This window comes from Nicotiana tabacum, chromosome 16, assembly GCF_000715075.1.
Source record: "Nicotiana tabacum cultivar K326 chromosome 16, ASM71507v2, whole genome shotgun sequence".
Classification (NCBI taxonomy): Eukaryota; Viridiplantae; Streptophyta; class Magnoliopsida; order Solanales; family Solanaceae; genus Nicotiana; species Nicotiana tabacum.
Genome location: NC_134095.1, coordinates 56002015 through 56074103, shown reverse-complemented (window position 1 = coordinate 56074103; position 72089 = coordinate 56002015). Strand labels below are relative to the sequence as shown.

The following is a 72089-nucleotide window of genomic DNA, read 5'->3' as shown; positions in this document are numbered from 1 at the left end:
TGTCAACTCTTGATGCTCTTGTGTCACACTTGATCCATAGTTTTCAAAGTTTTAAAAGTGTTAATGATGCATTCATATTGAGGGCAATTGTTAGTCCCAATTGATGCTTGTTGAGGCTATTTTAGGATAGCTGGAATTACTTGGATGTTCCTTTAAAGGGTGGGTATTATTTTGTTTGCTTGAGGACAAGCAAAGGTTTAAGTTTGGTGGAGTTGATAAGTTAGGATCTTAACGTATTTATGCCCCTACTTTCCTATGCTTTGAGTATAAATTGGTACTAAAATAGTCCCAAAATACTCACAAGTTGTGCTTGATTGCAGGTTTGATCGAAAAAGTGACGAAATATCAAAGATCGACTCAAAAAGGAGTGAAACCTGCTCAAGTATCAAAGACCAAGAGAAGTGAAGAAAAAGGGGGCCTAGTGCGGACCGCATAACAATGACCGAGTCTGTACTAGGAGGTTCAGAGACATAGCATGTTTGAGCTTAAAGTCACGTGGTCGCGGTAGGACATGCGTGGTCCGTGGTAAAACTTCGCGACCGCACTTCTGCTTTGTGCGGTCTGCGTTCATAAGGGAACATTTGATCACGCAGTCCGCGGTCACGTCTGCGAGGACCGCGCCAGTTGCCAGTGTGGCCGCGGTCCATTTTGTGTGGCCCGCACTGACCTCGTAGGGGTATTTTTGTCCAATTTTTTTAGCCTAGTATAAATAAAATATTTTATTATTTTTTTAGGACAGTCAGATCGGAGAATGAGAAAAAAGTTGCGCTTGGTGTTGTAGCCATTTTTTTGGCATATATTGCTTTTCATTAACAATAGATTATTGTAGTTTCTTCTTAGTAATTAATTAATATGTTTACTTCTTCATCTATTTCTTCAGTTTCTTCTTTAATTATGTGTAGCTAAACTCAGTAGCTAGGGTTGTGGCTCACCCCTAGTGTGGGTAACTGATGGGTGTTGCCATCTAGGGTTAGATTGATATTGGGTGTTTGTTATTTGGGTTGATTTTATATTTTCATTCAAGAATTAGTTGTTGCAAACACTGATTCAAACTTAGTGGGTTTAACTCTTCTTGAGAAAGAGAGTCCAAGACCCCAAAATTAACCCAACAAGGAATTGGGATGGACCCATGAGTAATGGTAGTCCCAATTAACGGGTTAAATCTCGAGAGAGTAATAACCTTACTTGAACCCTAGTTGCTTGGTCTCATTGGCCTACCCATTTGGTCTCGAGAGAGTCAATTGGGCAAAATTACTCTCTTTACCGAGAGGTGTGAGAGTGGGAGCAATTGTGCAACGGTTATAGAATAATCCCCAAATATGTCAATCTATCCTTAGCAACATCTACCCGTCAATTAGCCACCTAGGTGACGCTACAACCCTAGTGTTCTCCTTCCCATTAATTACAACTTAGCAATATTCTCCTAGCATAATCTAGCTTTAATCCGTAGTTTTATAATAGTAGTTATAAATACAAAAACTCAAAAGATGTTTGAAGTGACATTAGAAGCACAACCGCAACTCTAGGCTAGACAGAAATTACAACTCCACTACTAGCTCCCTGTGGAAATTCGATCCCGGACCACTATTCGGGTACGCCTACCACAAGATATGAAAAATGGGATCGGGTTGCATGCCTGAAACAAGATGAAAACTGAAAGTGAAAGTTGTCTTTACTTTTCTTTATCTGTGCTAGAAGTTATATTATTAGCATCCTTATTTATTCCTTGCTATTTTACTTTATCATCTATCCCCGCGGCATGTTCCATTTCCCCAGCTTTAATTGCTTATTATCTGTTTACTTTTCCGCCATATATATTATATAACTGCACAGGTACGTTAGTGTTGTGACCGATATTAGCAAGGTGAGAAAGGACTGCCGATGGAACGAGGCAGTGGAGGATGAAATTCCTGGTCCCAACGATAATATAACTGACTTTAAGGCTAGCTTCCTTCACGTGAACACCTACCCATTCACCCTGGGTCCTGATAAATTTATTGAGTTTCCTCCTCTGGAGATCGACCCGGTTATCCTCGATTTCTGCGACCGATATCAAGTGACACTTGGTCAGATCTACCCTTCTTTTTGGACGATAGTGTTAATGCTTCGTCATTTCACTGAAGGGGTTGAGGGTGAGATCTTTACCCTCAATCATCTGATCGAGATGTATAGCCCTCGACTGTATCGAGGCTTAATCAGACTCCGCCATCGGTCCAAAAAATCTTTTTTCATGAGCATCGACGAAGGAAAGGATCGAGGATGGATGAGCAAGTTTATCCGAGTAAGGACCTCGGATATCATCCTGACCTAGAGGATGCCCTTTTCGGAGAGGTGGAATGCCCGACATAAGCAGTTTTCCCCTTAGCCACTCTTCAACTACTCTTCTTTTTGACATAATAATCTCTTTGTGCTTTCTGCAGCCGCCGCTTGGCACCCGAAGGTGATTCTGAATTTGTCGGGGTGGATCGGGTGATTGAGCGAGAAGTTTCCATATCACATTCGATCTTGCACCGGCATGGCTAAGAAGCACTGGGTGGCCAAGAATCATGGTGAGATTCCTTTACCGCCTATGCTTCATATTTTGTGTTTCTTTCTGAGCCCATAACAAAAGCGTATAGCAATTACTGCGCAGGTGCAGGTCTTGGTGAGAATATGCAGATGAGGCCGCCCCCTGATGGTGAAGTAGGGGCCTTGGAGCCCGACACAAGCAAGAAAAGGAAAACCAGGCAAGCCATTGTCCATCCTACGGCAAAGAGAACCAGATCACTCCTGCATCGAGTCGCCGCTGGGACTGCTGCTTTAACCTCGGAGTCAAATCCTGACATCGAAGGAGAGGATGATGATGGAAGCCCGTTGACAAGGAGAACGAGGTCAAGTGCGAGACACTCACAGGTGCCTCGGTCGGAGGCTGTTGAGTCCCGAACAGCTGGCTCCGATATGGCTTGTAGACTGGGGGTCCTTGAAGAGGATGTTGATATAGCTTCGAATCGTGCAGCCGGATTCGATGCAGCTTCTGCCTGGGAGACCGTTGGCGTCGGTCCTAAGGTATTGGGGCTCGGAGCCTTCCAGGAACGTGGGTTACCACTTGAAGAAATTGGCGACCTGAACGACTTTATTTTGAGCTTTCCGGTTTCGTCTGAGGAACTGCAGGATGTCCACGTGATGATCGGCACCGCAGTGGGGACCCCTCTCAAAGGGAGAGACTTTATTTCCAACATTTTTTATGGTGTTATTGACAGAGCTAATCTCAATATTCCTGGAACCATTAAAGCGGCGGAGAAGTCTATGCAGTAGGTAATTATTTCTCATGCATTTCTTTCATTCTTGAGCATCATTCTTTGTCTTTCTAACCTTTCCATCATGCCGCAGTGTAAGGAGATGTTTGGTCATGCCATCCTCCGAGAGAAGGCCGATCTTGCTGCTCAGGTACTGTGCCTTGCTTGTATCCGACCTTTTATCATGTATCCACATACGTTCCGTATTTGTATATTCATTGGTCTGCATTTTTCATGTAGGTCGAGCAGAGTGGCTCGCAGATTAATCAGTTGAATTTGGAGATCTCTGGGCTGAGAGAACGAAATGAAATAGTGGTCGGGGAGTTGGCGACATCCCAGGATCTTCTCATGGATACTCGCAGGGAGATTGCTGCTTTGGCCGCGGCTAAGTCCAAGGACGAACGAGATGCTGCTATTTATTGGGAGGATGCGGCCACAGTGCATATAATGGCTCGTGACATATCTATGGCAGCAGAGCAGAAACTAATCTAAGTTATCGAGCATGCTAAAGCGGAGGCAAAGAGAGAAATCCTGGAGGAACTCGAGGCCAGAGGCATCGACCTGTCAGCTGATCTTAAGGAGTCCTGTGCAGTGGAGGAAAGGCTGGTGCTTTTGATTACCCTCGATAAGGGCAAAGACAATAGTGATGAGAAGTAGTCTCCGAGTCTTTTTTGTATGCCTTCCCTTTTGCTTTGTATACTACCCCCTGGGAAATGGACAGTGTAAAGACGTTTTTCTTTTTTTCAATGTAAAAAAAATGAGCTTTCATTCTGTCAGCCCTTCTCCTTGCCTTTTTTCTTTTGCATTCGGGCGTCAGCCCTTTGGGGCCTGTTCTATGGGCAAACCGGAGCCTTGAAACTGGCCATGTCTCGAGGTTCAATCGACAGCTCCTCTAGAACCAATGTTTATGACGTTGGGGGTCTCCCAAGGTCCCGCAATTTTTTGAGTCATGTGGGAGCTGGAGTGATTCCGCCAGTACACTCCCCTAGGAGAGGGTGATGTTAGCACAGCCAGAATTAATTGGCCCTCTTGGTTAAGCGGGCAGTTATCGCTTTGCCCCTATATATTTGCTCATCTATCTCTTAAGTGGTGATTTTGCAGTTCTTGATAAGCCTATCTCTCCTGCAGAGCCTGGCACCTTGTGCTAGTCCTTCCGCTTCCCTGTTTCAGAAAATTTTTGCCTGGACCCTCACCTTCTTCCCCCTATTCTACCATAGTCATGGTCGATGCTTCGACGCCTAATCATCAGATGGAGGGAAGTCACACTTATGCTTCACATTCGATCAGTATCAGCAGCTCGCCTCCAATGTCGGGAGAGAGAGGCTCAGGGTGCCCTGCCTCGAGGAGGGTTGTCACACCGGGGAAACCTCCTAATGTTCGGGGCCATTGAGAGCATGTGTCGAGGATTATTTCATCGGTTAAGGAGGAAAACCTCGAGATGGTCAGAAAAGAATGAGGATGGGGGGAAGGCATAGTTTTTCAAGTGCCTTTCCTCGAGGAGAGTGTCATGGCATATGTTGAGGGATTCTTGAGCGTATATATTCATGTTCTTGCGTCGGGTTCCCCGGACAGGGTCGTGCTTGATTTCTATAGAATATATCAAGTAACGTTGGCGCAGGTTCATCCCTTTCTTTGGAGAATAGTGCAGTTGATGAGATATTTTGCTGACAAGGCCGGGATAGAATTTACCCTCAGCCACCTTGTGAGGTTTACCGGTCGTTGTGCTATCGAGGCCTGATTGCTCTTCAGCGTCGATCCACCCGAGCTCCTATAATCGTCAGTGAGGAGGATGAGGACCGTGGATGGATGAACCGGTTCGTTCAAATCCGAACGACCGATGTTATCCCTGGAGAATTTTTGTCGTTTCCTAAGAAATGGAACTTTACACATAAGTGCTTCGTTTGAACTGCTTTTATCTCGACCTGAGGTAGGATCCATAATGATATCTTTCTGTTCTTTATTTGTAGCAACTCATTGGTCGCCCAGCGCGATCCCTGATTTACCGGAGTGATCTTGTAAGCTGGCAGCTTGCTCGATTTACGATAGGCACCGGTGGCGAGATCTGTCAAAGGGGAGATGGGAGGTGAAGCATCATGGTAGGTGCCCGGTGTTTTGCCTCCTAAGAGGTGGTGTCCTTCTTGCCGGCTTATTCGATTTATCAAGTGCAAGTGCCGCAAGTCCTTTCTAGGAGAAGCCGTGTCCTCCAGGGGACAAGGAGAGGTTAGTGGCCTCGGGATCAATGAGCGCTGGTAAAAGTAAATATGTTTCGGGATGCGAGAAGGCTTGTAGTGAGGCAACTTCTTCGCAGCAGTTAAGGGGGAGCAATTCGATCGATCAGCAATCCTCTTGGAGTGGTACATCATCGGACGTTGCTTCGTTCTCCACGAGGCTCAACGCTTTGGCCTTATGGTGAGTTTCGACTGCTGTAAGAATGTTCTGGTCCTGCGCTCCCTTTTTTTTATCTGGCTTCCTTTCTCAGGCCTTCGACAGTCTTAAAGCCGAACTACTTCGTTGCGAGGCCCCGTTGCGGGAGGCTCGAGATAGGGAGAAATCCCTCAAGCTTCTTTCTACGGCAAAGGAAAGCAAGCTCGTCTCTTTACGATGTGAGGTGGACCGGAGCCGGGCCTGGGAGGCACTCTTGGAGAAACAGGTACCTTGCATTTCACGCTGGCCTGCATTCCCTTTTTGTCTTGTTGCCTTGATGTTTTGCTATTTCAGTTAAAGGATAATGCGGATGAGCTTGAACAACTCTGGGGCGAGGTCGGCTAATCCAAATACGAATTTGTCGAGCTGCAGGTGCATGTGAATGCCCATTTTGTGGACAAAGAGAGGGCTCAGGCTGGGGCTTCCGCTCTTGAGGCATAAATTAAGATCGCACGTGCGAATGATTCTGCTCGAGCGAAGATGATCGCAAAACTGTCATCCGAACTTTCGAGGGAGAAAACCGAGGTGGTGAATGTCCGGGATGAGGTTGTGATGAACAATACCATGGCGGGACAGAAGATGGTGGCTTATTCAAGAAGTGTTGTCGCTACTAAAGTTGAGCTGAAAAAAACCCTTGATCGCGTAAATAATAACAAAGAGTATGTGAGGTGCAGATACCGGAGGGAAATCCTCGAGGAGATTCATGCCAGGGGATTTGATCTCTCGGGGGAGATCAAGCAAGCCAAAGGAGAGGATTATGATGCCAAGTTCCTTCTGTCTGATGTTGAGGACGATGAAAAGCAGACCACCGAACCATAGTTGCCGGAAAAAGGGGGAACGTCTATTCTCTGCCTTCTTGGTTGTGCATATAGCTTTCATTATATGTTATAGGTTGAGATTGTGCTACACCGCCAATATGTAAAAATAAGAGGGGGGAACCCCGCAATTTGCACCTTCTGTACTCTTGTTTGTTGAGACTTCAATCGGGTCGTTTCGACCATGGAATTGGCAAAAAGCCTTCGAACCTGTAATATGGCCCTGATGTTTATCAGGCCGGTGATAGCGGCTTTTATTTTTTTTTCTTTTTGATCGTTTTCTGCCCTTAGGCTTGCGTATTTTAACAGTCTTCAGGTTCAGTCTCCGAGTCGGAATCCGACTTGAGCACAGTTTACCCTCGAGTTTATGTTTGCGTGGGCTGGCGACAAAGGTTCTTACGCCTTGGGTCGGAGCAACCATTTTATGTATGTGGCCCTTAGGTATGTCTAGTTAACTATTTTGGATCCCGTCTCCGAATTGGGCTACGACTCGAGCTCCTTTTAATCCTCAAGTTTTCAATTTCAAGTTGGAGATAGTGGCTCTTACGCTGTTGGTCATTGCGACCTTTTAGTGTGTGGCCCAGAGGCTCGTTTGGCTGGCGACAATGGCTCTTACGCTTTTGCCGTGGGCATTTTTTAGGCTTTGTTTTCCTCTCGTTAAGGTCTTTTTTGAAATGATTTTGCCTAACCCATCATCGGTTCTGGAAGAACCTCAATTTCAAGTCGATATTGACGATGTTTTAGCACCTCAGAAGGTTCTTAGCTCGTAGACTGAGTAGCTCGAAGCCTTGTGTTTTGGAGCTGACATGGTTGAAGCTCGTTTGCCTATTGAGGGAAGCCTATTTTAACTGGTTCTTTCCGAAGTATATTCGTAGTAGTGGCCTGCGATTTTAGCAAAGGTCGGGCATCCCTGAGTCGCGTTGATTTGGTTGGATCAGCCATTTTGATCGTAGTCATGTGTATTTGGCCGGAGCCATTTTTGATCCCGAGTGGAAGTTTAGGCGTCTACACCGAGGGTATGCCCTTTCGGGATTCTTACAAATGCGACGTATAGCCTAAACTTTGGGATTTTAAATTTTATGCATGTAGTAAGGTCTTACAAATTTTTCATGCATGTTGAGGTCTTACAATTTGTCATGCCTGTTGAGATCTTACAGTTTGACATGCCTGTTGAGGTCTTACAGTTTGTCATACCTATTGAGGTCTTACAGTTTGTCATGCTCGTTGAGGTCTTACAGGTTTTATTGCCATGTAGAATAGATCTGGTTATACCAAGTCTACCCGCTCGGGGCCTTACAACCTCGGGTTTTCCAGTATAAGGTGATTGACGATAGTCTCCGAGACATCGAGTTTGATTAGTATCAAAAGCCATTACTCGTGAGCTCGGGGTTACCTTGTTAGGGTTTTATGAGCCCGGAGTTTCCATCCTGGGGTTGTACGGGTGCCAAATTGTTGATGCTAAGTCTCTGAGTATTTCGGGATGCATTTGGTGGAGAGATCCCTTCTGAGAGTATACTGAGATTTCCTTTTTTGGAGTATGAGACACTAAAAGATATTCTTTTATTGCTTGGCATAAATACATGTTGTTTCATTGTTGTGAGCTCGGCTTGCGCAGGCGCGGCTCCTTGGACCGTTTGGTCCTGTACGTTATTTTCTATTGGAGCCTCATTCGTTATTTTCCCGGGGCAGGGCTGATTGCAAAGGAAGTCTTGTAGGCTCTTGGAATCCTTCTTGGGAAGTGCGTGGACGTTGTCTCATTAAAAACCTCTACCGATTAAAATCCATTTCGGGATAAAAAAAACCGATCAAAGGAAAAAAGTACAACAGACGCTTTGGAACCCCAGGGTCTCTGGGCCGGGCGGCATTCCGACTGCCTTGATCACTAGCTTGCACAAATATTATCATGGAGTAGAAGATAGAAAGAGGGAGAGCTGATTATACCTTGGTGGCGTCAGCGCTTTCGAGTTCTGGCGTCTATTTGGCGGTTGTTGGGTGATCCTCTATTTGAATGCATCTAGGGTGATCATTAAAAAATTGTGTGGATGACGTGTTGGGGCTCGTCTGCTTTGTTCCCTTTGGTCATTTCTCTTTTTTGGGATTGATTTTTAGCCAGGTTGTGGAGAAATTCCCAAAGGTACCCATTATCGAGCAGTCAGGCCACTTCCTCTCGGAGCTGCCTGCAGTCCTCAGTTTGGTGCCTGTGCGAGTTGTGGAACTCGCAAATCAAATTGTAGTTCCTTTGGGAAGGATCCGAGTGTACTGGTCTGGGCCATCTTGCGTCTCGGATTTTGCTAATGGCGAACACGATATCCGACACATCGACGTTAAAGTTGTACTCTGACAAGCGGGGCACATTCGTTGGCACTATGTTTCGATCGAACCTGGTTCTGTTGATGAGCCCTCGAGGGTCCTGTCCTCAATCCACCCTCCGATCATTGCGAGGTAGGTTGCTCCTTGGGGCGTTCCTCCTATCTTCGAGGTACGGCTAGTACCTTTCTTTGTTTGGTTTTGATTGCTTTGCCAGGAGTCTATTTAGGTATACTGAGCCCAAAGGGGCTCCCAACTGGTCATCCTTGACTTTGATCTTTGACTAATACCAGTTGTGGAAGTCCAACCAGGTCACGGCCGAATACTCGATCAGGTTCTGTTTCAGCTGTTTTGAAGCCACCGAGCTTCGTTCGTTCAGGTCTTGGGTAAAGGCCTGCACTGCCCAGTCGTTAGAGACTGGCGGTAGCTCCATCCGTTCCATCTGAAAGCGGGACACAAATTCCGCAGCATCTCGTTCTCCCTTTGCTTGATTTTGAAAATGTCAGACTTTCTCATTGTTACCTTGATGGCTCCAGCATGTGCCTTTACGAAGGAGTCTGCTAACATGGTGAATGAATCTTTAGAATTGGGAGCCAAGTTGTGATACCACATCATGGCCCTCTTTAAAAGTGTTTCTCCGAATTTTATCAGCAATACGGACTCGATCTCATAATTTTTTATACCGTTGCCTTTTAATTAGGGAGTTTCGGCATTCTGAACTTCTTTGGAATAGGCTTTAGGGCCGCTTCCTTGGGGAACGACCTCTGTATGAACTTCTTCAAATCCATGCCCCTGAGGACCGGGGGCGTACCCGGGATCTGATCGACCCTAGAGTTGTAGGTTTCGACCTTTTTATTGTTGGTTGCAATCATTTTCTCACCCGATTTGATCCTTTTGGTGCTGTCCTCAAGCATCTTTAATATGGTAGGGTCAGCTACGGACCCGTTATTGCTTGATCTCTGTGGTACTTGCTCGGCAAGGGGAGCTATTTCCGGCGTTGATGTGCTGAGAGTCTTCGGATGGCTTTGTAACTGAGTAATGGCCAACGGTTGTGCCTGCAACATTTAAAAAATAACATGAAGACTAACTTCATGTTCTTCCCGGGCTGGGGTTTTTTGGGCTTCCTATCGGTGGCTGTGTCATATGCTCCTGTAGGTGTAGGAAGTTTCGTCGACTTGTTGTGCATCCTGTGAATCCGCGTCTGCTAGAATCGGTTCGGGCGCGTTATTGGGATTCTATGGTGGTGCTACAGCGGCCGGGACAGCCACGCCGTTTTTCCCGTGGTTTTCGAGGTTGTCGTTCTCGACTCTGTTTACCAAGCCAGACATTTTGACCTAAAATCAAGAGATCTTGGACAAGAAAAAGTGTGAAATATAACTTGCGTTTGTGCAATGAAACCAGCAAGAAAATAATCACTATTATTTTTAGCCCCATGGTGGGTGCCAAACTGTTTACCATGAAAATGGTAACAACAATTAAATTTGTAAATGAGAATTCTAAAAATACGTGATCTATTTTTATGCTAGTTGTTAGAGTAGTTGATGCTAAGAATATGAAATTTAACGAAAAGATACGAGCTAAAACGGGGCAGTGATCAAACCTAGAGGCCTGCTGCCAGGGTGTAGGGCTGGTCGATGGGGGACCTCGGGGTCGACGTCTGGGTCGAGAATGAGCTATCGGGAATAGTCGGGAATGGGATAACAGTTAGGTTATGATCAGACAAGGTTTTATGGCCAATATCCAGCAATAAATGAGGAACAAATATGAAGATGATAAATGAAAGTGTAGCCTCAAGCATATGAGCTTAGAGAGAAAAGAGAGAGAGAGAGAGAGAGAGAGAGAGAGATTATTGCACTTAGGTAGAATAATTGGAGCAACATCAGCCCTTTACAAAGTGGCACGGATCCCCTTTATATAGGATATGGAATGTGCTATAGTGCAGAGCGCATTAAATGTAAAGATATGGGGATGGGACGGCTAGGCAAGGTGCCAGACTCCGCTGATTTTGTCTGCTCGCCTCAAGGATTCCCTATCTTCAGAACCTTTGTTGGGTCGCGGTCGAACCTTGGGGGAGGGAGCTCGATCGTAATCATACATCCTCGAGATGCTAATATAACTCCCCGAATGCACCTTAGTGGCGAGAAATAGACCCCTCTGATTTCGCCGCATACAACCAATTCATAAGTTTGTACACTTTAACTTATTTTCTTCAATTTTTAATTGTTATGTGTTTTAAATGATTCTCATGCCTTTATTTGATACTTGTTAATCATTATTCTCGTGTTAAAAATGTTAGATCTTTCCCTCTTTCTATGACTCACTGCTAATTGCCTTAATTGACTTACTTGCACCCTTTAATTGTCATTTACTGGACTTGTCTTACCATTTAATATTATATATGGTGAATTCTCTATTTGGTGCGAGGTTCCCTTTCTGATTCAGCCTCATATTCATTAATCGTAGAGGTTCTTGTGATCTGAGTTATTGATTTGATTGTACTCACTGATTATTAGATACTGATATGGTGGGATTGGATTGCACTCCACAACATGTGAAATAAGGATGGATTGATGTGGTGAAATAAGGTGAATTTCTACTGATATGGTGGGATCGGGTTGCGTACCACAATATGTGAAATAAGAATAAATTATGATATTGATTCTGATTGTATAGTGGGATCGGGTTGCGTGTTGCAATATACATATATTTACTTACTATAGTTGAAATTATTACGGTGGAATAAGGAAGAATTGTATTGTATGGTGACATCGAGTTGTGCGCTGCAATAGTCTATGTGTTCCTATTTCCTTACTATGTTGTGTTGGTTTTTAGTATTTATCATACGAGATTCCAAGGATTGGTAATTCATACCTTCACTGGTTTCCTTTGGGAATTGAGTTGGTTTATTTAATTAACAGTCTTATTTTGTTCAATGTTTTCCTTCCCTATCTTTATTTGTATACTTTGTACAGGTTATAGTGTGAGTGACCTGTCTTAGCCTCGTCACTACTTCATCGAGGTTAGGCTCGTCATTACAAAGTACATGGTATCGATTGTACTTATACTACACTCTGCATTTTTTTTGCAGATTTTAGAGTCGGTCCCAGTAGCGTTCATTAGCATGCTCGGGTAGGCTATCAGTGTGGAGACTTGAGGTATAGCTGCTCGATATTTATAGCCCTTAAAGTTCCCTTCTTCTTATTTTAGTTGTGTACTCTCTCTCAGATAGGTTGGTGTTTTATTCAGACCTTTATTTGTAGTAATCTAGTAACTCCTGCACTTGTGACACTAGATTCGAGCTGTATTAGAGTTTTCAGTTGTTATGTTTTCGCATTATACGTTAGATTATTGATGTTATTTCAGCTTCTTTCTTATCATTTAATCTAAATTGTTAAAAATAAATAAATTATTCTAACATTGGCTTGGCTAGCAAGTGAAATTTAGGTGTCATCACAGTCCCGAGGGTGAGATTTCTGAATCGTGAAAAAAGCAAATGAGGAATAGTTTCAGGGCATGATGAACAAATGGTGAAAGTGACATTTGGAGTGATTCCAATGTGATTGTAGTAGGCGGCGGTGGGTAGTCTATTGTGACAACATAGCCATAGAAAGTGTTTTATCTTAGGGGGAAGAAGTAATGTCTAGATCCATTTAATAGAAGGTTCAGTAAGTGGAAGGGGTAAAGTATGGTAAAGTGATTTGGTGGTGAATTTCTCGTGAGGTATAAGGGACCTGATGAAAGAATCGTTGGGTTTAGCAAAAGTGGGAATATAGATTATTTGGATGTGTTCTCTAATGTTAATGGGTAATTCAAAAGATAATGTAAAGAAGTCCCAATTATGATATGAGAGATATGTGCTGACAGTTATAGAAAGAGATTAAATTGGGATTCGGCCTGAAATGAGGTTATGTAGTGGCATATTTGTTGCAAGCAAGGAGTCCGTCCAAAAATTAATACGTTTACCGTCACCTATTGTCCATTTGAGACCATGTTGACAAAAGAGCCAACCAGTAGTTAGATTTTGCCAAATGAATGATATATGTGAATGGATGTGTGCCAAGGAGTGCAGATATTTAGATAGGAGGGTGTATGCCCAAAGGGCTGCGGGATTTTGGAGAAGACGCCATGCTTGACTAGCGAAAAGAGGTTTATTTTTGAGTTTGAGCGACTGAATTTCCAGACCACCTTGAATTTTAGGAGTGACAACTTTACTCCATTTTAGGAGCTGCAATTTTTTCCTTATAGGAGTGATTTCCCAATGGAAGTTGCATTGGTCACGTTCTAACTGTTTAACAACTAATTTAGGTAATTGAATATATTGCATGAGATGATTAGGTAGGCTATTAAGGGTAGAGTTAATTAATATGGTGTGACCCGCTGTAGTAAGAAACTTTATTTTCTAGCCAGTCATGCGAGATTAAAATTATCGATGAGGAATTGAAACTCCCATTTATAAGGACGTGTAGTAAAGGTGGAAAATCCTAGATACTTGCCAAAAGCAATGCCTTAAGTTAGGATAAAATTCTTATCGCACTGCATGCAATTTTTAGAAAAGAAGATTTTGATTTCTCAAAGTTGATTTTTTGACCCGAGGTAGTATTAAATTCATTAAGGACGTCAATAATCGTATGACAACTTTTGTCGATACTGTAGCGGTAAAAATAATATCATCTGCAAAAAATAAATGTGAGAGGGTTGGGCCATTTCGTGCAATTCGAATTGGTTTCCTGAGTTGATAGTCAACAGTCATATCTATATTTTTAGTGAGTAATTCCATGCATAAGATAAATAAATAAATAAATAAGGGGAGAGAGGGTCATCTTGCCTTATTCCTCTGAAGGCACAAAAAATTGGTGTAGGAGTGTCATTTAATAGAATAGAAATGGAGGATTTGGTAACACATGACATTATAAGCTTGATGAGATTTGGTGGAAAATTGAAGTAGTGAAGTGCTTGTCGAATAAAAGACCATTCTCGTCGGTCAAATGCTTTTTGAAGGTCAAGTTTAAGAAGCACATAACCCAGTCTTACTAGTTTTGCGTTTAAAGTGATAGATGATTTCTTGGACAATAATTCCATTGCCCGCTGCACGACGATTTTGTTGAAAACTAGATTGCATGGGGCTGATAATATTAACAAGTAAAGGCTTAATCCGTTAGAACTACAATTTTAGTAATAATTTTATAAATAGTGAGGCACAAGATATTGATTGATCATGGAGGCATATCGTACCTTAGAAATAAGACAAAGGTAAGTTTTATTTATATCAGCAGGTATTTCAAAGTCAATAAAAATATTCTTGCAAACAGCTAATTATCCTTACTCTTTTAATTAGTAAAATATTCTTTAAATAAAATGTTTAAGAAAAGATAAATAGTGTTCTAAATATGTACTCACTCACGATTACGACTATGAAGTATTTTTCTTAAATATCTAGCAAAATTGTATGAGTCTAACACTTTACCCCTTAACCTTTAAGGGTTGGGAAACAGTACCCTCTTACATTTTGAATAGGAAAAGAAACCTCCTTGTGCAATAGCTTTTCGGTGAAATACTTTTTTTTAATAAATTTTTTTAAAATAGATAATTTTTAGAGTAACCAAGTTCTTTAATTATAGTTAAAAGCGCAACATATGACAAACAATTAGGAATTATATAATTTATGGAGTTCCATGTTAGTCTTCTTCCTGCATTTAAATTCTCCGTTAGTAATTGCTTTAATATAATAATTTTAGTATACCAAGAATATATATAAATACATTAATACTCATAACAACAATTCTTTCATCTAATATATGTTAGAGAATTGACTCTTTCGGTGTATCTTTTTTCCTTTCATGAAATGCTAAAGCATCCATGGTGAATTTACGTTCAAAATATTTTTTGAATTTCGTATGCAATTTTTTTTTTATTGCAAAATTTTTAACAATGGCCTCAATATAATAGAAAAATATCCTAAATTTTACAAGTAATAAAGACGAAATTCAAATATTGGTTTGGATGAAAAATATTATACTTCACCTTTGAAAGGATAGAAAGAGAAAAAAAATTATTTTAAAAAGAAACTCTCACAAAAAAAAAAATGCATAAAGGGTTCTCTTTCCCATTCAAAATGTGAGGGAGTGTTGTTTCTCAACCATTAAAGGTTAAGGGTGTAAAGTGAATTTTTACTCAAATTCTATAGCTGACTAATACTGTTAGATCTCGTTTTTACTTTTTTTTTATATGCATATTTTGGTTTCTTTTTTTTTTTTTGCCAAATACATGCACAACCCCTTAAACTTGTCCATTTTTTCCATTTAGACACCTAAACTCAAAGTAGTACCTATTAAACACTTAAAGTAGTTTAAAGATATACCTATTAGAAATATTTTGCTGACATGGCAAAATGTATATTTGTCACACTCTTTGAGTGCGTCACATCTAAAAAAAATGATTAATCCATTAATTTTTCATTATGTTCTTTCTATTTTTACGTTTAATCTACAACAAATAGTTTTGTCGGAAAATATAAGCATCGTCGGAAAAATCAATTTTCTAGTGTCATTGCAAGCTTCCGGTTCCGGCGCTTGAAGAACAGTTACCCCCAAGATCTGCTCCAAAAGATTAATCCACCCATCATTTCACCTAATGATAAGTGGGAGCATTTATCACAGCAAGGTAAACTATTTCCACCCTTCCAAAGGTTTAAATTCCGGCGAAAGTCCTGGAAATTTTCTTCAAAAATTTTTTGCAGTGAAGGTGGTGATTGTTTGACTCAAAAGATATTGGGATCTTTTAGAACAAATCAATCAAAGAAAGTGAAGGGGTAAATCTTAATCAAACATAATAAATTCAGATCAATGAGCTAACAGGATAAATAGTATATAAGATGAAATAGATACGATCGATCTTATTGAAACTTTCGTTGTGCCTCCCATTAATCAGTGGGGGATGTTGTTTTACATATCATTCTTTGGAGATTGCTAAAATTGTTCCTTTTTGTTTTTAGGAAGAGTGTAGAAGAGGGAAGTAAGGAGAGAAGGAGAAGCCCCCCGATCCCCCTTAACCGAAGGTTTTTCCTTACTATATATAGTCATGGAACCTTTGCTATCTACTTGGTCCGACGCTCTTACATTATGTCTATCTTGGTCATCCTCTAAACATCGTTTCTTCTGGCTCGACGGGTATCGAGAATGCTTGACGTGGAATAGTGCATGTCGACTTTCACCGCCTTGCCGCCTGGACGGGACGTTGGTCGGCTTGACCGCAGCGATCAGATTTTGACTAATACAGTTAGTCCCTCCGTCTGTCGGGGTCGTCCCCTGTCGGGCCAGGCAGACGGATCATGATTGTAACAAATTTGAGAAAAATCTGACTTCTTGTTCCTTGGTTATGCTTTTTAGGTTTCAAGTGAGATGACAGCGTTCTTTCGATATCCTTGGACTGTTGCGGCTGTTTCGAAACCGAAACGTCATTTGGTATTGATGCGTTGTTTTGTGGCTGCCACCATTATGACACACGTTCCTGGGCAACCGAAACATTTCGTGCCCTATCAGATTCGATTGGCGACTCTTGGATTTCGTGCTTGGGGGATTTATGTCTCTTATAAATAGAAGGAACTCATCATTCGATTGACACACTTCTTTGCCTTTTGCTTGAAAGAATTCAGCAGATATATTTTCTTCCTGATACTCCGAGTTTTCGTTTGCCCTCAGTTAACTAAAAACTTTCATTCTTTCTTTTCGTTTCCTTTTTGCCACACCATCTTGAGAAAATGGCTGGTGATTCCTCTCGCACCGATCTCCCTGTCACAATTCCGGCACCGAAAAATGTTGCTCAGGCCACTGGAGGGGTAGAAGTGGTGGAAGATGAGGAGGTCTCATCGTTGGTTGAGATTTTGCCTCGTCCTGGGAGAGAATTGACTGACTTCAGCAGTCGCGCCAGGGCAGAGCCGGAACCTATCCCTTCTGTTATGAGAGAGGAAGACATTGCAGAGTTGAAAGCTAGGTGGGGGATCCCTGGTTACGTTGACATGTGACCGGCAATAGGGAACGATATAGTTCATTTTGACCGTCCTGGGTACTGCGTGTTTTATGCCTACCCTTTTCTTATTGGATACACACTTCCTCTCTCTCTCCTGGTGGTAGATTTTTGTGCCTCGCCCAACTTTTGCCGTACCTATGCAAGTTGTTCCTTATATTGCTCAAGTTTGCGGAACTCGCCGGCCGTGAGGACACTTTGGATCACATGCTCAATATCTTCGCCCTTCAGCTTATTTGTGGCATGATGCTTCACATTCGCCCTCGGGGGTTGAAGCGTCTGGTGGTGAAAATGGATGACAAGGCTAACCGTAGTTTCTACGAGAATTATTTCTATGTGCGGACCGAGCACATTGTGGCGGATCTAATGGGGTTCCCTTATAAGTGGAACTTTGCACGTAAGATTTTTATGTTTTTAGTCGGAGATATATCCGACCACTTTCTGTTACAGTACTAAACCTTGTTATGTCTCCGTAGCCGAGAAATTGCCCCATCCATCTGCAAAGGTATCTGCGACTGGGTGAGCGCTATCCTTCCCAATATGGCGGGGGTTCGCACATGGTCGGCCTTTTATGAAAAATTTGGACGCATACCCCTTACATGCGAGTTATCATTTTTGTTTGCTATTTTTCCTCTTTTTTTACTTAGTTTCTCATGCGCTGTTTGCCGATGCTAAGGAGAGTGTGCGGAGAGCGAGGGCTCCTCCATTGGCTTTTTGTCAGCCGACCTTGTCTGCTCGCCCCGTTGCAGTACCTGTCGCTCGACTTTCATCGAGGATTGCTTCAGTCGAGTCGGTGGTTGTGGTTATTCCTGCGGAGGCCACTTCTCAAACTGAGGTCCTGACTCATGTTGCTCGTTAGACGGGTGAGTCTCTCTACGCTGAGTAAGAAGAAGGGTCGTCTAAGAGGTGGCGAGTGGAATTCAAGGCAGCCCCTCCGACTGTAATTCACCTGGTCGACTCTCCTTTGACAGAATTTGGGATGGTGGTTGATACCGCTCTGCCCGTAGAGATGGAGACAGCTCTCGTATCTGCCATGTCGATGGAGATTACTGCTGTTGTTGTTGATCAGCAACCTGCTGTGACGGGGGGCTAGATTTTCGAGGCTGTCATTGTAGTTTTGGACGTACCCTCATCCTCCGTACTTGGTCGTGCTTCATACTCAGCTGCAGAAAGAAGAAAAGGCGTGGTGGTCGACGATTATGAATCCGAGTCGGACCTCGATCCTGATAATGTTAGGATGTTTGGGGAGGGTATTACCCACTCGGTAGTTCGTGCAGGAGGGCCAACTCGTATTCTTGAGATTTTTTCGGATGTTAATCTCCTGTGTGACACGGAGGATCTAGTGCCACAGTTCAACATTTTGTGTTCTGCTGCCGAGAACGAGGCTCTCCAGAATGTTCCTGATGTCGATATGATGAATGAGGTGTATGTTATAGGTTTAAGGGTACGTTGAACTTTTCTTTTATACTTCTCCCATTTTTCTTGTTGATATGGCTTTAACCTATCTTCTTATTTTTTAGACGTACATGGTGGAAGTGGAGAGTATGCATAGGACCGACATTCGGGCCAAGCTTTTCTTGAAGATGTTGGAAAAGTATCGATGTAATCACAACAAGTGTCGTGAGATGCACGAGCGACTGAGGGAGAATCCTGGTGCCTGATCCCTCAGCGAGGAATTGGAGAAGAGAGATCAGCAGTTAATGGAGGCCATTCGCAGGAACAGTGTGCTCGAAGAACAGCTTCACTCGAAGGATGAAGAGCTCGAGGTGGGAAAGGGGTGGCTGCAGAGTGTAACTATCTGCAGAGAAGGCTGAGGTCAATGCAAGCCAAAATGGACCAGAACCTTATCAAGGTCAAGGCGATGAGTGCAGAGTGGATGAGAAAGATGACCGAGTTAGAGAGAAAGTTTGTTGGGCTGGAGAGTATTGAGAGTGCCTGGTCTGCGGCTTCAGAAGGGCGGCGGCTCTAGAGAATACTATCCGCGTCCACTAGTCTGAGTAGGATTCGGAGAGAGCGACGGAAACGCTAATGGAGGCGAGGCTCGAGGAGCGCATTAGTTAGATCGATCGGGAAGCTTCGACTTTAGGAGATCGGGCCACCGCTCTTGAGGCTGAAAAAGAGCGACTGTTGGCTCAGATGGAGTCTTCCTCTGCCACTATTCCCTACTTGCCTACATGAGCATTGGGTTCATGCTGAAGCTCAGTGGGATATATACAAGAGTCTGTGGGAGGTGGGCAATATTACTGAGGCCGCATATGAAGAAGTATGAGCAAAGGCGCGGGAGGCCCGTGTCAACTGTGGTTATGACTCTACGACTCCGGAGGTCAAAGAGGGTGCAGATGATGAGGGAGAGCTTCCTGGAGATGATAGTGGCGGTGATGACGCCGAGTGAAAGAATGTTGTCATAGTTTGTTATATGTTAGTTTTTTTATATTCATCGTCGATTGTCGTTGTTCCTTTCTCTTTTTATATTGTTGCCTTGGGTCGTATGTAATTTGCGACCTTTAGCGCGGTGACCTTGTATAAAAAAGAATTGTTTCGTTGTTATATACCCCGTGCTTTATGTTTTCGCTTTTTTGTGACTTTGGCGCGGGATGGATTCCCGTATGGCGAGTCCCGGTCTTTTCTTCCCTTTTTGTTTACTAACGGCCCTTGCCCTTAGATATATTTTAAACTTTTCCCTTTGGCAAAGGCTCGTGGCCTTAAAGGTGTGATTTCGAACTTTTGTCGAAATATCGACCCGTCGTTGTTTGATTAAGGTCGAACTTCTTCTTTTTGACGAAGGCCTTGGCCTTAAAGGGTGTTATTTCGAGCTTTTCAAAATAGTAACCCGTCGTTCGATCGAGGTTGAACTCTTCATTTTGGCAAAGGCCATATGCCTTAAAGGGTGTTATTTCGAACATATCGAAATAGTAAACCGTCGTCATTCAATCGAGGTCGAACTCTTCTTTTTGGCAAAGGCCCTTGGCCTTAAAGGGTGTTATTTCGAACTTATTGAAATAGTAACATGTCCTCATCATTCGATCGACGTCGAACTCTTCTTCTTGGCAAAGGCCCTTGTCCTTAAAGGGTGTTATTTCGAACTTATCGAAATAGTAACCTATCGTCGTTCGATCGAGGTCGAACTCTTCTTCTGGGTGAAAGCCCTTGGCCTTAAAGGGTGTAATTCTGAACTTATCGAAATAGTAACCCATCGTCGTTCGATCGAGGTCGAGCTCTTCTTTTTGGCAAAGTTCCTTGGCCTTAAAGGGTGTTATTTCGAACTTATCAAAATAGTAACCTGTTATCATTCGATCGAGGTCGAACTCTTCTTTTTGGCAAAGGCCCTTAGCCGTAAAGGGTGTTATTTCAAAATTATCGAAATATTAACTTGTCGTCGTTCGATCGAGGTCGAAATCTTCTTTTTAGCGAAGGACATTAGCCTTATAGGGTGTTATTTCGAACTTATCGAAATGGTAACCCGTCGTCGTTCGATCAACGCCGAACTCTTCTTCTTGGCGAAGGCCCTTGGCCATAAAGGGTGTTATTTCAAACTTATCGAAATATTAACCCATCGTCGTTCGATCGAGGTCAAACTCTTCTTCTTGGCGAAGGCACTTGGCCTTAAAGGGTGTTATTTCGAACTTATCAAAATAGTAATTTGTCATCATTCGATTGAGGTCGAACTCTTCTTTTTGGCGAAGGACCTTGGCCTTAAAGGGTGTTATTTCAAACTTTATCGAAATAGTAACCTGTCGTCGTTCGATCGAGGTCGAACTCTTCTTTTTGGCGAAGGACCTTGGCCTTAAAGGGTGTTATGTTGAACTTATCGAAGAAGTAACCCGTCGTCGTTTCATCGAGGTCGAACTCTTCTTTTTGTCAAAGGCCCTTGGCCTTAAAGGGTGTTATTTCGAACTTATCAAAATAGTAACCCGTCATCGTTCGATCGAGGTCGAACTCTTCTTCTTGGCGAAGGCCCTTGGCTTTAAAGGGTGTATTTTGAACTTATCAAAATAGTAACATGTCATCGTTCGATCGAGGTCAAACTCTTCTTCACGGCGAAGGCCCTGGGCCTTAAAGGGTGTTATTTAGAACTTATCAACATAGTAACCCATCGTCGTTCGATCGAGGTTAAACTCTTTTTTTTTGGCGAAGGCCCTTGGCCTTAAAGGATGTTATTTCAAACTTATCAAAATAGTAACCTAGCGTTGTTCAATCGAGGTCGAACTCTTCTTTTTAGCAAAGGCCATTGGCCTTAAAGGGTCTTATTTCGAACTTATCGAAATAGTAACCCGTCGTCGTTCGATCGAGGCCGAACCCTTCTTCTTAGTGAAGGCCCTTGGCCTTAAAGGGTGTTATTTTGAACTTATCAAAATAGTAACCCATCATCGTTCGATCGAGGTGAAACTCTTCTTTTTGACGAAGGCCCTTGGCCTTAAAGGGAGTTATTTCGAACTTATAAAAATTGTAACCCATCATCGTTCGATCGAGGTGAAACTCTTCTTTTTGACGAATGCCCTTGGCCTTAAAGGGTGTTATATCGAACTTATCGAAATAGTAACCCGTCATCGTTCGATCGAGGTCGAACTTTTTTTTTTGCGAAGGCCCTTGGCCTTAAAGGGTGTTATGTCAAACTTTATCAAAATAGTAATCCGTCGTCGTTCGATCAAGGTCGAACTCTTCTTTTTGGCGAAGGCCCTTGGCCTTAAAGGGTTTTATTTCGAACTTATCGAAATAGTAACCCGTCGTCGTTCGATCGAGGTCGAACTCTTCTTTTTGGCGTAGGCCCTTGTACTTAAAGGGTGTTACTTCGAACTTATCGAAACAGTAGCCCGTCATTGTTTGATCGAGGTCGAACTCTTCTTTTTAGCGAAGGCCCTTCGCCTTAAAGGGTGTTATTTCGGACTTATAGAAATAGTAACCCGTCATCGTTCGATCGAGGTCGAACTCTTCTTCTTGAAGAAGGACCTTAGCCTTAAAGGGTGTTATTTCGAAATTATCGAAATAGTAACCCGTCGTCGTTCAATCGAGGTCGAACTCTTCTTTTTGGTGAAGGCCCTCAGCCTTAAAGGGTGTTATTTTGAACTTGTCGAAATAGTAACCCGTCGTCGTTCGATCGAGGTCGAACTCTTCTTTTTGGCGAAGGACCTTGGCCTTAAAGGGTGTTATTTCGAACTTATCGAAACGGTGGCCCGTCATCGTTTGATCGAGGTTGAACTCTTCTTTTTGTCAAAGGCCCTTAGCTTTAAAGGGTGTTATTTCGGAATTATCGAAATAGTAACCCGTCATCGTTCGATCGAAGTCGAACTCTTCTTTTTGGCGAAGGCCCCTTGCCTTAAAGGGTCTTATTTCAAACTTATCGAAATAGTAACCCGTCATCGTTCGATCGTGGTCGAAATCTTCTTTTTAGCGAAGGAACTTGGCCTTAAAGGGTGTTATTTCGAACTTATCGAAATAGTAACTCGTCGTTGTTCGATCGAGGTCGAACTCTTCTTTTTGGAGAAGGCCCTTGGCCATAAAGGGTGTTATTTCGAACTTATCGAAATAGTAACCCGTCGTTGTTTGATCGAGGTCGAACTCTTTTTCTTGGCGAAGGCCCTTGGCCTTAAAGAGTGTTATTTCGAACTTATCAAAATAGTAACCCATAGTCATTCGATCGAAGATGAACTCTTCTTTTTGGCAAAGGCCCTTGGCCTTAAAGGGTGTTATTTCGAACTTTATCGAAATAGTAACCCGTCGTTGTTCGATCGAGGTCGAACTCTTCTTTTTGGCGAAGGCCCTTGGCCTTAAATGGTGTTATTTCGAACTTATCGAAGAAGTAACCCGTCGTCGTTCGATTGAAGTCGAACTCTTCTTTTTGTCGAAGGCCCTTGGCCTTAAAGGGTGTTATTTCGAACTTATCGAAATAGTAACCCGTCATCATTCGATGGAGGTCGAACTCTTCTTCTTGGCGAAGGCCCTTGGCCTTAAAGGGTGTTATTTTGAACTTATCAAAATAGTAACATGTCGTCGTTTTATTGAGGTCGAAATCTTCTTTTTTGCGAAGGAACTTGGCCTTAAAGAGTGTTATTTAGAACTTACCAAAATAGTAACCCGTCGTCGTTCGATTGAGGTTGAACTCTTCTTTTTGGCGAAGACCCTTGGCCTTAAAGGATGTTATTTCGAACTTATAGAAATAGTAACTTATCGTCCTTCAATCGAGGTCGAATTCTTCATTTTGGCGAAGGCCCTTGGCCTTAAAGGGTGTTAATTTGAACTTACCAAAATAGTAACTCGTCGTCGTTCCATCGAGGTCGAACTTTACTTTTTGGCAAAGGCCCTTGGCCTTAAAGGGTGTTATTTCGAACTTATCGAAATTGTAACCCGTCGTCATTCGATCAAGGCCGAACTCTTCTTCTTAGCGAAGGCCCTTGGCCTTAAAGGATGTTATTTCGAACTTATTAAAATAGTAACTCGTCGTCGTTTGATCGAGGTGAAACTCTTATTTTTGGCGAAGGCCCTTGGCCTTAAAGGGTGTTATTTTGTACTTATCGAAATAGTAACCCGTCGTCATTCGATCGAGGTCGAACACTTCTTTTTTGTGAAGGCCATTGGCCTTAAAGGGTGTTATTTCGAACTTTATCGTAATAGTAACCTGTCGTCGTTCGATCGAGGTTGAACTCTTCTTTTTGGCGAAGGCCCTTGACCTTAGAGGGTGTTATTTCAAACTTATCAAAATAGTAACCCGTCATCATTCGATCGAGGTCGAACTCTTCATTTTGGCGAAGGCCCTTGGCCTTAAAGGGTGTTATTTCGAGCTTATCGAAATAGTAACCTTTTGTCGTTCAATCGAGGTCGAACTCTTCTTTTTGGCAAATTCCCTTGGTCTTAATGGGTCTTATTTCGAACTTATCGAAATAGTAACTCATCGTCATTCGATCGAGGTCGAACTCTTCTTTTTGACGAAGGCCCTTGGCCTTGAAGGGTGTTATTTCAAACTTATTGAAATAGTAACCTGTCGTCGTTCGATCGAGGTCGAACTCTTCTTTTTTCGAAGGCCCTTGGCCTTAAAGGGTGTTATTTCAAACTTATTGAAATAGTAATCCGTCGTCGTTCGATCGAGGTCAAACTCTTCTTTTTGGCGAAGGCCCTTGGCCTTAAAGGGTGTTATTTCAAACTTTATCGAAAGAGTAACCCGTCGTCGTTCAATCGAGGTCGAGCTCTTCTTTTTGGCGAAGGACCTTGGCCTTAAAGGGTGTTATTTCGAACTTATCGAAATAGTAACCTGTCGCCAGTCCCAGTTTTTGGAGAATCAGAAATCCTCTGGGGGAGTCCTAGTTCGTTTGACATTGTTTGCATCAGAGAGTGTAATGTCGGAGAGTACAAAACATTGTTGTTTCGCTAATGTTCGCTCTGTGCACACATGGTAGTTTCCTTGTCTTATTCCTGCCTTCCGGCTTGGAGGTGTCACCGGCGGGCGGTATATCGGTTGTCTTGTAGTAGTTTCTCATTCTTTAGATGAGATGTTTCTTTGCTTGCTCGCCGGCGCGGCATTTGTGTTCCTGCTTGAGCAAAGAGCAAAAGGTGAGTTAAAATGATACTTTCCTTACCCCCATCCGATGGACCGGTGAATGAGAGCATGTTTGTAGCGTTGCTCGTTTTGTTTGGCATTTCGATGGTTGATGGGGCGAGGATTTCTAAACTCGGTGACTCTACTCGGCTCTCCTTCCCCTTCTATGATGCGCCTTTGTCCTGCGAGGGTTGGGTTTTGGCTTAGCGCTTTTTTTCGGTGGGTAATCGTGTTTCTTGTCTTTGATCTGGAAGAGACTAGGGAATTTCACTAACAAATTCCCACAAATGGCGCCAAATTGTTTGACTCAAAAGATATTGGGATCTTTTAGAACAAATCAATCAAAGAAAGTGAAGGGGTAAATCTTGATCAAACATAATAAATTCCAAATCAATGTGCTAACAAGATAAATAGTATATAAGATGAAATAGATACGATCGATCTTATTAAAACTTCCGTTGTGTCTCCCATTAATCAGTGGGGGAGGTTGTTTTACATATCGTTCTTTGGAGATTGCTAAAATTGTTCCCTTTTGTTTTTAGGAAGATTGTAGAAGAGGGAAGTAAGGAGAGAAGGAGAAGCCATCCTGATTCCCTTTAACCGAAGGTTTTCCCTTACTATATATAGGCATGGGACCTTTGCTATCTACTTGGTCCGATGCTCTTACATTATGTTTGTCTTGGTCATCCTCTAAACATCATTTCTTCTGGCTCGACGGGTATCGAGAATGCTTGATGTGGAATAGGTCATGTCGTCTTTCACCGCCTTGTCGCCTGGACGGGACGTTGGTCGGCTTGACGGCAGCGGTCAGATTTTGACCAATATAGTGGTGGCACTCCACCGGTTCAGCCATGGCTAGTTCAGAAAAGTCGATGAAGGAGGTGTTTAATGAAGAAAACATTTTTCATCAATTTTGCAGATTTGGTAACAAAGAAAACATTATTTAGGCCGGTAGTGTTTCTTTTTTTGCCGGTCAAGGTTTTCGATTTTTTTTTCCAGATTTTTATTTCATTTTGATGGCTTTTACTCATTGGCCGGATTTTCTATTTTGTGGCGAGTGGAAATCACGCACTGAACTTAGTTTAGAAATGTAAAATATGTGTTCAATTGACACACATGCAATATAGTTGAAGTGTTCAGTGAGAACAAGATTAAGTTGAAGTATCTAGGTGGAAAAAAGAGGCAAGTTTAAGTGTCCACGAATGTATTCAGCCTTTTTTTATCCTTTCTTCTTCTGGTGATTAAAGAGGTTTGTTCTTTGACAATTTCAATTTATTTTTCTGGTATTAATAGAGGCCGCCCACATGCAGGGTAGCATTAAGATTTTTTTTAAAGTATAATTTAATGAGGAAAATTTTCATAAAGCACTATTTTTTAGTAGTAATTAGTCATCTATAGATATCATTTGTTATATTACGGATTATAGATACCTTTTATGTGGTTATAAGTTGTATTTGATGTATTTAAGCTATTGTATTCATGAATACAGTAGTAAAAATAGGCGTGAATCAGGGAAGTCCAACTAATCAGTTGTTGTATTCGAGTGTATTCGATTGTATTCATAGATTGAAACATGGGATTACAGCTGGACAGATTATTGTATTCACGGCGTGAAATAGGGCTTACATTGTTTTTAAAACGGGAAGTGAATCAATTAACATAATAGACTCCTAATATAACTCAACAAACTCAATTATAACACACAAATTTTGTATTTTCAGTTATAAAAAAGATTCTCAACCGAAAAATATCCCATAAACATAGCAATCTTCAGAGAATTATATAATACATTTGAATACATAAATTATATTAATTAAAAAAAACTTATGAATATATTCATGGCATATAGCGAGACAGTGAATACGATGAAATACATAGAATACAGCGGGATACATTGAAATACAATGAAAAAACCAGAGAATACAATAAAATACATGGAATACAGCGAGATACATTGAATTATAATTTTAAAAAAGGATAATGAATACAATGAAATACATGAAAATACAACGTAATACGTTGAAATTACATTGAAATATATTGAAATAAATGTTCTTCTTCATCGCGAAAGATAAAGTTGTGGAGTGGATGTCACGTGGAATTGCTCTGGATTGATGAAGTTGATTAGAAACTGAATTAGGGGAAGGCAAATCAGATGGACTACCAAGAGAAGTAAATGTCAAAACCTCAACAAAATGTGCAGCAACCATTAGAAAATTTACTCAAATGCACTACTCACCGTATATATGTCTCGGCTTTGGGCAAAAGGAAGAGTTTAGTCTTGATGAGGGCACAATACAACACTTGCAGGTGTATGTATCTGATTAAAACTAATGCAGAATGGTGCTCCAGGACTTCAACAAATTTGTAGAAAAGAATTTATTTTTCCACGGCAATTCATATGCTGAAGTGTTCATATTCCACGGAATTTGCATAAGATCTGGAATTGACACATTCTATCATTGGCACTAAAACAGTCGCCGTAGGCGGCGAAGATAAATCCACAAATCCTCCTTCCTCATACTTCTACTTCACTACCCCAAGAGTCATCTGTGAAAATTGCTCCTCAAAATTTCCACCCTTTTGATTCTCCTCAACATGAACCTTTATCGGCGGCAAATTCATAGAAGACATAGACCCAAACTGTTTGGAATCTTTCATACTTGCACATAATATCACCAATAAAGTGTTTGGTTACCTTTTGAATCTTTCATACTTTGCACAAATCCGGTAGAAGGAGGAGGAGATCGGAAAATTTAATGGGATGGGGAAGAGAATGAGATGTATCAAAGTAGAGAGAGAAAGAAAATAGTGTAACTGATTAGCGTATTTAGTGGCTTAGGGCTAGGAGGTAACCAAAATTAAATATTTTGCTATAAACCTTAAAAGGTATCTATAAAATATAATTTTTTTTAAATGATATTTATTTAAAATAAATAAGGTATTAACCTTTGCTATAGGAGATAAAAATTCCATTTAATAATGTGCGGTGTGCCAAGCCCATACTGTAGTGCATCACATAGGTTACGTTTGAGAGCCCAGGTAGCAAGCTACCTTAATGGACTCTTTTCCGTAAAAAAATTGAGTTAATATCGTGTGGGTCGGTGGCTCACATATCAAATATTAAACTGATAAGAACAGATACTAGCTTTAAGACTTACCAGTACGTAGGGGCATTTTTTTTGGTTGGTTGGTAAACAATGACTCCACCTTTGCTCTTTGATATAAATTGCCAAATTTTCTGCATTAAATTTACAAACATGAGTCATAGCTTGAGATCAAGGGGTGGGGGTGGGTGTTCTTATAGTTAATGCGAACAAGAAGTAATTTGACAAGTATATAACAAATTAAACTATTAAACGTATATGATATCGATTGTGACACATTTTAGTGAAGAAATCTTTGAAATTCATTATATTAAAACGAACAATACCTCACAAGTATAAGAGATTAGACCCTTTTTTTTGGTTTCTCACCCGGTGTCCGGTATCTGTATTGGAATCCGACTATATCCGGATTCGCGCCGCGTAGGGCCTCATTCGGGGGGAAGCGCTCCCTACCAAGGATTTTTCTATACCCAGGACTCGAACTCGAGACCTCTGGTTAAGGGAAAAGCAGTCTCATCCACTGCACTACATCCTTTGGTGGTGAGATTAGACCGTTGAATATTACGTGCGAGCTAATAAAAAGGAAAACTAAAAGGTAGAGTTTGAGTAGAACGTAGAAAGGAGGCATCCAACTTATTCACATTTAATAGATGTATCAAATCAATAAGAGCACCATATATTTTTTATATGAATATTATAACTCAAGCTAAATAATATGTATCACTATGGCAATTTATCACTTAATTATGATGTATTAACATGTTCGTCCATGCACCGGATCAAATATGCAGTATAACTTTTTAGGATACAATAAACAATTTACACTCTTCTCAAAATAAAATTCGCCCTCTTTACTGGCAGCTAACATATTTTACTTTTCTGATTGAACGTAACAATAATTAAGAAGCTAATTTGCAAGTCACACTCTGCAATCTGCATGATATCGCACATAATTTTAAATAATTGGGATGCCTTTCTTGGAATAAGGATGTCTCTTTTGGAGTAATAATTACAGGCAATGCAATATGGAATATTTAAATCAAAAGGTCCAGAGCAATGTGACGACCATGTGGCTCTTTCATAAAAATTAATTCCCTTATGCCTCATAAAGTCTAACGCATATACCAAAAAAAAAAAAAAAATCCTAGTTGTACAAGTTTATCGGGCCCTAAAGTTGACCCTTTTCCATGCTCTTGGCGCACAATAGTTAACGTACGTTGTCCGTGTTAGGCATGGCAAAAGGGAGAGGTAGAGGACGCGGCCTAAAACACTACCCCTAGCTGCCTTTGGAAGCTCGGTGGGACCACGTGTTCAACCACCAGTGGAGAAAGTGACACAGGAGACGACTACACCAACCTCAATTACCAACCTAGATCCAGCTACCATCGGAGGTATTGCATGTGAAATTGGCTCTTCATTGAAGAGCTCCGGTGTGTCAAAGAGGTTAGATATGAGTACTCCATTGACAATTGACCAACCAGATGCATCCCTGCAAGTACCAGCCAATGGAACAATGATTCAAGCCCCAAAACAAGTAATTAGTCAACTATGCTCGGAGCAACCAACGGTAGAAGAGGTAGTAAATACAGATGAACCTGCTAGACCTAAGACGCCATGGACTACCCTGTTTTAAGAGAACAGATTTGCCACCAATGGTATGTCACTGACCTATATCCCCCACAAATCATTGATAGTCAAACTGTGGTCCAATTAGATAAGCTAGAAGTAAAAGAGGAGGAGAACAAATGGAGATGTTCACTGATAGCATACATCATAGGTGATGGTCCAGGTTACAATGCAATAAAACGATACATCAAATTGCACTGGGCACATGATGTTGAGCTTAAGTTGTTCATTCACGATGAAGGTTATTATATTATCAAATTCTAGTCTGCAGTAGATGTGCGACAAATAATGTGTGCTGGTCCTTATTCTATTGCTAACAAGCCCATCATTAAAACTATGGACTCCAGATTTTGACTTTACAAAGGAATTCCCTACTGTTATGCCACTATGGGTGAAGTTTCTTAAATTGCCTATGGTTTGTTGGGGTGTTGATTCATTAAGCAGAATTGCTAGTATTATTGGGACTCCTATTTTTGCTGATGAATTCGAATGCTTATTGAGGTTAATGTAACCAAAGAGTTGTCCACAAAAATTCTAGTTATGGATCGCTACGGAAAGAAGTTTCAGCAGACTGTGACTTATGATTGGAAACCTGCTTATTGTAATAAGTTTTTGGTTGTGGGGCACGAATGTGTTACTCAGACACATCCTGTTGTACAACCACCAAATCAAACAAGGAGGACAAGGGGCAACAAGTTTGTTACACAAGAATGGAGATGCAAAGGCCTTTACCTGCTACAAATTTGCTTAACAATGCAGTACAAACTACACTTGTTGATCCAAGAATAGAGGATAACAATGAGGAATCTGAAGGCTAAAGAGGAATTACACTATCAACTGATCATAGGGAGGTTAAGGCTTCGTCTAAACAAAGCATAGTTTTGCTTGTAACTACTAGGATCAAACATAGGATGAGAGAGGCAAAGCATTGTAGTCTGGCACTTAACTTCACCAACTTCCCATCATTGACCCTTATCCAAATGAAAAATAGATTTGAAATTGTGCCAACAAGCAAATGTGATGCTCAGTTACCACCTGGGGATAGAGGTGGGAATACCATACGTGTGATAATCCGATAGGTAATTTTTAGTTTTAGCCTTTATTTTTGTATTTCGAGACCTTGATTAGCTCCATTTAGCATTCCTCAATTTGCATGCACAGTCCGTGTCTTATTTCGGAAGGTCTTTATGTAAAAATTGAAGAAAGAGTGAATTTTTGCCTTAAAAACAATTTGAGTTGGCTACGGTTTACATTTTATGTAAACAAATTCGGAGTCTATATTGTGATTTGGGACTTAGACGTAAGCCTGAAATTGAATTCCGAAGTCCCTAAATTGATTTGATGTGATTTATTCAAAACTAGTAATTTGAATGTTTAAAATATTTCATAATTTGACCATAGGTTGACTTTATTGCTACCAGGTTTAGATTTCTATTTTAAAATTCGGTATAGGTTCATTTTACCATTTACAACTTGTTAGCAAAATTTTAAGTATAAAGGAGTTGATTTGGCATGAATCGGACATTTGGTTGTGAATTTGAAAGTTCTTAAGGTTCTTTAAAAATTTCATGCATTTTGATGTCTGAATTATAGTTCTAGGTATTATTTTAGTATTCTGATTATGAGAGTGAGTTCGTATAATGATATTACAGTTGTGTGCATGTGTTGGTTTGGAGCCCGAGGGGCTTGGGTGAGTTTCTGATAGGCTACAAGTCAATTTTGGACTCAAAGATTGCAACTTCGGCTGGTTTTTTGATTTCTAGTGAGTTGTTCTTCTCAACCGCAAAGACTTGTGCTGGGGGTGGATTCCTTCATCGTGAATGCGATGGCTTGGTCGCGAACGCAAAGCACTGGAGGGGCTACCCTTTGCGAACGCAATCAGCCTCTCGTGAACGCGTAGGGTTGGGGGTCTGGGAAAGAACTTGTATATTACTCTCTACGCGAACGCGAGCCCTGGCTTGCGAACATGAAGGCCAGAGGGGGGTGAAACCTTCAAAAACTCGTGAGGTACATCACGAACGAGTAGGCCATTCTAGCTGATGTGCATCGCGAACGCACTGAGCCCTTCGTGAACGCGAAAAAGGCTTCACATCCAGTAACTTAAACATCCAAAGTCAGGATTTAACTTAATTTTTTACCATTTTCATGTTAGATCTCGACCCCGTTTCTATGTATTTCTAGCTAGGCTTTGAGGTTGAGTCATCTGAAGCCGTCATCACAAGTTTTTTTTTTCAATATTCCATAGAGATGCCTTAGTTATATTTGATTCGGGTCCTACTTATTCCTACGTGTTATCCTATTTTGCTTCATATCTGGTTATGCCTTGTGATTCTTTGGTTGCTTATGTATATGTGTCCATACCTGTGGGAGATTCTATAATTGTAGATCGTGTTTATCGCTTGTTTGTGGTTCCTATCGGTAGCCTTGAGACTAGTATAGATCTCATACTTCTTGATATGGTGGACTTTGATGTTATTTTGTGCGTGGATTGGCTGTCACCTTATCATGCTATATTGGACTGTCACGCCAAGATGGTGACCTTAGCTGTGACGGTGTTTCCCCGATTAGAGTGGGGGGGACTCTTTGCCATTCTACCAATAGGGTTATTTCTTATGTAAAGGCTTAGAGTATGGTTCGGGAAGGGATGCCTAGCATATTTGGCGTATATCCGTGACTCTAGTGCAGAGGTTCATTCCATAGATTCAGTACCAATTGCGCGTGAGTTTCCTGAGGTGTTTTATGCAGATCTGCGGGGGATGCCACCTGACAGAGATATTGTTATCTGTATTTACTTTACTCCGGGCACTCAACTCATTTCTATTCCACCATAGCGTATGGCCTCACCTGAGTTAAAAGAACTAAATGAGCAATTACAGGATTTACTTGATAAGAGATTCATTAGACCTAGTGCCTCTCCTTGGGGTGCATCAGTGTTGTTCGTGTAGAAGAATGATTCGATGAGGATGTGTATAGATTATCGGCAGTTAAACAAATTCACTATCAAGAACAAGTATATGTTTCCGATGATTGATGACTTATTTGATCAGCTATAGAGTGTCAAAGTGTTTTCGAAGATTGATTTTGAGATCTGGCTACCATCAGTTGAAGATTAGGTCATCAGATGTCCCTAAGATAGCTTTTTGAGCTCGGTACGGGCATTATGAGTTTCTAGTGATATCATTTGGCTTGATAAATGCCTCAGTAACATTTATAAATTTGTTGAATCGGGTATTTAAGCCCTATTTGGATTGTTTTGTGATTATCTTCATTGATGATATCTTGATCTACTCCCGCAGTTGGGAAGAGCATGAACATTATCTTCGGGCTATACTTCTGTAAGGCCCTGGAAAATTTCGAAGTACTTAAGCGTTAATAAGAAAATTGATGTATGTTAATTGCATTATTTTGTGTATAGATGAGGACTATTCATGTGATGGATATCAATTGGATATGATAATAAGTGTATGAGGCACATTATAAGTGACTTGTGGTCTAAGATGAGGCCTAAGTCTAGGCTAAGTTGGAAAATTACATGATAGACTAAAATTCCAAATGAGTACGTACAAGACCAAACTTTGGATGAGCATATTTACACGTATATAAGATATTATGTGATGCACAACCTATCAAATGAAAAATCTTTGAGTCTTTTTTCTAACTCTTTAAACTGTTTGTCATTTGGACACTCCTACAAAAAGTTATGACCAAATTACCAAAAGCTGGCAAAATGCGATTCTACGACCACAAAACAATTGTGCGAACTGCAAAATGATCGTCGATCTGCCCACTGCAGACCACTTCTAGGCATCAGTTTTATGATCCATTGCGCGACCCGCATACCTATTTGGCGGTGCATTGTGCGATCGCATACCTGATTTCGAAGGCTTCATTTTCCTATTTTCATAACCATACCCCATTTTGATAAATAGGGTTTGGTACTTGTTTTGGGGAAATCATCTGATGATTTTAGAGAGAAGTGAGAGTTTTCTAAAGAGAGGAAGTAGATGAAGTGTCTTGTTCATCATAATCTTGTCCAAGCCTTGAAATCCAACAAGAAATCCCTTAAGTTCTTCATCAAAGAGGTAAGTCTCAATACCCTATATTTTCAATTTCGGGATTTTGATTAAAAGTGGGCCATGAGAATTATGATTCTTAGGTGTGAGAGTATTATGTATACATGTATGAATTCATTATGCAAATATGAGTATTCATCAAGTATTGGAAGCCATAAATTCTCAATTTAAATGAATACCCATTGTAGAGATTGAAAAGTGATTATTCAATGAAATTTTGTTGTTTGGGTGTGAATAGTTGGTCACACATGTGATGTTGGGAGTATAAATTGTTAAGGAATGATAGTGGGATGAATTGTTGGATGTAGAAATACCATTTCTAGAGGTAGTTAAATGCTATGCACTCTAGGTGTTTAATAAATAATCTAAATGACCTGAACTATGGAATTGGTTACTAGTGTTGGTCCCATTGGGTTAAAGGTGGCAAGTGGGCCGGGCCCATGTGGGACTGGGCCTAAACTGTCCTAGCCCGTCTAAGACCGGGACCATATATATATGGGCCTATATGTGGGCCGGTTCCATTGAAGAAGCCCGCAAGACCGGGACCGTTTGGGCCCAGGACCGGTTCCTAAGTGGGCCAGTTCAACCGGTCCTAAACAGGCCCAACGGCTAATTTTAAAAAAAGAATCCAAAAAAATCAACTATAAATACCCCCTCATTCTTTCATTTTTCTCACAAAATCATCAATCTCTCTCTAATTTTTTTTTTATAATTTGGTTACTTTATTGTTGCAATTTGTATGAAAAATTGTGAAGTTGGTGAACTAAAGTATTCAAGTCTTCAATGATAATTAATTTTCAACAAGTTGTTCGTCAATTCGGTAAACTCGTTCCAACTCTTAAATTTTAGTATTATAGTTTAGTTTGTTTTCTTTACTTTTTTGTATTATTTGATTAATTAAGATGGATTTTTCGTTAAAAAAAATATTTAGTAAAAATAAAGAAAAATTCAAGAATGGTGAATCTAGTGGTCAATCTATTCCTCCTCCAATTCCCCGGGATTCCCTACCCAAACCTCATACCCACCCTCCACCTGCTCCTATTCTTGATAGTGATAATACTTTATTATAATTTACTGAGAGTCAATATGTGCATAATGTTGGTAGTGGTAAACACTTAGATGATGAATATATGAATGCTCTTTATGGTAATCCAACTATTGATGAAGATAATAAGGAGAAAATAAATTTTGATGAAACGTAACCGGATGACGATATACCCACTAGTCTTGTTGCTGATGGTATCCCAACTAATCCAAATGATGCCTCGTCTGACCCCCGGTTACTACCCCTACTTTTTCTAGACAACATTCCAAACGGGCCGAAACATCTCTTGTTTGTCCATTTTTTTATTCAAATAAGAGAAAAAAATAAAGCTAAGTATAAAACTTGTGGCAAAGAGTTAGCTTTTAACTATGTTACTTGGGGGAAGGGGGGAAAGTTTGAGGAGACACATAATGATACACCCTCAAGATAAAGTTAAATATCTCCATATGAAAGCTTCGGTCGAGGGGACAAGTGTACCTAGTCAGGCTGACCCTAGTGCCGGGTCACATCAATTTCAACCGGGAATTAACACTATTACCGGTGGTATTTTATATTATGATCCAAGAAAAGATCGGGAAGAATTGGCAAAAATGGTTATTGTTATGTGTTTACCCTACAGATTTCCTCCTAACCTTCACTTTGTGCATTATATTAGAAATATTTTTAATCCTACTTATAAAGGATGGCCTTGCACAACCGTAAAGAGCGATATTTATAAATATAAACATGAATATGAATAATATTTGCGCTATTTATTTACTCATATTAATTGACGTGTTGATATTACTATTGATAATGGTAGAAGTGGTAATGACTGTGATTATCTTACTGTTACTAGTCATTGGATTGATGAGGATTGGATAATGCAAAAGCGCATTATCGCTTATAGAATAATTAATTCACGTCACACAGGACAGTTTATTTCTAGCACGATTACAGATATTTGTAAATATTTTTGCATTAGTGATAAAATAATGTCAATTTTAATGGATAATGTTACTAGTAATACTAATGATATAGCCTTTCTTACCACTACACTAAATTTTGCATTTAGTAACATTTTTCATGTTAGATGTAATTGTCGTATTTACCATTTTCTATGGAAGTTTTATTCATCATCATTTTCTTTGTTGGTTGTTCTATTGAATCTTTTCGTGGGCTACTTTTGTAGTGTCTATGATGAGTCACCAATGTCCAACCTTCATCATCATTAGGTTGATTGATTTCAGCTTTGTCGCTCTCTAGTAATTCTTCATCTTTACTTTCTTTAAAATCACATAATTCATCCGGACTGAATGAGCCAAAGGTGATAGAGACTTGGTTTGCCCTTGCTTTCTTATCTTCAAGCACGATCTTCTTTTCGCGAGCCAAGTCTATGACTTTGTCCTTGAAGACAAAGCACTTCTCTAGAGGGTGGCTTACAAGTCGGTGATATTTGCAGTAATTTGGGTCATTTGTTTTCCCAGCTTCATTTGGTCGCTTCATCTCTGGAAGCTCAATAAGATTTAACTCGAGGAGTTCTTCAAAAATGGCTGGCACAGCAGAATCCAGAAATGGGTACTCCTTCTCTTGCATTTCTTTTAGAGTCAACTTTCCACTTGGATTATTTTGAAAAGAAGTGGATTTCATACTCTACTTCTTGCTCACCTTCGTAGTGAACTTCACAGGTGACGTGTTGACATTCATAGCTTCTTTGCTTTCAGACTTGGATATGAACTTGCCCCACTTCCTGACTTCTTGCTTGTCATTCCCTTTGCGAGGTTCATAGATGGGCAGCCTTTCATTTCCAGCAGAGGCCATGCTCAATTCCATGTCATGAGCACAAGTTGCAAGTTCTTCAAATGTGTATGGCTTAATACCTTGCAAGATGTAGCGCAATCACCAATGCATGCCTTGGATGCACATCTCTATGCCTGAAGCTTCACTAAGCCTGTCTTTGCAGTTGAGGCTTGCATTCCTCTAACGATTGATAAAGTTGATAACTGGTTCCCCCTTTCGTTGACGAGTATTTGTAAGTTCTATTATACTCACAGTACGTCTTGTACTATAAAAGCGATTGAGGAACTCTTTCTCTAGTTGATCCCAGCTATCGATAGATCCAGCCTCGAGGTCTGTGTACCAGTCAAAAGCATTTCCTTTTAGCGAGCAGACAAACTGCTTGATGAGGTAATCTCCATAAATCCCAGCATTGTTGTACATCTCCACGAAGTGCGCCACATGTTGCTTTGGGTTACCTTTACTATCAAACTATTGAAATTTTGGAGGTTGATAGCCAGCAGGCATCTTCAACATATCGACTCTTGTAGTGTGCGGCTTTGTATATGTAAGGGAGGATTTGGCAACAACTTCATATTTGTTCTTAATGGCTCCTTCAAAGAACTCCTTCAGTTGATCGATTGGAATCATTCCTTCAGATAGGATAGCCTTAGTGGATGCTACTTGTCTTGGGGGAGAGTCACTCTCTAGAACTTCTGGGAGCTTGTCGGGTGCATGGGTGGATTCTTCTTCCATCAAGATTCTCACCCTATTTGTTAGCTTGTCAATTCTGGCCTCTTGATTTTGCATGCATTTGGTCAATCCAGCGATTTCTTCCATCAAGTTTGCCAACTGCTCCTCCACATATGAAATATTTGTCACCATGGCTTGCATGATTGTCGTGGACGACGGAAAGTAGCATGGATTTTCGCACAAATTGATCCTTGATTAGCTCACACTATGTGGTGTAAGTGGGGAGTATTCATCACTTGAAGCATCATCATCTTCCTTCACAGTAGAGTGCTTGGATCCGAAGAGGTCAAGCAGAGCAAGAGATTTCTTGATCTTTTCAGCAACATCGCTTCCTCCTTCAGGTGCGTTTGTGGAAGATCTTGCTCCTCTTGAGGATGAAGATCCGAAAATAGGTGTTGATGCGGACGACACTTGGGTTGCTTATTGTCCTAAAGAGCTCGCTTTGCTCCTCGTAATTGATCCGAAGCTTCCAAAGGTAACATCGAGAATGCTTTCCACCTCAGCATAGAACCTGGAGTTAGTAGTCTTGGTGGAAGTTGAACCGAAGTTGATTTTCTTTGAAGTCATTTCAATGTTCTTGAACTTTGATGATTGAAAAGTTGAGATGAGAGGTAGAGATTGTCCCACTGGTCGTGCCAAAATTTGTAGACAATAAAATTGAGTCGAGAAAATAAAATCAAGACTGAAAAATATTGCAACAGTCGTAGTATTTTATTTCGAATATTTGAGTGTACAATCTCTATGGATCCTCTGATTCTTCTTTTCAATAGTAAATAAATTCAAGGGCCTTTGAGCTTGATCTTGAATCTATGTTTGTTGCCATGAATGATGATCTTGTTCTTGAGCTTGATTGTTTGAACTTGACCTTGATTTGTTCTTCATTCTTGATCTTGAACTTGATTTGTTCTTCGTTCTTGAGCTTGAATTTGATTTCTTGAAGCTTGAAACTTGTAAAGAAATTTGCGGCGTTTGATCCACGAGCTCTCTCTTGCTTCTTGTTATAACTTCTGGTGTCTTTTCTAAGTTATGAAGACCCCTATTTATAGTTGTGGAAGGGAGAAGTTGTGATAAAAACAAACTCTTTCCGACCAATCAAATTGCAGTGTGACATGACCGCTTTTGATTGGCCAGAATATGTCATTTGCACACGTGGCGCAATTTCATTAGCATTTTAATGTGACTTGGCATGCCTTATCATTTTGACACGTGGCATGGTCCTATTGGCTCTTCCGCTTGACTTGGCGGGCCACGTCATTTGACACATGACACCAAATTGGGCCTCTAGGAAGATGGCATCTTGGGCTTGATGAAGTGGGCTCATCACTCTAGCCCAATTAAATGGGTTAGCTCCATGGATTAAGACTTATTTATTTAACCCATATGTATTGGACATATATAATTAATTCAATTATATTAGCACATAATATTTGTTTGGACCAATATATCTTGAGTTTTAAATATAGTTCAAATTATTTAACAAACTTAATTCTAATAAAATTTACATGTCTACGGGATACAAAGTAGTACCTTCACTTTTTCGAAATAAAGTTAGCATTCTTTATTGGCGGCTACCATATTTTGCATTTCTATTTGATGTAATAAAAAAGATAATCACACTCAATAATAATAATAATAATAATAATAATAATAATAATAATAATAATAATAATAATAATAATAATAATAATAGTAATAATAATAATAATAATAATAATAATAATAATAATAATAATAATAATAATGTTCAAATTGAAATATTTTAATCGAAGAACCAAGAACTGTATGAAGACCACGCGGCTCTTTCATAGAAAATTTCGTGATTCCTCTTAAAGTCTAAATCATGGAACAAAAAAATATCCAAGTGGATAACTTTATATGGCTATAAATTTGACCCTTGTTCTTGCTGTTTTTGTATCAATTTAGCTAACCAATATAGAAAGAGACAGCAGCTATGGTGTCCACTACTTCAAGTTTTCTACTTCTTGTTGTTGTTGTTTCTTCTTCCTTGATGTTCTTTGTAACAGAAGCTCAGATACCTGCTCCAGTAAAAGGTCTTTCATGGAGATTTTATGAATCTAGTTGCCCACAGCTTGAATCCATTATTAGGAAGAGGCTTGAAAAGCAGATCAAGGATGATGTTGGCCAAGCTGCTGGTTTACTTCGCCTTCATTTCCATGATTGTTTTGTTCAGGTAATTTTATCTTTTGAAAAAAAAGTTTGTATTATTTGTACTGTAGTCATGATAAAAGAAAAAAACTAGCCTACCTTTAGTTATATTTGATATAGTGAAAAATGATTGGAGGCAGAATTTAAAAATGAAAGAAAGAAATTTTTGGATTATGAGGGTATAAATATAAAAAGATGTGAATCTTATTTACTGAATAGAAAAAATTAGCACTCCATTGATTGATTATGTATTTATGTTAATTACTTAAAAGTAGATTAAGTGTATTAATTTCATTATTGGCAAATATACACTATTGTAGGGATGTGATGGTTCAGTGTTGCTAGATGGATCAGCAGGAGGGCCAAGTGAACAGACTGCAATTCCTAATTTGACCCTAAGAAAGAGATCGTTCAAGATCATTGATGATCTTAGGAAAAGGGTTCACAATGCATGTGGGAAAGTTGTGTCTTGCTCCGATATTACAGCTATTGCTGCTAGGGACTCTGTTGTCTTGGTAAGACCAAAATTACCATTTAGTCCATGCTTAATCTTGCTTTGGATTTTAGTTTAATTAATTTATTAATCAGAAACTCTTCATTTTCATAACAAAACTAATATACTTGACCAACTCACTCTTATCTACTTCTATTAATTATGTATATAACTATAAGTTAAGTTAGCCTCATTTACCGCGGCGGGAGTTAAATACGACCAACGGGTTCGGCAAAATCACTAATTTTTGTCTAAATTATTTATTTATTATAAAAAATTTATCAAATATGTACGATTAATTAATTTTGAATTGAACCCATTAACTTAAATTTTTTGAAAATTTGCATGGTTACTTATGAGGTAATGTTCCTTTCAGACTGGTGGGCCCAACTACAATGTGCCCTTAGGAAGAAAAGACGGACGGACCTTTGCAACAGAACAAGCAACCTTAGACAACCTTGTTGCACCATTTGCCAACACCACAGTCGTCCTCAGTCGCCTAGCAACCAAGGGTTTAGACGCCACCGACGCCGTCGCTTTGTCCGGGGCCCACACCATCGGAATCAGCCACTGCACTTCCTTCACCGACCGTCTCTTCCCTAACCAAGACCCAACCATGGACAAAACATTCGCCAACAACCTTAAACGCAGCTGCCCCACAGCTGATTCTAACAACACTGTCAACATGGACATTCGAAGCCCTAATGTTTTCGACAACAAGTACTACGTTGATCTCATGAATAGGCAAGGGCTTTTTACATCTGATCAAGATTTGTTCACTGATAGAAGGACTAGGGGAATTGTGGAGAGCTTTGCTAAGAACCAGTCGCTGTTTTTTGACAAGTTTGTGATTGGTATGATCAAGATGGGACAATTGAACGTGTTGACTGGTGGAGATGGTGAGATTAGGACAAAGTGTGATAGGAGGAACAAGAATAAGAAGCTTGACATTGCTACTGTTGTTGAAGAGTTGGAGGAAACTTTCTCTGCTTTGTTTTAAGTTAGTCTTTTGTTTTTGTTTCAAAAATGCTTTTTATTGCTTTTTTGTGATAATGACGAGTGTCTTAGCTAGCATAAATGCATAATAATAACCTTTTGTTTTGTGATGTAATGTTAGGAGATGTGTTTGTGATCTCCTTTATCTTTCTTTCTTTCTTTCTTTCTTTTTTTACTTTTAAAAAAGTCTGCATTGCTAGCTCCATAAATGGCTGGGAATCTGGTTCTGGTGATGATGATGATGGTATTAATTAATTTGCAAATTGCAGCTTTTAGAGCTGAGACTATGGATTGATTAATATATTATCCATTTATTTGAGCCAATGAAGGATTTTAAGATAAACATTTTCTCAAAAAACTATACCGTGTATATATAAGATAAACAATATTATATATATATATATATATATATATATATATATATATATATATATGAAAATAAAATTCCAAAAATGTTTACTTTATTACTCCCTCCGTTCTAATTTATATGAACATGTTTGACTGGGCACAGAGTTTAAGAACAAATGAAGACTTTTTGAATTTGTAGTTCTAAACAAGTCAAAAGGGGCCCAAAGTATTTGTGTGATTATAAAAGTTTCTCATTAAAGGTACAATTGGAAGTTTAAGCTAAATTTTTTCTAAATTTAAAAATGAGTTATTCTTTTTGTAACAGACCAAAAAGAAAATAGGTATACGGAACGAGTACCATGTTTTGGAAACACCTCCCTCTTTCCCTTTATTTACTTTTCGCAAAGACTTTAATGGTGTTGTTTCCTTTCTATCGATATCATTATTTGTACTAATCAACTTCAACATCCTAGTGATATGAAAACTATTTCATTTGGCAAAAAAAAAAAAACTTCTAATGTTACTTGCACATTTCAACATCATATATTTGTTGTAAAATGTTGAACAGACCATGTTGTAGGGCTGTTCATTCGGATCGGATGTCCGAAATCCGAACCGATCTATTCAATTTCGAATTTCGAATTTGTACATGGTAAAAATCGGAGAGTCCAATTTTATGATTATTATGGCACTTCGTAAGGCCGCCCCCAGAAAGCTCGAGGCTCGGCTCGGGGTTCGACCCCGAAGATCCTCAACGATTGACCTCGAGGTAGTGAAAATCAAAGGCTATGATAGATGAATTGGAAGCTCCCAAGGTACGTGAAAGCTGACCAAGTCTAGTAGACTAGTTCAAGCCCGTACCGTGGCATTAAATGGTTGTGCTAGCCTCAAATCTTTGTAATAAATGCATATGTACTATGTTGTGATTCCCTCCTCCTATATAAAGGGGACCCCTATTGTTGTTTGCACAAATAATACATAAGACGATACTCAATACAACATTCAATACAAGAACATTCTCTACTCTCTAACACATTCTCTCTTGATTCTATTATTTACATTTATTGTTTACATTCATTGTGTTTCATTAATTGTTCTTCATTTATTGCTCATTATTGATCATAAAGAGCTCAGATCAAAGCTCTTGGAATTGTTAGCCTTCATCGGCCGGTCACAGCCTAGCGTCTAGTTCGACCCCGAGGCCCGTATAACCTTGGCTCGAGGCCCCGATTCTCAGCCTCCCGGTTTGCTTAAACACACTGCCTTTAAGCTCTTATCTTGCTTTCTAGTCTCACGCTTAGCATCTACTGCCTAACAACTAGTATAAAAATAAATCACGTATTTTTAGAACCACAATATTAAATCTAATTGTCATTACTATTTTCAAGATAAATAGTTTGGCGCCCACCGTGTGGCTAAAAATAATAGTGGTTGTTTTCTTACTAGTTTACTACATAACGCAAGTTATCTTTCACACTTTTTCTTGTCCAAGAATCTTGGATTTCAGTTCAATATGTCTAACTTAGTAAACGCACGTGAAAACAACGGTCTCGAGGACCATGGAGAGAATGGTGTAGCTGTTCCAGGTATTGGTGTACTACCACGAAACCCTGAGGACACACCAGAGCCAATCCACGCGGATGTGATCTCACGCCATGCCCAACATGTCAATATAAGCTCCTACACTAACGGGAGCGTACGCCAAGGAGACCAACAAGAAGCTCAGAAAACCCCAGCTCAGGAGGAACAAGAGGTTAGCCTTCACGTTATTTTTGAGATGGTGTAGGCACAACAACTAGCAATTACTCAACTGCAAAGCCACCAAAAACCCCCAAGTACAACGGCCCCCCAAACCGAACAGATACCTAAAAGGTCGAGCAACAACAGGTCAGCAGCTGACCCCGCTATCATGAAGATGCTCGAAGACCTCACAAAGAGGATTGAGTCGGGCGAAAAGATGATAGAAGCCAACGACAAAAAGGTAGATACCTACAACTCGAGGGTCGACCAGATCCCGGGCGCACCCCCGATCCTAAAGGGTGTTCATTCAAAGAAATTCGTATAAAAGCCATTCCCATCAAATGCCAATCCAAAGCCCATCCCGAAGAAATTCAGAATGCCCGACCTTCCGAAGTACAAAGGAACCTCAGATCCTAACGAGCACGTCATAGCTTACACTTGTGCCGTAAAAGGAAATGACCTGAAGGACAACGAGATCGAATCCGTCCTGTTGAAGAAATTCGGGGAAACACTTTCAAAAGGAGCCATGATGTGGTATCATAACCTAGCTCCGAATTCAATAGATTCATTCGCCATGTTGGCATATTCTTTCATAAAGGCACATGCCGGTGCCATCAAGGTGGCTACAAGGAAATCCGACGTTTTCAAAATCAAACAAAGGGAAAACGAGATGTTTCAGGAGTTCGTATCTCGCTTTCAAATGAAACGAATGGAGTTACCACCAGTCTTCAATGACTGGGCAGTACGAACCTTCACCCAAAGCTTGAACGAACAAAGCTCGGTGGCTTCAAAGCAGCTGAAGCAGAATTTGGTTGAATACCCCGCCGTGACTTGGTCGGATGTCCATAACCGATATCAGTCGAAGATTAGGGTCGAGGACAACCAACAGGGAGCCATTCGGGCTCGGTATATCCAAGCAGGCTCCTGGAAAAGGAGCCAAAGCCAAACAAGGAAAGGTACCAACCGTACACTGAAGATCAAAGGAACGCCCCAAGGCGTAATATACCCTGGAGCGACCGAAGAGCAGACCGATGTCAGAATCCTCAGGGACTCGTAAACAGAGCCGAATTCGACAGGTACACAGGGCCGACCGAGGCACCCCGCTTATTGGAATACAACTTCAATATTGACATTTCAGACATCGTATCTGCCATCGGTAAAATCAGAGACACCAGATGGCCAAGGCCCGTACAGTTAGATCCGTCGCAGAGGAACCCTAACCTGATGTGCAAATTCTATGGTACACATGGTCATAGAACCGAAGATTGCAGACAGCTCCGAGAAAAAGTAGCCCGACTACTTAGCAAAGGGCACCTCCGAGAGTTCCTCAGCGACCGAGCCAAAAATTAATTTCGGGAAAGAGAGGCGAACAGAAAAAATGAAACAGAAGAGCCACAACATGTCATCCACCTGATTGTTTGAGGAGTCTACATCCTACAGGAGCCCACCATCAAAAGAACAAAGATATCAATCACCAGGGAAAAGATGTGTTTGTGATCTCCTTTATCTTTCATTTTTTATTTGTTTTTTACTTTTAAAAAGTCTGCATTGCTAGCTCCATATATGGCTGGGAATCTGGTTCTGGTGATGATGATGGTGTTAATTAATTTGCAAATTGCAGTTTTTAGAGCTGAGACTATGGATTGATTAATATAATATCCATTTATTTGAGCCAATGAAGGATTTTAAGATAAACATTTGTATTATATATATATATATATATATATGGAAATCATATTCCACCTAGTTTGACTGGGAAATACCATGTTTTGGAAACACCTCCCTCTTTTGCTTTATTTACTTTTTGCAAAGACTTTAATGGTGCTGTTTCCTTTCTATCCATCACTATTTGTACTAATCAACTTCACATCCTGGTGATATGAAAACTCTTTCATTTGAAAAAAAAAATAAAAATAAATCTAATGATACTGGCGCATTTCAACATCATATATTTATCGTAAAATGTTGAATGGACCATGTTGTACTGAATTCGATTTTTTACATCCCGTGGAATTGATATCTTTGAAAGGACACAACAAAGTGAACAAATCACATTTTGATGGGGTTGTTGGGGTTTAAGATTTCTTGTCTCAGTCTATAATTATATTTCTTTTCTATCTTCTTGTCTCTATATTTTGGTAATTTCCAAAGAAAGAACGTAAAGTGGTCTAAACTACCCCTATCGTTTACTAAATGGTTTACCGATGTCCTCCGTTCACCTATTTGTCAAAAAAGCACACGACGTTAATTCTATTAATAAAATTACCCCTGCGACTAACGGCAAAATCTGTGGGCCTTCTATTTAATGAGGTGACATATTTTTATTAGGCCACGTGGCATTTTGTAAACCATTTAAAATATTTGGATATAATATATACCCGCCCCACTATTTGACTCGCCCAAATTAATTAATTCTCCATCTTTTTCATTTTGACCTTCGTAGCTCCAAAACCTTCCAACTTCTCTATCGACAAACAACGAGAAATCAGCCATGGGAAAGGTTTACTGATCACTAGCTCATGCGGAAAAGGGAGAGGGAAAACCCTGAAGTAGCAAACTAGGACAAGAAGAAGAAACCCCGTGGGTGTGCTCACAAGCGGATGAAGTTCAACTCCCGCATCATCACTGTAGTTGTTCCAGATTTCATTATGTTTTTGAAATTTTAGTTTCAGTTTTGATAGGAAAGACTAGTTTAAAGCTGGTATTTGTAGATGGACCAGTGAGATGTTATGCAAGAAATCAATTGAATTTTAGCGATGATATCTTTTATTGTTCCTTACCAAAATTGCTTCATATGCTTAATATTCACTTAAAATTTGTGGGTGAATGCAATCCCTTTCTTGATTGAAATATTGGTTGTGTGGTAGCCTTCTGTAATTGTCCCAAATTAAAATTAAAGAGAAAAGGCAAATAATAGTGCCACATTTACTAGTACAAAAGACAAATTTCTGCTACATTTATTTGAATAAATTGAAGAATAGAAGACAAAAAAAGTACCTATGTGCTAAAGAAATGGATGAGAGGATTGCGGTTGAAGGAGGAGTATAAATTAATTGGGGGAAGAAATTAATTTGGGTGGGTCAAATATATTATATTTAGATATGCTAATTGAAGCAAAAAAAGCCACGTGGCCGAATAAAACAGTATCAACGCATCAAAAGTGGGGCTCACCTGCTTTGCCGTTAAACGTAGGGATAATTTTATTAGTAAAAATAATGTGGTATGCATTTTTAGACTGATAGGTGGATGTAGTGTGTGTTTTTGGACTGATAGATGGACTGAAGGTAAATGTAAACCATTTACTAAACAATAGAGATAGTTTTGACCCTTCTCCGAAGAAGAATAAATGAGGGGGAATATCCGTCTGAAGTGCTACTAGTGACACATCAATTTTCAATAATTTATTAATCTGATTTTGGAAGATAAAGTTTCTATTATAAAATCTGGAGCATAAGGAAAACGCCAATAACTCAATATTCACAATAATATTTCTCTCAGAATTTTATGAAAGTTTTATGGGAAATATATAAAGACACAGTTGATACAAACAAACATTTAATTATTAAAAAAAACGGCACAATAGGGTAAAAATATCCACCTTTCCCGCCTCGCCCCCTCACCCCTCAAAAAGAAAAAAAAAATTGAGTAAAGAAAAAGAATTATCATTTGTTTACTTTTTATTGATAATAGTGGTATCTGAACCAGTTTATATATCTCAATTATTTCATCATATACCTTTTACCTCTCATTAGTACAAGAATCAGATGTTCTGCCTGCTAATCACCTACTAATATATTTTTGTCGCTGCTCATTTTTAAACCATGTAATTTTCGAGGTAAGTATTCACTTTATTGACCGTTAAACCTAGATGTTAGGCATTTTTTGTCAACAAAATATAATAGTTTTGACTTAAACTTTGTATATGTGTCGTAAAATTTATTAAATAAGTATGAATATTATATTCGTACCACTAAAACTAATGTGATAAAGTTTCATATTCTAGCTCATGAAATAAAAATCCTGAATGCGTTTAGCCAATTCATCTTCGTTTACCTTTGTCCATAGAGTTAATTACTGGATGCAACAGACACATGAATAAGTAAAACCACAGCTGTATAATTTTCAACGATTCTCGTTGAAATAAAATGTAATTTAGCCATCGGTAAATCTATTCCCCACTTTAAGAATATAGTTAGTGATCGTGTCCTCATTTTTTATGCTCCATTTTCCTCCATACTTTGTTGTCGGCTTATTTGCCCCTAGTTTCTAACCTAATACACTGAACATTTGCTCTCTCTATCTACATCATATCTAATTTGTCGTGATTTGATTAAAAAAGGCATTAAAAATTATAAAGGTGACTCAAACGAAGGAAGAAAGATGGTGAAAAGGACATGACATTCTAATATCAACTTATTGGACGAAACCAACATCGATAAAATAGACGCTTTGGGAGAACTAAAAGTGTAAATGTTGAAAACATAGAGGACTATTAGTGCTCCAAGTGAAAGAATAAGGATGACTTTGAGTCCATGTCCAAAAACAAGGGACTATTTTAGACTTTTTCAGTTTTTCCTCCCCACGACATTATGTTAGTCAAATAGTTTTGTTCAAGAGCGAATTGCTTATTTAGCCATTATCTTCGTTATATCTATGAAGTAGGTCTTGTATTGGTCAAAATATGACTGTCTCGGCCGAGCTGACCAACGTCACGCCCAAGGGACAGGGCAGTAAAAGGTGACATGGCACACTCTACATCTCATTCTCGACACCCGTCGAGTCAGAAGGAATAATGTCTAAAAGACGACCAAGGCACACTTGGTGCGAGAGAGCGTCGGACCAAGTAAATGGCAAGGGTGCCTTGACTATATATAGTAGGGAAAAACCCTCGATAGGGGAGGCTCTCCTTCCCATTCTCTCCCCAAAACTCTCTTCTTGTAATCTTCATAGGAAAGAAGTAATCTACAGAAAAATATGTAAAACTATCTCTCTCATCGATTGATGGGAGCCACGATGAAGAATTTCAATAAGATCGATTATATATACTTCATCTTATATACTATCTATTATGTTAGCTCATTGATCTAGAATTTATTATGTTTGACTAGGATTTACCCCTTCATTTTTTTTTGATTGATTTATTCAAAAAGGTTTCAATATCTTTTGAGTCAAACAATTTGGCGCCGTCTGTGGGAATTTCTTAGTGAAATTTCCTAGTCTCTCCCAGATCAAAGACAAGAAACACGATTACCCACCAAAAAGAGCGCTAAGGCAAAACCCAACCCACGCGGGACAAAGGCGCATCACAGAAGGGGAAGAAGAACCGAGTAGAGTCACCAAATTTAGAAATCTTCGCCCCATCAACCATCGAAATACCAAACAAAATGAGCAACGTTACAAACATGCTCTCCTTCACCGGACCATCGAATGAGGGTCTGAAAAGTATCATTTTTACTCACCTTCTGCTCTTTGCTCAAGTAGGAACACAAATATCGCGCGGGCGAGCAAGCAGAGAAACATCTCAATTAAAGAATGAGAAACTACTACAAAACAACCGAAATACCGCCCGCCAGTGACACCTCCAAGCCGGAAGGTAGGAGTCAGACAAGGAAACTACAATGTGTGCATAGAACGAACCTAAGCGAAATAGCAACATTTCGTACTCTCCGACATTGCACTCTATGATGCAAACAATGGCAAATGAACTGGGACTCCCCAAGAGGATGTCTGCTTCTCCAAAAACTGGGACTGACGACAGGTTACTATTTCAATAAGTTCGAAATAACACCCTTTAATTCTAAGGGCCTTCGCCAAGAAGAAGAGTTCGACCTCGATCGAACGACGATGGGTTACTATTTCAATAAGTTCTAAATAACACTCATTAAGGCTAAGGACTTTCGCCAAAAAGAAGAGTTCGACCTCGATCGAACAACGACGGGTTACTATTTCGATAAGTTCGAAATAACACCCTTTAAGGCTAAGGGCCTTCGCCAAGAAGAAGAGTTCGACCTCAATCGAACGACGACGAGTTACTATTTCGATAAGTTCGAAATAACACCCTTTAAGGCTAAGGTCCTTCTTCAAGAAGAAGAGTTTGACCGCGATCGAACGGTGACGGGTTACTATTTCGATAAGTCCGAAATAACACCCTTTAAGGCTAAGGGCCTTCGCCAAAAAGAAGAGTTCCACCTCGATCAAACGACGACGGGCTACTATTTCGATAAGTTCGAAATAACACCCTTTAAGGCCAAGAGCATTCACCAAAAAGAAGAGTTCGACCTCGATCGAACGACGACGGGTTACTATTTCGATAAGTTCGAAATAACAACCTTTAAGGCAAAGGGCCTTCGCCAAAAAGAAGAGTTCGACCCCGATCGAATGATGACGGATTACTATTTTGATAAGTTCGAAATAACACCCTTTAAGGCAAAGGGCCTTCGCTAAAAAGAAGAGTTCGACCCCCATCGAACGATGACGGGTTACTATTTCGATAAGTCTAAAATAACACCCTTTAAGGCCAAAGGGCCTTCGCCAAAAAGAAGAGTTCGACCTCGATCGAATGACGACGGGTTACTATTTTGATAAGTTTGAAATAACACCCTTTAAGGCCAAGGGCCTTCGCCAAAAAAGAAGAGTTCGACCTCGATCAAACGACGATGGGCTACTATTTTTATAAGTTCGAAATAACACCCTTTAAGGCCAAGGGCCTTCGCCAAAAAAAAAGAGTTCGACCCCGATCGAACAACGATGGGTTACTATTTCGATAAGTTCGAAATAACACCCTTTAAGTCCAAGGGCGTTTGCCAAAAATAAATTCGACCTTTATCAAATAACGACGGGTCGGTTTTTCGACAAAAGTTCGAAATCACACCCTTAAGGCCACAAGCCATCGCCAAAGGGAAAAGTTCGAAATATATCTAAGGCCAAGGGCCGTCAATAATCAAAAAGGGAATGAAAGACCAGTACTCGCCATACGGGAATCCATCCCACTCCAAAGTGATAAAGAAGCGAAAACAAAGATAAAGCACGAGGCAGATAACAATGAAAAAATTCTTCTTTATACAAGGTCATCGCGCTAACAGTTGCAGATTACATACGGCCCAAGCCAACAATAAAAAAAAATGAACAACGGCAATCGACGATGAATAAAAAAAAATAGAAAACAGACTAAGACAACATTCTTTCACTCATTGTCATCACCACCACCATCATCTCCAGGAAGCTCTCCCTCATGATCTGCGCCCTCTTCGCCTCCGGAGTCACAAAGTCATAACCACAGTTGACACGGGCCTCCCACGCCTTTGCTCGTGCTTCTTCATATGCGGCCTCAGTAATATTGCCCGTCTCCCACATATTCTCGTATATATCCCGTTGAGCTTCAGCATGAACCCAAAGCTTGTGTAGGCGGCGGAGAGCAACGGCGGAGGAAGACTCAATCTGAGCCAACAGTCGTCTTTTTCAGCCTCAAGAGCGGCGACCCGATCTCCTAAGGTCGAAGCTTCCCTATCGATCTCATCAGTGCGTTCCTCAAGCCTCGCCTCCATCAGCATTGTCGTCGCTCTCTCCGACTCTTGCTCAAATTGGAGGACGCAGATAGTATTCTCTAGTGCTGCTACCCTCGCTGAAACCGTAGACTAGGCACTCTCGATACTCTCCAGCCCAGCGACCTTTCTCTCCAACTCGACCATCTTTCCCATCCACTCTGCACTCATCGCCTCAACCTTGATAAGGTTCTGGTCCATTTCGGTCTGCATTGACCTCAGCCTCCCCTGCAGATAGTCACATTTTGCAGCCACTCCCTTTCCCACCTCGAGCTCTCATCCTTCACGCGAAGCTACTCTTCGAGCACACTGTTCCTATGAATAGCCTCCATCAACTGCTGACCTCTCTTCTCCAATTCCTCGCCGAGGGATCGAGCACCAGGATTCTCCCTCAGTCGCCCGTGCATCTCACGACACTTGTCGCAATAGAGCCGATAATTTTCCAACATCTTCAAGAAAAGCTTGGCCCGAATATCGGCCTTGCGCATACTCTCCACTTCCACCATGTACGTCTGGAAATGAGAAGGTGGGTTAAAGCCATACCAACAAGAAAAATGGGAGAAGTATAAAAGAAAAAGGGCAACATACCCTCAAACCCATAGCAGCCACCTCATTCATCAAATCAACATCAGGAACGTTCTGGAGAGCCTCATTCTCGGCAGCAGAACACAGAAGGTCGAACTGTGGCACGAGATCCTCTGTGTCCCCAGGAGATTAACGTCCGAAGGAATTTCAAGAATACGGGCCGACCCTCCTACACGAACCACCGAGTGGGTAATACCCTCCTCAAATATCCTAACATCATCAGGATCGAGGTCTAATTCAGATTCATAATCATTGACCACAACACCCTTTCCTCTTTCAACAGCTGAGGACGAAGCACGACCAGGTACAAAGGATGAGGGTACGTCCGAAACTACAACGGTGGCCTCAGACATCTAGCCCCCCATCACGTCAGGCTGTTGATCAACAAAAACAGCAAGAATTTCCATCGATAGGGCAGATGTGATGGTTGTCTCCATCTCTACGCGTGGAGCGGTATCAACCACTAGCCTATATTTTATCAAGGGAGAGTCGTCTAGGTGAATTACAGTCGGAGGGGCTGCCTCAAATTCCACTCGCCGCTTTTTAGAGGCCCTTCTTCTTTCTCAGCGCGGGGAGACTCACCCGTCTGATGAGCAACACAAGTCGGAACTTCAGTCTGAGAAGTGGGCTCTGCAGGAATAACCGCAGCCGCCAACTTGACCGAAGCAGCCCTCAACGAAGGCCGAATGGCAGGTGCTGCAACAGGGCGAGCAGACAATGCCGGCTGGTGAAAAGCCAATGGATGAGCCCTCGTTCTTCGCACTCTCCCTGGCATTGACAAATAGCATATAAGAAACTGAGTGAAAAGAGAGGAAAAGTAACAAACAGAAACGACATCTCACCCGTAAGGGGCCTGCACTCAAACTTTTCATAAAAGGTCGACCAGGTGCGAACCCCCGCAATATGGGGAAGGATGGCGCTCACCTACTTGTGGATGCCTTCGACGGATGGAGGAGGCAATTTCTCGGCTATAGAGACATAACAGGGTTTAGTACTGTAACGGAAAATAGTCGAATATATCTCCGACTAAAAGCATAAGACTTACGTGCAAAGTTCCATTTCTCAGGGAATCCCGTCGGATCCGCCACAATGTGCTTAGTCCGCACATAGAAATAATTCTCATAGAAACGATGGTTAGCCCTGTCGTCCATTTTCACCACCAGACTCTCGACCCCTGATGACGTATGTGAAGCATCGTATCGCAAATAAGATGAGGGGTGAAGATATTGAGCATATGATCCAAGGTGATCTCACGACCGGCGAGTTCCGCAAACTTGAGCAACATAAGGAACAACTTGTACAGGTACGACGAAAGTTGGGCGGGGCATACCTCATAAATATGACATAAGTCTACCACCAAGAGAGGGAGAGGAAGTGTGTATCCAATAAGAAAGGGTAGGCATAAAATACACAGTACCTAGGACGGTCAAAATAAACTATGTTGTTTCCTACCGCATGTCGACGTAACCGGGGATCCCCCACCTAGCTTTCAACTTTGCAATGTCTTCTTCTCTCATGACAGACGGGATAGGCTCCGGTTCTACCCCGACGCTACTGCTGAAGTCGGTCAATTCTCTCCCAGAGGCAAAATCTCAACTACCAATGGGACCTCCTCGACTTCCATCGCTTCTGCCCCTCTAGTGGCCTGAGCAATATTTTTCGGTGCCGGAATGGTGATAGGGAGATCGGTGCTAGAGGAATACCAGCCATTTGTCCAGATGATGCGGAAAAAAGACAAGGGAAAGAAATGATGAAAAATTTCAATTAACTGAGGGCAAACGAAAACTCGGAGTATCAGGAAGAAAGTATATCCGCAGAATTCTTTCAAGTAAAAGGCAAATAAGTGTGTCAATCAAATGATGATTTCCTTCTATTTATAAGAGACATAAATCCCCCAAGCACGAAACCCAAGAGTCGTTAATCGAATCTGATAAGGCACATAATTCCCCCAAGCAATGTAACTAAGGAATGAAAAGTTAGATTTCGCTCGAATTCATAGCAATCATGATCCATTTGCCAGGCCCGACAAGAGATGACCCCGACAGACGGAGGGACTAACTGTATTGGTCAAAATCTGACAGTCTCGGCCGAGCTGACTAACGTCCCGCCCAAGTGACAGGGCAGTAAAAGGTGACATGGCCCACTCTACATCTCATTCTCGACACCCGTCGAGTCAGAAGGAACAATGTCTAAAGGACGATCAAGCACACTTGGTGCGAGAGCAGGGGTGTGCATTCGAATCGATTATTTGTTATCGGTTTATCGATTTATCGGTTTCAAAATTTTTCTTATCGAGTTATCGATTTTGATTTCGATTTTGTCCTTTTCGGTTATCGGTTTATCGATAAACCGATAAGATATACTAAAAAGACAAATATACTCTTATTCTATAATACCCTTTTCCTTTACCCTAAGTCTCTAACCCTATTATTTCCTCTACCCATTCTTCAACGCTGCTTTTATCTTTCTCCCTCTCTCCCCCAAACTGCAAACCCAGCATAGAAAGTGAACTCCAGCGAACTTCCGTGTACTATAGCGTACTCCGGCGACTTCAATAGTACGTTTCTCCCTCTCTCTCCGTCCCTTTGTTATAATTTCAAGCATCAGCAGATTTCACCAAAAATTGCAGGGGCAGAGACTTGAATAAAATCAAAATCATTAAACCATTCCATAGTCTATACACTTCCTCTCCAAGCAATTACTATATACCTCCTTCCTAATGCGACTTTCCCTTCATCAGTAGTAACAACAACAAAACCAGCCCAATTTGACTCCTTGCTCCAAGCTTCCCTTGACAAAGATTTTATGATAAATGCTTCTGGAACTTGGACAGATGATGTCGCGTAAATATATTTGGTCACCTCATATTTGAATGGATTGGACATTTCAATCCTAGCTCGAGATAAGAGGTTCTTTTTCGAGTATCTGCAACTTCCAGTATACTTTGATAGCATGTTGGTATTAAAGGTGTCTCGAGTTGGAGTGTTGGTGACATACATTTGATCCCTTATTTTAGTTTTGTTGCATGTGTTTGTTGACACAATTTTTATGTTATAAACGGTATTCGTCTTATTTTAGCTTCTTTTTGTCCATATTAGTTAGGTGTGTTTATAACGATATACTTTTTGTGGAATCCCACAAATTTTCTTATTGGTGTAATCGATAAGCCCCAAAAATCGATAAATCGAAATCGAAAAAATCGAAACCTTGTTGAAACGATAACGATAAGCATATGTACAAATCGATAATCGATAAGTAATTATCGATAAGAGTCAAAATTGAATCGATAAATCGAATGCACACCCCTATGCGAGAGAGTGTCGAACCAAGTAAATGGCAAGGGTGCCTTGACTATATATAGTAGGGAAAAACCCTCGATAGGGGAGGCTCTCCTTCCCATTCTCTCCTCAAAGCTCTCTTCTTGTAATCTTCATAGGAAAGAAGTAGTCTACAGAAAAACATGTAAAACTATCTCTCCCATCGATTGATGGGAGCCACGATGAAGAATTTCAATAAGATCGATTATATATACTTCATCTTATATACTATCTATTTTGTTAGCCCATCTGAAATTTATTATGTTTGACTAAGATTTACCCATTCATTTTCTTTGATTGATTTATTCAAAAAGATTCCAATATCTTTTGAGTCAAACAGGTCTCAAGTTGTCATTGATTATTTCATCATCATTTGTATCAGTATATTTATATAACGACTTTATGAGAAATTTGTAGAGAGCAAATTCAAACATCAAGATTATTAGTCTAAAATGTTATCTGGTTTGAATTAATACTTAATTTGTTTACATACAATTCTTAGCTAAGAGGTATGCCAAGTGTAAATAAAAATTAAAACTTGAAATCAAAGACTTTTGGAGTACGAAAAATAAACTAAAAGTGATCAAAGACAATTAGGATATGGTTGGTGCGGTGTAGTTAGTAAAAGTCTGAGGAGTTGTTCCTTGCAGAGATCACTGAAGCATCTCTCAATATTTGCTGGCTTCTTGCTCTTCAAAATGTTGGAGCTTCTAGTTTTCTTATTTCTTTAATTGAAGTGAAAAAGGGATGTCTCCAGAATGTAAATTTTAATTTTTCGTTTGCACTTAAAACGGAAAGATTACCTCGTTGCTTGTTCTGCTTAAGAGGTTTAATAAAGTTCCCGTAACAGTTTAAAAAGCTATTCGAATTTTTTTCTAACAGAAAATGTTATAAGTAGGGTGTGCCGGTGTCAAATGTGGATGGGTTGTATTCGACGGGTTAAAATAAGTTAGAATCAATAAATGAGTTGTATTATAATGCGCCCATTGGTCAAAAAGCAATCTTGTGTATAAAGTTTTATATATTCACGCAGGGTTTACAAAAGGATTATACCTCAAAAAATGTGATGTAAATAGTTTATTCTAATCCAAACATTAATAGTTGTTTCCACGACTCAAACTCGTCACCTATAAATCATATGGAGATGACTTTACTATTGCTCCAAAACTCTCTTTAACGTTATTTAATAACAACAGTTTCAAATTATCATTTGGAGGATTCACCACTCTGAAAACCAATTTCCAAGAAAACTTGATGTAAGAGATATTACTCAAATATATATTTTTCGCCCCTCAATAGTCGAAGTTGCTTGATCGTCAAGCAACACGAAATTTGCTTCAAAATTAAGTGTTGTTTATTATGCTCCTCTTCAAGGTTATCACTGTGCATGCTTATAACGACCTGGCCGGTCGTTTTGAGAATATTAGTCTAAATCCCCTATTTATTGCTATCTCTATTTTATTTTATGGCTACTTGACTTGTCGGGGTGTTTAGTCTGGTTCGGAAAAGTTTCGAAGTGAAATGGGACACATAGTCCCTAAGTGTGAAGTTTGAGTTGTAAGAGTAGATTGTAGTTTGACCTGTGTGAAGACGACTCCTGAATGAATTTTCGTCGGTTCCAATAGTTCAGTATGGTAATTTATATCTTAGGGACATGTCCGGATGTTGATTTGGAGGTCCGTACGTCATTTCGGCATTATTTGGCGAAATTGGAAAATTGGAAGATTTTTGGGAAGTTTGACCGTATGTGAACTTTTTGATATCGGGGTCGAATTCCGATTCCGAAAGTTGGAGTAGGTCCATAATGTCAAATGTAACTTGTATGCAAAATTTGAGTCAACCAGACTTGATTTGATAGGTTTCGGTATCGGATGTGATCCATGGTTTTAGCATTATTTGATGTGATTTGAAGGCTTGACTAAATTCGTACGATGTTTTAGGACTTGTTGGTATATTTGGTTGAGATCCGAGGGACCTCGGGTGAGTTTCGGATGGTCAATGAATCAAATTTTGGACTTGTGCTATTGCTGAAGCTTCCAGCTTCTGGTGTCATCGCACCTGTGGTGGAATTGGCCGCAGGTGCAGACTCGCCGAGCGCGGGATCGCAGAAGCGGAACTGGACAGTCCAGGCAGAACTCGCAGGTGCAGAAAAGTTTCAGTAGAAGCGGCTTCGCTTCTGCGGTGGGGAGATGCGCAAGAGTGACTAGGTCGCAGGTGCGACACATTTGTCGTAGGCACGCATGCATAGGGGCGACTCTTTCTCTCGCAGAAGCGGAACCAAGGGACTTTAAGCGAAGTCTTCACCTGCGATAAAAATTTCGCAGGTGCGGAGTCGCAGATGCGATTGTGGGTTTCATAGGTGCAAATTCACTAGGCAGAAAAAGGCCTAAGTTCGAGGGTTTGATCTCATTATCCATTTTTGGACCTAGAGAACTCGAATTGCGCGAGATTTTGGGGTATTTTCCGAGAAAATATTTGGTTAAGGATTCTTGACTCATTTTTATTACATGTCACTAATCTATAATTAATTTCTTCATTTAATAAGGATTTGGGTTGTGAAATTGGGGGGGGAGATGTAAGGTTTTTTCGAGGTTTTGATCAAGGTTTTAGTATCTGATTTGAGTAATTTTTATATGGGTAGACTTGTGGTTGAACGCATGTTCGGATTTTATGACTTTTACCTGATTCCGAGATGTTGGTTTAGGTCGACTTTTCGGGGCGATTTTTTAATTTCTTGTTTAAGTCATGATTTCATTATTTAGATTAGTTTCGTATAGTTATATTTATAGTATGTAATTGCTTTTGGCTAGATTTGGGCTGTTCTGAGTCGGAAAGTCGAGGGAAAGACATTCTTATTGATTGATTGAGCTTGGTTTAAGGCAAGTGACTTGTCTAACCTTGTGTGGTAGAAATCACCTTAGGAGGTATTGTTGTAACAATTTGTGATATGTGAGTACGGTGTACGCGAGGTGACGAGCGCGTATACAGGCTAAATGTTGGAATTCCAGTCTTTGCTAAGTAGTTTTCTTTTTATGCCTTAATTGAGTTATTCTTGCACGTGTAATCATTATGTTTAGCTTAATTTCACATGTCTATGTGTCTCATCTCTTAAGTGCAATTTGTACAACATGCTTAGTTGAATCACCTGCTTCCTTGATTCCGTACTCGTTCTTTAACTATAGGATTCCTTGCTTGTAATATTATTGTTTCATTTACTACGTGTTGATTTTCGTGATTCTTGTTGAGTTGTGTAACGAGCCGACTGGTCGTTTTGAGCAATTGTGCTCGGTTCGGAAATTTGAGGTCTCGAGCAGCTTCATAACATGTGTATTGACTTGCGTGCATGGTTGAATTCAGTTAATGGATGATTCAGAGTCAAATTGGAAGAATGAAACTAGCTTTGGAAGTTTAAATTGTGAGAATTTGACCGGAATTGGATTTTTGAGTAAACGGACCCGGAATGGGTCGTAGGTGATCTCAGCAGCTTTGTATGATGATTTTGGACTTAGACGCGCGTCTGGATTCAGATTTGGAGGTCCTTAGGGTAATTTGAAGTGTTCCGACGAAAGTTGAAAAAGTTGAAGTTTAGAAAATGGAGAAGTTTGACCCATAGTTGACTTTTGTGATATCGGAGTCGGAATGCGATTCTGAGAATTGGAACAACTCCGTTAGGTCATTTTGGACTCGTCTGCAAAATTTGGCGTCATTCCGGGTTCAATTGATAGGTTTTGACACGAGCTTTGGAAGTTAGAAGGTTTGAAAGTTCCTAAGTTCGATTCTTGGTGTGGTTCGATATTCCGGCATTGTTTGATATGATTTTAGACCTCGAGCGAGTCCGTGTTAGGTTATATGACTTATTTGTGTGTTTGGACCGGGTCCCGGGGGCCTCGGGTGTGTTCCGGGTGGGCTACGGGTCATTTTCCATTGTTTTTGAACTGTTGTTTTCTGCTTCTGTATCCTCTTTCGCGATCGCTAACAGCCCTTCACGTTCGCGAAGCTTTGTTGCTGAACACCTGGAAATTCTTCTTCACGTTCGCGTAACACCCCTCGCGTTCACGAAGCTCTGCTTTATCCCTCTTCGCGTTCACGTCCCCTCACGCGTTCGTGTAGTTATGCAATTCCACTCTTCGTGTTCGCGTACTACTTCACGCGTTCGCGAAGAGCAGTCTCTGGGCCATATATTTTCCTTCTTCGCGTTCGCGTGCGTGCTGTCGCGTTCGCGAAGCACATCTGGGCAGCCTTCATTTTCTTCTTCACGAACGCGATACTTCCTCCACGTTCGCGATGCTTTAATATCTGGACAGAATATAAGTTCTCGAAATCGAGGGTTAGGCCATTTTTAACATTTTTGTAGTTCTAGATCTCGGTTTTGGGCGATTCTTTGTGGGTTTTTCAAGCAAAACGATTGGGTAAGTGTACTTCACTTAGAATTGATTATATTCCATGAATTTGTCTTTATTTTTATCATTTAATTTGTGATTTGGGTTGGGTAAAATGTTGGTTTTTGAAGAAAATTCCTAAAATGAAAAATCATGATTTGAGGGATCAAATGTTATCGGAATTTGATAAATTTTGTATGGTTGAACTCATTTTGGAATGGGTGATCGGATTTTGCAAAATCTGACAGGTTCCGAGGTGCGGGTCCGGGAGTCGACTTTTGGGTCGATTTTTAGATTCTTGTAAAGATTGAAACTTTATTATTCGGAATAGTCCCTTATTCGATTTATGTGTGTTTTGGAGTTATTATAGTTGGATTTGAGTTGTCCGGAGGTCTTTTCGCCCGAGAAGTCCATTTTAGAGTATCGAGTTGTCGTCTTTGAGGTAAGTATCTTGCCTAACCTTGTGTGGGGGACTTCCCCTTAAGAATTGAGTCTTCTATGTTAATTGTAGTCCATGCATGCCAGGTGACGAGTGTGTGCTCGGACTTATTTGTCGGAAATTTTCCTTTAGGTTTCTTAGATCCTTATGTGGAAAGTATCTTGTTATGATTTAGTTTTCTAGTTGCTTAAATTGTCTCTATATGCTCCATATGACGTTGTTAGATTTCCTCTAATTGTTATGTGTTACATTGACCCTTAATTGCCTTAATCGAAGTGATTGCTTTCCTTATTATTTTGATACTTCTTGATTGTGAGTTCCTCTATGACTTCGTTCAAATAGGTTACATGTCCAATTGTTGTGGTTGCCGGTGTAGTTATCACGTGCTTATTAAGTCTTGTTGTGTAGTTGAGATTTCATTGTGAAGTTAATTGTTGGTACAAGTTTGGTTATAGTTGATTCCCTTGTCGGGACATATTTAATTCTTACTGTTGGTTCCCTTGCCGGGACGTGCTTATTCTTGTTTGACTCCCTTATCGGATATTGTTGTTTCCTTATTATTCCCTTGCCGGGATTCTTTCGTGATTGGTGTTGATTTGTATATTGGGATCGGGTTGCATGCAACAATAGTATTATATGGATCGGATTGCATGCCTCAACAATATTATATGGATCGGGTTGCACACCGCAACAATATTATATGGATCGGTTGCACGCCGCAACAATATTATATGGATCGGGTTGCACGCCGCAACAATATTATATGGATCGGGTTGCACGCCGCAACATCTTTATATGATTTGGATCGGGTTGCACGCCGCAATAATATTATATGTTTTGGATCGGGTTGCACGCCGCAACAGTAATATATGATTGGGATCGGGTTGCATGCCGCAACAAGAAAGAATAAAAGTTAATATTGATTCTTACGGTGAGAACGAGAGTAAAAGCACGAAGGGTGATGTCGTGCACTTTCTGCCGCTGTGTTTATTTGTTTTTATCAATTCAAATGTTTAAACTGTTTAATTCCTTTATTGATGTGATCTTTTGTGTTAGACCCGCAATATTTTCAATACCTCACCGTATTTATATATATTCATTTATACGTTGCAATACTTCAAACTTCAATAATTGTTATATCCTTAATTCAATTAGTTTTTCAATTATATCCCCTTAAACCGTCTGAGGTAGTATTTTTCTTAAAAAAAATTTTACTAAGTTTTAAGTTATCAACTCCCCTGTTAAAAGTAATAATTCTTCTGAGGTTGTATTTTAAATTGAAAGGGTACTTTCTTACTCGAATGATTTCTAAAAACATATTCATCTTTTCTCGCCGATTTTTTTCCAAATTTATTTAGAAATTGTAATTTAATTTATACTATATAAATAGGACTTTTTGAACATCTTAGATGCATTTATAAGGACATTTTGTATTGTATATCAAGTGGATTTTTGTTGTTAATAGTGAGATGGAAAATATGCGGGCACAAGGTGCCATATGTGTTGAAAGTTCGAAAGTTGAGATTATGATATGAGAAATCGAGGATTGAAATGATCGGGATGGTTTATTAAACCTAATGTGATTGATTGAGTTGACGTTGTTTTCTTTAATTTGATACATTCTTAGTTGTCTTCGTCTCTGTTACGTCAGTGTTAAATTGCTTGGGTTATCTGATTTACTTGATTTCCGTTCGTTACTATCCGTGTTCTCACTTTATTGTTTATAATGTTTGTACTTGGTTTTTCTCTCCGCAATTGATATCATTTCGTTATCTTTATCTTGATGTTTTATTATCATATCTTGTTCATTTTATTTGACCAGTAGGCGTCCTGACTGTTCCTCGTCACTACCCTACCGAGGTTAGTCTTGATACTTACTGGGCACCGCAGTGGTTTGCTCATACTATACTTCTATACATTTTTGCGTACAGATCCAGGTGGATTGATAGTAGTTGTGCGGGTCGTCGCAGTGGAGACTCAAGGTAAACCTGCTACAGAGTTCGCAGATCTCGGAGTCACCTTCATTTGTATTTACTTCCATTTGCTCCTTTGTTTCGGGGTAGTGATGTATTATTTTTGTGAAATTACTCTTAGATAGGCTTGTGACTTGTACCACCAATTTTGGGGATTTTGATTTATTCAGAGTTGGTTAATTTAAAGTTAGTAAGCATCAATGTTATTTCAGTTTATGTTAGGCTTACCTAGTTTAGAGAATAGGTTCCATCACGACTCCTTCAGAGGGATTTTTGGGTCGTGACAAGTTGACTGTTTGGTGGTGGCACGAGATTTCTTCCATGCAGAGTATTATTGGAACGAGGTTTCTTCCGTGTGGAGTGTTATTGGCATGAGGTTTCTCCGTGCGGAGTGTTATTGGCACGAGGTTTCTTCCGTGTGGAGTGTTATTGGCACGAGGTTTCTTCCGTGCTTGGTGTTATTGGCATGAAGTTTCTTCTGTGTGGAGTGTTATTGGCACGAGGTTTCTTCCGTGCGGAGAGTGATTGGCAAGAGGTTTCTTTCGTGCGATGTGTGATTGACATGAGGTTTCTTTCATACGGAGAGTGATTGGCACGGGGTTTCTTCCGTGTAGAGTGTGATTGGCACGAGGTTTCTTCCGTGCGGAGTGTGATTGGCATGAGGTTTCTTCTGTGCGTAGTATTATTGGTACTAGGTTTTTCCCATACGGATTGCTATTGTGGCACGAGGTTTCTACTGTGCGATTACTATTTTTCATCTATTTGTTATGTTGTTTGTTGTTGTTATTATTCCTTGACTTGTAGAACGTTTGCTTCCTTACTTCACTATAACATTTTTTACCTATAGCCACATCAATAATAGACAACACTCGAAAAGTGTTGCCAAAAGTAGCAATAGATGTGCTTATAAAGTGTGATCTTTGACTAGAGTCTTTGGCCACATTTTTTAAGGCCACACTTAAAAAGCGTGCTCTTGTAACATAAAGACAACACTTAAGTGTTGTCAATTTACAAATTCTTTTGCAACGCTTATTAACTATAATGCAACGTTTTTGAAGAATTGTTATATTCTAATACTAAATGTAACACTTTATAAGCATAACCTAAAAATTTGTTATAAAAAATTTCTCTCAAAACTTCCCCAAATATACAGTTAATTAAAATATTCCTCCCCCCTCCCCCAATACTCAAAAGGCAAAGAAATCTAAGAATACTACCGCTGCTTTTTTTTCCCAAAATCTTTTCCAATTCTTTTTTCCTTACTTCACCCTAACTTTGTTACTTCTTTTCCGCCGTCGCTGGCTTTTCATTGCTCCTTGTTCTAGATTAATCTCATTGTAGCATATCTTCATCCTTTCTCTATTGGTTAGTATTTCTTTTACTCAAAGGTTTTCCGTATTTTTTTTTTAATTTCTGATGAAAAAAATAATCTCCTATTATGTATATACCTGGGTATATTGGTATAGTCTTCATTTTATACTCAATGTTTTTAACTTTTTTCTAATTTCAGATTCTTGGGCTGAAAAAAAGTAATTTTATTTTGTTTAATTTCTGAGTATCAAAGTTTTAGTTTTTTTTACTAATTTCAGATTCTTGGGTTTAAAAAGAGTAATCTTCGCTATTTGATTTTTGGTATCTTAGAATGGTGTTCCTTCTTATACTTAAAGTATCAATTTGTCTAGCTTCTTATTGAATTATTTTTGTGGCTGATAGAAGGGAATTTTTTTGTTGCACTATTACTAGGTATCTTTGTATAGTCTTTATTTTATACTCAAATTTATTTTTTTTTTAATTTCAGATTATTGGGCTTAAATAAGTAATTTTTTGTTTAATTTTTAGCTATCAATATTTTTGGTTTTATCCTTGTTTTATATTCTTGAGTTGCAAAATAAGTTATCTTTTTGTTTGATTTTGGGTGTCAAAGCTTTAATCGGGTTTTGCAATGTATACGTTTACTGAGATTTGCATTCGCTCTAATTATACCGAAAAGTTTCACAAGTAGGGCGTTATTTAGCTTGAGTTTGTGATTTCAAAATATTTTTAAATTGCTTCTAAATTTGGTGGTTATTTTTACTTTAATTTCAGTTGTACAACCACTTTGTTTTACGTTTTACTTGAATCATTACGCAAGAATTTTGTGAAACTGATTTAGAGTTACTTTGACCAAATAAGCATGGTTGATGTGATTTTCTAGCTTGCTCGTTAATTTTGTGGTGAGACTTCATATTTAAAGGTTTTATTTAGTGATTGATCCTCTGGGCAATTTGATTGTGCAAATTAGCTAAAATATTCATGTAAAATAATTATCTTTTAAGTCTAAGAGTTAATAGTTTGGAGTTATTTATGGCTGCAAATTATTTCGCCAAAATGTAATGGTGGAAAACTATTAGAATGTTATTAAAGATGCTCAATAATATTTAATTATTTGATATGGTTATATAGTTTTTCTTGTATTTTTTTTATAAAATAAGTTGCTTCATTGAAAGTATCAAGCAGAGATGATTTTGATAGAATCCGGGAGCTAGCCAATAACCAAAAAATAGAGATGATAGCGCCATTAGAAGATGTTATGATAGGACCTAGGAGCTAGCCAATAATAAAAAAATATACCTTAAAGAGGCTACTCTAGAGTGAGAGGGCTCAAAAAATCTAAAAAGACCGTAGAATTATTTACGTAGAACTATTTTGCCTAACAAAAAAGACTAAGCAAACATCTGGCTTTTAGCAATTGGATTGGAGTTGAGACTCCATGAAAACATTCGAGGTTGCTTCAGTCCATAGGCACCAAAAAATACAAGCTGGTAGCATCCTCCAGGTGTCCCTGATAGCCCTATCAACTCTCGAAAGACTCCAGCTCTCGACAACATCTCTGATATTTTGTGGCATCACCCATTTGAGATTGAATAAAGCTAGAAACATATGCTACATTTATACAGCTACGGCACAATGCAATAATAGATGGTTAACTGATTCTAAGCTTCCTGGGCATAGGTTGCATCTGTTTAACAAACTGGAAGCTTCTCCTACGTAGGTTGTCCTGTGGCAAACAAGCATTCTTTACTGCTAACCAGCTGAAACATATCACTTTTGGTGGGAGTTTGGTTCTTCAAATTAGTTTCTATGGCCAAGAAACTTCATATTAAGGTCAAGAGTTGAAGTAAAATAGTGGGAATGCGACAAACTAATTGTCAAAACAAATGAAGCTACAAAGTTTTTGGACTTATGATTCTAACAGTTAGCAAATAGAGTTCTTTGGGGTTGTCTATCCCTTGTTAGTTCTAGACAATTAACTCTAAGAAGAAGCTCTTGCTCGTATTGTTTTAGTGTTGGGGCGGGGCGAAATATTTTATTTATTATTGAGTAGCCTGTAGAAGACTATTTATTTCTTTCCTTTTCTTTTATGGTGCTTGACTCGCTTCCTGAATTTCTAATTTCTGCCACAACCAATATTCTTAGATGATTGTTACAGCGCAATATGATATATAATGCAAACAGTTTAAAAGTAAATTTAGTGGCAACACTCAGATGCATAATAGCAAATTTTGTAGTGATATGTGAGAATCAAGTTTAAATCGAACAGATTGAAACATGACTGAATGAAACCAGTGTAAATGCTTCAGGTTTCTAGGCATTTAGCTGCTTTTCACTAATTTGCATAGTTCTGAGTATGCCTGTAGAGGGATCATTATCAAACTGATTTTTTATTTATTTAATAACTCCTCTTTGTTCTATTTATATAACACTATTCTAGTAGTGGAAAATTTTTCTCCTTTAACGATTATTTTAGTACGTTCTAAATATTTTTGACTATAAACTTGTGGAAGAACAGGTTTATGAGCTTGCTGAAGCTTTTCCTCTATAAAACTGTAGTTGTTGCAAGATCACTGAAGGAATACAACAAGCTCATAACCTTTTTCCTCTGCGAACCTTCTGTGGTCATTATTTTCTTATCTTCTTTGCTATTTTGTTGTGTGTTTCTTCTATTCGATTGAAGGGATTTTCACATAAAGAACATTAATCTAACTTGACTTATTGAAACTTATTTTAGTGTTCATTCTATCTTGACAATAAATTATTTTTTTGACAGTCTGAACTTCAAAATTATCAAAGTTCCGGAGAAACACCATATGATGCATTTACGACTGTATTTGGAAAGGAGCAGCTTGGTCGAATTAGATGCTATGGTAGATCGGTCATATAAACTCTCTGAAAAAAAAAGAGGAAATCAACAAGCTTAAACAAAAGCATGCAAATGAAATAACTTCTCTAAAGGAAGAAATGACCCATATTTTATTCCAAATTGGTCACTTTTAATGACAATTAGCGTTGCTCTGATGGTAAGTAACCCCCACTTCCAACCGAGAGGGTTGTGAGTTCGAGTCTCCCCAAGAGCAAGGCGGGAAGTTCTTGGAGGGAAGGATGCCGGGGGTCTATTTGGAAACAGTCTCTCTACCCTAGGGTAGGGGTAAGGTCTGCGTACATACTACCCTCCCCAGACCCCACTAAGTGGGATTATACTGGGTTGTTGCTGTTGTTGTTGTAAAGGAAGAAATGAAGGAAATGATGAGAGAAGAAATGAGAAACTTTTTTATTCATTTAGTACAAAATAAGCTTGGGCTGGATATTCATGATATACAAGGGTGTGCCGGAACTAATGTTTCTTCACCTGTTGATGCAAGTAGTGCACGAGCAATGAGAGACCAAAATCTATCACATTCTTCTGGCTTAACTCATGCTCCGAGTGTTAAAAAGGTATTTATATTTTACACTCCGAAGAATACCTCAGTTAACTTACAAGACCATATTTTCCTAAATTATTTGCTTTTTTTTAGAAGGTAAACTATTTGCTTTTGATTGTTGTGTTACATAATAACATGAGTTATGAATGAGCGGAAGGAAAATACGTTTCAAGAATAGAATTTATTTTTTGTAAGTGATTTTTAAAATGTCCTAGGATACCAAGTGAGCCATCTGGATAAAGATTAAATCTTTTACTGGCTTTTAGCTACTTGATTTGCTTTTTTGTATTTTCAAATCATGGAATTAGTCATGTACTTTAACCTGTTATCTATATCTGTTTCTTTCTCCCATTTATTGGTATGTAGTGTCAGATTGTTGGTATATATATGCTAATAATACAAAGAGATGAAGAGGACTATAAAATGTTGTATGAAATGGCTTGATATTTTAAATTAAATATCGAAAAGCTACTTGAATTTGATGCATGCACCCTTCTTGTACAAGAATTTGCTTATCTATAGTCATTGTGGAGCAGATTGTCATAGATTAAAACATTAGGACTGCTTTCATTGAGGATCAGTTAATTTTCTTGTCTTATGGACAATCAGTGTTATCAAAGGTGAAAATCGCGAAAAACCTCTAAGGCATGTTGGAGAAAATTTATCATTTAGATGAAAAAGAATTAAGGCTACATGAAGATGGTATGTTGTGAATGTTTAACCAAAATATGGATTTTAATCAAAGCTAGAATTTAGAAGAACACGGGTTACTGATAATCAAAAGAATGTAGAAAGGAATCAATTTAGGTAGCAAGAGAGTAATCAAGAGAAAAACAAGTAAACCAAAGTTTATACCAATAGTATTTCGCGTCCTTACAATTGATCATATATCTCCCTTTTATAGATATCTTGGAGATATACGTTTTGCCCAAATCATAATGAGGCTATTATGAGTAATTAAAGACATTGAATGTTACGTTACATAATCATTACATTTAATACAAATTCTCTAACGTATTCCATATTTAATGCTTATTAAATGCCGTATACGCACTCTTTTCTATTGTCAGATTCATTCCTTTTGATTCTCGGACATAAATGACTAAGATAGGTACGAGCGCTGGGTTATTTGTATAACTGACTATCCGTGCCTCTTCCCCTGCCATTTGCTCGTATCTGTTGCAACTCGTTCCTCTTGGTTAGTTGTAATTCTTGGACCATTTGACCAGTCTACATATTTCGACACGTCACCTTTATATTTTAATATAATTCTTCCCAATACAAATAGTCCCCCCACTTTCCATTTATTCATCAGTTGAATATTTGGGAAGTGAATTTCATTAAAAGAGAATTTTTGTCACCATTAATGCTATGACAAAATTGACATTTCAATTGTCGCTTACATTTAATGCTCCATACACGTGTCATTTTTCCATTGGTTCTACAATTTTGCAGCCCTTTTCAAGGCTTTTTACGGCTTCACTATTCACGAAGTGCCAGTTATCATTATTATGGTTCTTCCATCACTGCACTTTTACCTTTGACGGTGGCTTATTAATATAAATATAACTTCTTTCCTTGTCCTTTACCACATAAAGCTTTTTGAACACTTAATTCCTCAAATCTCAGTTCACTTCTTCCTCACATTATTCTTCTTCGCCATGTCTTCACCAAATCCTAACCCTAAGAGAGTTCCCATTGTTGATACATTCCCTAATGCCCCCACTAGACATAGAAGGGGAGGTAGACTTTATAGCTTTGGGTCTACTCGTGGTGGTGGTTCGTATATATCTTCTCCTAGTTCTGGTCCTTCTTCTAGAACCAGAGGTTCCCTTTCTCACAAATCTTCTTCTAGGGATAAAGAACCTTCTGAACCATTACGTGAGCCTTTAGTAGATGAGATAGTCCCTACAGAACTATCTTTTTACCATGATAGGTAATCTCTTAGAAACCAGGTTTTCACTTTAGATCGTGTTGATGCTTACCCCACTCAAATTACAGAAGTTTTGACTCCTGTAGTTCGCAAGGACTGCCATTGGAGTAATGACTTTCCCATTATTATCCCTAATCCAAATCAGAGAATTACTTCTTACTTGACTGGGTTCTCTTTTGTTTATACATACCTTTTCACTTTAGGACAAACCAGCTATTGACCCAGTCATTCTTGAATTTTGCCGTTTCTTTAATGTTTGTTTGGGTCAAATTGGCCCAATCATATGGAGGGATGTTGCTTGTTTGAGGTATTTAACCAATATGGCTGACGTTTCCTTTACTTTCCCTCACTTGATTCATCTGTACTCCCCTAGACTTTTTCGTAATGACATTTTTACCCTAGTGGCCAGGAGTAAGAGGGTTTTGGTGAGTTCTGAAGATGACAAGGACCGTGGCTGGTATGCCCGGTTTGTTGCTACCCCCACTGTCGGCTTAGTGGGTGAGGATAACGTTCCCTTCCTTAAGAAGTGGAATTTTGCATGTAAGTCTTTTTTTATCCTTCTCGTGCCTTTTTTCTTCAAGTTTATCAACTTCTCTAATTTTTCCCTTTTTAGCAACCATGAGAGTGGTGGAGGATATTCCCAATTTCTGTGGTTGGGTAGATAAATTGCTGAAGACCGCACCAATAGATGGTAGGTCTTGGAAAACGCTTTCTAACCGTTATGGTTGGAAAGTAAAGACTTATGGTAAGAGTTTTTATTTCATCTTTCACGCATCTATATATTTTTATTTATTGCTCTAACTCCCATCCTTCTTTTTATCAGGATTTGCTATTCGAGGAGTTACTGCTGAAGCAGTTGCAGCCTTTTGTGTCTCGTCGGGAAAACGTACTCCTTCGGGGACCCGTATCTCTTTAGAAAGAGCCCGAGAAATAGTCTTGGGTTCTTCTTCTGCGAAAAGGAAAACTGTTGAAGAGAAAGACTCTGAAGAAGAGGAAGATAGGGGCTCCCTGGTGACGAGACCACGAGCTAGAAGACGCATCGTCTCTGATGATGAAGATGAAGTTTCCCCTCGTCTTTCTGTTTCTCTTACTGAACTTGTTGAAACCCCAGTAATAATTTCTGACGATGACGTCACTTCTCATGATACCCGTGAGTCTATTGAACAACTTTTCATCAGTGGTTTTGGTAGTGGAAGTTTAGGGCCTGTTTTAGATGAAATACCCTTATCTTCTTTTACAACTCCCGTGCATGTGATTCCTTCCTTACCAGCCCCAGCTGTTTCTGTTCCTTCTTCTATTGTTTTCACTTCTTCTACTGCTCCTCCTTTGACAATTCCCCCTCATATCGTTCATCATACGGAAGTGGGCTCTTCAAGTAGAAGTGCCGCTATGAGGAGGGTAACCATTGAAGTTCCTGCTGATAGCAGCCTTTTGAGGAAGTCAGGTCATGCAGATGTATGGCTGGAACCTTTAATTGGCCCAATTGAAAAAGCAAAGCTGGAGAGCCATAGTTCCCCGACTCTGATGAATGATATCGTGCATGCCACTTTGAAGGTATTTTCCTTCTCTCCCTTCTTTACTTTGTAAATTTTTTTTATCTTTGAGATTCTTATATTTTTATTTTCCTCCCTTTTTTTAGGCCAATCTTATCGGCATAGAAATGATGAACAGAATCCCCCTCTTGGAGAAGGTAGCACGTGATTCTCAGTTGGAGGCGATCAATTGGAAGGAACAATTTAAGATTGCACAAATTGATATAGAAGATTTACAAGAAAGCAAGAGTACCTTAGAGTAGCAGGTGCGAGATTTAACTTCAGAGTTAGCGGTTGTAAAAGCTTCCTCAAGCCAAGCAGAAAAAGACAAAGAACGTCCGGAATCCTCCTTCTCAGAGCAACTATCTAAGGCCAGTGAAGAGAACAGAGAGTTGAAGGCTCTTTTGAGTCAAAAAGAAGTTTACGCTAGGGAGCTCGTGCAAAGCTTAACTCAAGCACAAGAAGACTTTCGAGTTTCTGCTGATAAGGTGCGTGCTTTAGAGAGCTCCCATGCCTCTCTTCAAGCTTCTTATAACTCCGCCTTGGCTGAAAATGAAGAGCTAAAGAATGAGATTGGTGATTGGGAAAAGGATTATGAGATCCTTGAAGAAAAATCTATTGTTGAGGTAAGTTGGGGATTTTTGAATTCACGTCGTGATACCCTAATTGAAGCTGGCCAAGAAAACTTCAACCTGGAGCCGGAGTTAGCTAAGATCAATGAAACCATTGAAAAAGCTCAGCAAACTCAGGACTTCCCTTCTCCCATGGTTGAAGCTCCTGTGAATGTTGAAGCTGATACGGGTATCCCGATTCTTTCAAGCCCAATCAAGCCTATTGCTGCAAGCCAATTTGAAACCGCATCCGTTGATGCATCTGCCCAAACTGAGCCCGATGCTATTGATGCTCCTACTTTAATCCCACAAACTTCTCAGTGACCAGTTTTAATCATTTGAATGATTTTGTTTTTGTTTTTATTTTGGAAAATTGTAATCAAACCCTTAGCTTCATTTGAGGGTTGGTTTTAGAAACGCAAGTCCCCAAGTCTTTTATGGGGCAATTTGTATAAACAATTTCATAGTTTTATGACTAAGTTCGTACTTAGTCTTCAGTTTTTAAGTATTAAGAAGTTTTTTATGTTATTATCTTAAACTTCTGTCTGCTTTATTCTTGCCTTTATTTTAAGGACTTATAGAATAATTTGCATTTTTGTTCTTCGAAAATGCTTCTGTTAATATCATGACTAACTGATTTAAACATGAGTTTTATAAAAGAGGGTGTAAACACGTGATTTTTGCCCTATGAAAGAATTACTCCCAAAAAATTCAAAATAAAATGATTTTCCTTGGTATGCAATTTTGAGAATTTTGTGACATTTTTGGATAATTATTTGTATTTGTCTGTGCATGTTTATTTGTTAAATTAATAAAAAATACAAAAAATATGTTGCATTTTTTCATGTAGGATTTAATTCTACAATTGTTAATAATTAAGTTTGTTTTAAAAAAATTAAAAATTACAAAAATAGGCATCTTTTGTATTTTTAGCATTTAATGTCCAAATATACAATTTTATGCTTAATTATTACTTAATTGTGCGTTAATTATTATTGAGAGTTAATTTGCGCTTTTATAACTTAATAATAATTTAAGGATTTTTAGAATTTAGTTTTAGAAAAATAAAAGAAGAAAAGCGAGCAAAAATATAAAGAAAATCGGAATTGGGCTCTTCTTCAAATTCAAACCACAAGCCCAAAAAATACCCAACCTTCCTCATGATCCGGTCCATTTTGAACCGGGTCGACCCGGTCCATAACCCAAATACCCAACACCCCATATCTTACATTTGACAAAAAACAAACAAAACAAAAAAAGAAACAAAAACCCTAAAACCTAAGAAAACCCACCCGCCCCCTCTCTTTCTTCTTCCTCTCCAAAAGCTTCCCCAAGCTCCCCTCCCTAGCAGCCATGGCTGCCTCCTCGTCGTCGACCACCCTCCAGTCCACCAGCCTCCTCCTCACGTCCACTTGCTGCTGCTGCTTCATCTTCTTCGTCTTCGTCATGGAGCTCGAGCTCCCATGGCCGCCTCCAAAGTTGCCTTCTGCTACGTCCAGCCATGGACGACACCAAACCACCACCATCATCTTCCTCCTCACGTCCAGCTCCTCATCTTCTTCACGAAACAAACCTAGACAACCTAAAACCAAAACCTAGCAGCCTCGGAACAAAAGCAGGAGGAAGTTATTTGTTAACATTAAAACCACTGCTTCATCGCCATTGCTGCTCCCGCTACATCCAGTCGTCGACGACGAACAACCCGTCGACCTCCAGCAGACCCAAACGGCTCACCTCCCATGATTGCCTCGTCGAGCATCTACTGGAAAACCAAGCTGCACCCGTTGCGTTGCTGCTGCCTTAGCTCCGACCAATATCTACTTCTGCTGCGTTGCTGCTGCCTTAGCCCCGTCCAACATCTGCTTCTGCTGCGTAGCTGCTGCGTCGTCGAGCAGCTGAGTCTAAACCAAACCCCGTCGCTTTTACTGTGTTGTTGCTGCTTCATCAAGCATTTGATTCGAAACAAACCCCATTCCGGTTAGTGGGTTCGAGTTTCACTTTTGTCCGTATTTTGTTTTGATATTCTCGAATCTAAAATCGGTAAATGTTTGATTCTTATTTTGTTCGTGTTTGTCGTTTTGTTAATTTTTTTGGTTTGTTCATGTGAAATTGTTAGTTTAATGTCGTTAGATTCAAATTGAAATTTAATTAATTAATTTCTTCAGTTTGTTTCATGTGTTTTATGTATTTTTCAGAAATTGTTAATGTTGTGAGATTCAAGTTTAAATTCATAATTGTTTCTTCTTCGGTTTTGTTTTTTATTTGTCTAAAAGAATTTAGTTGTAATAAGGAAATATGTTGGTTTAATCATTTGAATCCGTCATGTTTGTTATTTAATATGGATTTAATGCATGTTTATTCTTTGTTTGAAGTTCATCCAGTAATTTAATTTAAGTTTGTTTTGGTTTTTGATTTGTTGATTTAGTTTGAATCATGTATTTTGTTGTTAATATTGTTGTTTCCTTGCTCATCCATTTTTGGTCTAAGTTAACCAGGATTGGTTCCCAATATGGTTAATTTATTTCCATTAATTTGAAGTTGTATGATTCATCTGTGTTCATATGATT

General features: G+C 39.6%; 1 protein-coding gene and 1 non-coding gene across 2 annotated transcripts; one reads left to right on the top strand and one right to left on the bottom strand.

Annotated features, from left to right (window-relative positions):
- Positions 1-27355: 27355 nt before the first annotated feature.
- LOC142171297 (U2 spliceosomal RNA) lies at positions 27356-27549 on the bottom strand. Its single transcript, XR_012700872.1, has one exon. It is a non-coding gene; the product is annotated as a U2 spliceosomal RNA (small nuclear RNA).
- A 10920-nt stretch (positions 27550-38469) lies between these two features.
- On the top strand, positions 38470-40615 carry LOC107808896 (peroxidase 12). Its single transcript, XM_016633458.2, has 3 exons — positions 38470-38921; positions 39217-39411; positions 39766-40615. The coding sequence occupies exons 1-3, from the start codon at positions 38682-38684 to the stop codon at positions 40387-40389; spliced, it is 1059 nt and encodes a 352-aa protein (XP_016488944.1). The 5' UTR covers positions 38470-38681; the 3' UTR covers positions 40390-40615.
- The last annotated feature ends 31474 nt before the right edge of the window (positions 40616-72089 follow it).

What these genes read in the sequence shown, in the direction of transcription:
- LOC107808896 (XM_016633458.2), top strand. Translation starts at nt 38,682, where the DNA reads ATGGTGTCCACTACTTCAAGTTTTCTACTTCTTGTTGTTGTTGTTTCT. An exon ending in TCCATGATTGTTTTGTTCAG is followed by an intron (nt 38,922 to 39,216) that starts GTAATTTTATCT and finishes ACACTATTGTAG; the next exon opens with GGATGTGATGGTTCAGTGTT. An exon ending in CTAGGGACTCTGTTGTCTTG is followed by an intron (nt 39,412 to 39,765) that starts GTAAGACCAAAA and finishes TGTTCCTTTCAG; the next exon opens with ACTGGTGGGCCCAACTACAA.